The sequence below is a fragment of the Theropithecus gelada genome, chromosome 1, assembly GCF_003255815.1.
Source record: "Theropithecus gelada isolate Dixy chromosome 1, Tgel_1.0, whole genome shotgun sequence".
Taxonomy (NCBI): domain Eukaryota; kingdom Metazoa; phylum Chordata; class Mammalia; order Primates; family Cercopithecidae; genus Theropithecus; species Theropithecus gelada.
Genome location: NC_037668.1, coordinates 192,835,767 through 192,907,855, shown reverse-complemented (window position 1 = coordinate 192,907,855; position 72,089 = coordinate 192,835,767). Strand labels below are relative to the sequence as shown.

Sequence of the window (72,089 nt, the reverse complement as noted above, 5' to 3'; positions counted from 1 at the left end):
GGTAAATTACCTCCCTTAAAACAAAGCCCCTTTGTTAGTGAGTCAGTGGAAAAAACAAAGTCATGCTGAATGGAATCTTCAGAGGACAAAAACCAAGAGAAAGTGGGGACTCAGAGAGGACAGGCAACATTTGAGTGGATAATGGCACATTTTCTAGAATTAATAAAAGACATCGATTCTCAGATTCAGGAAGCCCCAAACAAACAAGGTAAATAAAAGGAAACCTACATCTAAACACATTGTGCTGAATATGGTCATAAGCACTTAACATCCGTTTCCAAACTTCTTCTGTGTTTTGGGTTTTGTTTTGTTGTTATTGTGGAATGCTACAGGCTCCATGTGCCAGGTGTTCTCAGCCCAGGTCCTGGATGTGGCTTTGGTTCTGCCTGTGCTCTCTTGTGAGACTTGGAAGCTAGAAGTGAGGTAAGGCCATCTTCCTGCTGCAGTTTTTTCCAGTCAGTAAGGTCCGGAGACATCAATGTTTCAAGGAAGTGGCACAGCCGGACTCTGATCCAGTACCTGACAGCCACTGGCATGCGGGACTACAGGCATGTGAGGCAGGTTTTGGCGGCTAGACTCAGCATTCTCCTATTCAGTCACCCACCCTGTGGAGCGTCCTGACTCTAAACCATAACTACAGTAGTGAGTCCTGCATGCAGTAGTGATGACAGCCCTTGACACACCTCCCGTGTTAAATCTCACCTGCTCTCAGTGTTGTCTCTTTCTCCTCACTCGTAACCTGAGGATGATAACGTAGGCCTCCCATGATCCAGACCTGCAAACCAACTAGAGAAGGAAGGGAAAAGATACACACAGAAACTCATCTCTCTCGAATGCACTGGGCTCACTCTGAGAGGCAGCTGCCCTCTCCTTCTCTGTCTCTGTCTCAGGCGGAGTTGCCTATTCTGGGTGCCTGGCTTAGAAAGGTTCTTGTTCAGCAAGAAATTCAGCAAGAAATTCAGCAAGAAAGCTCTGCAGTGCTGAGCCCAAGGTAATAAGACTTCTGCCACCAAACCCTCTGATAAATTCCCTGTGTCTTTGTTCAGGGAACCCTGGTAAACAATCAGTCTCTTCTACATTGTTTTTCTTCCTTTTCATTTTAGTTTCTTCTTTGAGGAAATTCACAGTCTTGTAAGTGTAATTATAGTGCTTGGAATTGCTAATTCCACTTCAACATTTTTTTTCCTTAACAATTTATCGTTTTTGGCTTTTGTGTTATTTAATTTCTGAAAATATTCTTAGGACTTTGAATAGATGTGTCTTCTCTTTCTAAATAAGTGAAATGCTTTATCTTATTATTTTTAATATTAATAGTAAAAGCAATGAAGACTGAATTGACTTCTGAGCATCTCTGTGACCTTATCCCAAAATTTTTCTTTATTATGAATTCTTATTTTTGTTATTCTCTCCAAATATGTTATTTGCTAATTGACTTACATGTTATTTCAGTGGTTATATTGGAGAGTTTTAAACATTTTCCATATGATTTAGTTGTGATTTATTTAAATTCTTGCATCAATAATAGTTAGAATAATAAATCATTACTTATTATAATCTTTCATTTAATTGCACTGTGACCAAGCAACATAATCTGAAGAATTTCTTATGTTGTTAGTTTATTCAGATTTTATGTCTCATTTTTATGTATGTTTTATAGCTATCAGAAAGAAAATAAATTCTATGTTTTGGGGGTATATACATCTATAAACTGCTATAATTTCTACTTTTTTAAAAGTACTGTGTATTGAGCACATACTCATGACAACTGTTGTACTTGGTGCCTTACATATGTGTCCCCAAATACTTGATAGTAACCCTATTAACCTCAACATATTTGATAGTAAATATTAACCCTGTCTTACAGATGATGAAAGCAAGGCTCAGATTTTTCTTTAATATTTTAAGTGTTGTAGACTGCTTGTGGCATCTAAAATATCTCACCCTGACTGTATTTCTGTTTTTTCTGAATTTTTGATAATTTTTTTCTGTATATTTTGTTTACATATTTATCTGTGCCTAGAGATTCCATATGTTTGTCTTTAAGGTTAATTATGCCTTTTACCAATATAAAATTACTTTCTTTATTCTATTTGTTGAGCTTCATTTTAAAACTTTGGCACCGAAATGATGACTAGGTGGAGGGGATTAAAAGGAGAGGAAGGAATTTGCAGGTATAATCCTCAGTAATTCCTGTTTATTCCATTTATTTTAAGTCATTCCATTTATTGTAAGGTCTCTTGCAGATGCTCTAGACTTGGGGCCAGTAAATTGTGAGCTTTACTGTTGACTTACTCAGAATTTTAAAAAAGTAGTCCTGGTCTCTACCTATCTTGCAGGCATGTTGTAAGGAGAAACTGAAATAGCAAATATTCCTTTTAATTAAAGACCTATGTAAATTGAGCACAGCATTATTTCTTCACAAGGTTTCCCTCTGGCCTCACCTCTGGCCTCTCCTTTGATGAAGCCTCTGACCTTACTAGGGTTAATATAACTGTTAAGTCTCCTGATTCCTGAACTCAGAATCCTGAGACACTGATCCAAGGAAAATAATTCTATCCATTAAGGAATTTCTAGTCCTTAGCTTTTGCGTTCCCTGAGAGAATGTTAAAGAAGCAAAAGTCTTGTCAATATTCACTGATGTTCTCAGTCAAAAACTTACATAGATACTTGAAGCCAAATAAAATATGTAGATGTCTGAAGCCATGAGTCTCCCAGATATCACTTAAGATGTATCCTCAAGACAAGATGCCACAATCTAAAACTGCTGTGCAGCAAACTGAAAGGAAACTCCCTCCTCAATGAGCCAAATTCCTAGCATAGTCTCTCTCAATTTCAGAATTTCCCATATTTTCCTGTCAATCTCATTCATCCAGGCATTTCCCATTTAGTTAATATGGTTTATTTTCCTTTAAAAATATTATTACTCATTCTTAAGAATCTTCTCTTCTGGCTAAATCATTCTAGCAGGTGATTTATGCGATTGTTTCTCCCTGACACATGCCATTCTGCAACTATTTGTTTGCAATTACAAATCTGCTATGCAGGGAGCAAACGCTATGTTTTCTTCATTTCTGTATCCCCAATTACTAGCTTACTACCCATGCATATGGGTTTGTTGAATTCAGTTTATTGGATTTTCAAAGCACTTTATTTTTAACGAAACATATACCTGTCTTTTATTGCTATATCAAGATATTAGAAAGGGATGCCTGCCACCTCATCTTACACACAGGAGGGCTTTTGGCTTCTGTGGATGGCTGAGAGAGCTTAATATATGACCATTATAGTTGAAAGACATAGGGCTTTGGTTTGAGGCCTGATGAGAATCTTAAGACAAAATGTGGGCTAATGGTCCCGGTGGCTGAAACAGGGCATGTGCTGTTATATTGAGATGGAACAATACTACTGCAGTTTGTCAGGGTAAGGGATGGTGATGGGAACCACGTGTAAGAAAGAGCCTTGGGGACTTATCCTATATGGCCACCTAAAGAGGCAGAAGAACCTCAGCAGCAAAAACTTGGAGATGAATATTGCATTACCAGGAGCTACAGGAGGCATAAGTGACCATCTACATTAGAGAAGCGTCTGCTAAGGACAAGGAAACTGAAGCCTGAGAGGCCTGATCATAGCTTCCAAAGACCCAGAAAATAGCTTCTTGGAAGATTCTGCTTTAAACATCTGTCATGTTTAAATTGACTTTGTTCACTCAATTCAATTGATGCTTTTTCTATCCGTTTTATACTCCCTAGTCAGCAAGTCCTGGGGTAAGAAAGAAGATCAGAGTAAGAAGCAACCAACCACATCCCTCCTTCCCACTAGAGGCTTCCAGGTTGAAACAGGCTGATACAGGGAGAGGAGGAGAAGATACACAACTAAGTCACATTTTGACATCTGCTTAATAATAATTCTAATTTCATGTTCTCACTTATTTGTGAGATCTAAAAATCAAAACAATTGAACTCATGGAGATAGAGAGTAGAAGCATGGTTACCAGAGGCTGGGAAGGGTAGTGGGGGTTTGAGGCAAAGCTGGAGATGGTTAATGGGTACAAAAAAATAGAAAGAATAAATAAGATCTAGTATTTGATAGCACAACAAGGCGACTATAGTCAGTAATAATTTAACTGTGCATTTAAAAATAACTAAAAGAGTCTAATTGGATTGCTTGTAACACAAAGGATAAATGCTTGAGAGAATGGATACCCCATTTTACATTATGTGATTATTATTCATTGCATGCCTGAATCAGAACATCTCATGTACCCCATAAATACATACATCTACTATATACCCACACAATTGAAATAAGTAATTTTTAAACATAATTCTAGTTACTAACTTCACACTGTACTTATTATTTTAAACATCCTGAATAGAAAAGACTTGGGATTCACTGGAGTTTCCATCTGGGAGTAAGGAAAAATGATCTCCTCTAAATCAACAATAACAGGGTGGAGGGAGATAATGAACTTGTGCTCTGCTTTACATCATGAGTTATACATGACTGATCCCTCTACTACATGATACACTCAATAACCAGTGAAGGATGAGGGGCAAGTGTAAAGTCAAGACCTACAAATATTATCTAGAGCCCACAGAATGTCAGATAGGTATCTGTTGCAAAAATAGAACCTACTCTGGCTAGTTTAAGCATAAAAAATATATTATGGGATATTAAGTAGCTCAGTGAGCTGGAGAAATAAGCTTATGACTGATTTTCCAAAAACTATTCCCAGAAGAAACTCACTCTGTGACAGTGCTTCCACCATGGACCCCTAAACCAAGCCACTGGCATCTTTACCCAGTCTGTTTTCTCACATGACTCACTCCAAAATTGCAGGTTCACTTGGTGGACTCTAGATAACATGCCAGCACTATTCTAACAAAGGGAACAATCATAAAAGGGGAACAATCATAGGGAAACAATAAAAATATAGAGTACGTTTACAAGATGTTGGACAGTCAAAAATGACAGAAGCCCTCAGCTCAAGGTGTATAGTATCTAGTGTGCCCTGCACACTCACTTTTCTTTCTTGTTTTTTATTTTTAACTTTTATTTTAGGTTTGGGGGCACATGTGAAGGTTTGTTACACAGGTAAACTCATGTCACAGGGGTTTGCTTAGATTATTTCATCACCCAGCTATTAAGCTCAGTACTCAATAGTTATCTTTTCTGCTCCTCTCCCTCCTCCTGCTCTCCACCCTCAAGTAGACCCCAGTGTCTGTTCTTTCCTTCTTTGTGTTCATAATTCTTTTTTTGGGGGGGGGTGTGGGGGGCATCTACAGTAATTTTATTGTAACAGAGAAACCAGGCCGCAATAAGCCTACATGATTAGAGCAGATGATGATTCTTTCCAGTAGGTGAAGCCTGAATCCTGCTGGCAGCACATAAAACCTAGAATATCTCTTTCCTGGCACCACCCTGCACTGCTGGACTCACAGCATGAGATGAGTGACAGCACAACCACATTCAACAAAGGGAGGAGGTCCAACTGGGCAGAGACAACATCCCAACCAGAGAAGATTACACAATCATTCAAGAGGATGCCAAGATAAAGTACAGTTATCTACTCTCCACTATTCTTTGCTGAGAAAGGTGAGGGTATGGTATCAGCAGAAAATTATGTTCTTGGGCTGAGCGCAGTGGCTCACGCCTGTAATCCCAGCACTTTGGGAGGCTGAGGCCGGCAGATCACAAGGTCAGGAGATCAAGACCATCCTGGATAACACAGTGGAACCTTGTCTCTACTAAAAATACAAAAAATTAGCCCGGCGTGGTGGCGGGCACCTGTAGTCCCAGCTACTAGGGAGGCTGAGACAGGAGAATGACGTGAACCCAGGAGGCGGAGCTTGCAGTGAGCAGAGATTGCACGACTGCACTCCAGCCTGGGCAACTGAGCAAGACTCCATCTCAAAAAAAAAAAAAAAAAGAAAGAAAGAAAAAAGAAAAAAAAGAAAATTACGTTCTTTATTCTTAAATAAATCTGGACAGGATGGGGTTGATTGTCAGTCAAGCAGTAGAATGCAATGAAAATCTGCATTAGTTAAAAATCTTTGTGCGTAAGGAAAAGAACAGCAATGACAAGGGAGAAAAGAGAGCCTTCTCTTTTTCTTAAATAAGACAGGAAACCACATTATTTTCCTTGCTGTAGTGGCAGCAGATTCATTGGTTTTTATAAAACATAATTTCTGCAATGCATTCTGTTGATAAGGTTGCTCCTTGATGGGAAGACAGACACGAGGCCGACTGTTCATGACAGAACTAGGTCTTCTCTCAAATCCTCTAATGTGTGCTATTTCTCATGAGGAACCTGAAACTTCAGTTAAAGCTTCTGAAATATTACAATGGCATAATTGGCAGGTTTTTTGGTTGATGACTTTCTTTCCCATGTAAACTCTTTGAGAAAAGTTGGAGATAAAAGGACAGGGGAGAGTTTGGTTTAGAGCCACAGTGTTCCAGATGCCAGCCACGAATGCCTCTGCCCTGTGTCACTACATGTTCTTTCCCGAGAAACATTCAATCACTGAGTGTTACACACTGTGGTTGAAAGAAATGATCCACTCACCACCATCCACCCTTTCTCATCCTCTGTGTGAAGCTCCCAATAGCAGAGGCTGAAGACAGAAAGGTTGTCCCTGTTTCCTCAACCAGGGGCATTACTTGGTGACCTGGTGAGTGGAATGGGCAAGGTAGCCCATGTTGCCAATGGTGACCCCTGCCACAGAGATGTGGCGGTCCTTTGTCATGTAGATGGAGAACTCCTTGGTCAACCACTCCACCTGTTCAGGCTTTAGCTCTATGAAACAAGACATGCCAATTTGGTCATTGGTGTGTTGCCAGTTGTGAGTGGAACCCTTCTTCTTGAGGTTGAAGACCAGCTGAGTCTGCATGCTAATGATGCAGTCGGCCATGACTTTCACTTCTTACAACCATTGTTTTCACAAACCTGGGGTGTTCAGAACAGTAGAAGCAATCTGGACCCCATTGAGGGGAGGGTTGGAATACATGGGACTAATCAAGATCTTCAGCTGTGACTCTATATAGTGACACTGGTCTGTGTATTTAAGTGCATTTTTGTGTTAGCTGGTAGCTGTCTTTTCTTTCTATATTTAGTGCTCCTTTCAAGATCTCTTGTAAGGCAGGTCTTGGCTTTCTGACAGCCAAGTTTCCGTCAGTTGATATGGAACTATTTGTTGCACAAAAATTTTTAAAAGATTTGGCTGACTTTGGCTGAATTTGCTACAACTCCAAAAAGGATCCAGATACACCATGAATTTTACTTACATTTCATTCTATTCTGACATTGGCCAGGCAGATAGGAGTAGGTGACTGTTGATAAGCAAATGTGAGGGAAATGTGAGTTCCCTCACATTTGCTTATCTGAAGAGGATCTTATTTCTCCTTCACGTAGGAAGCTTAGTTTGGCTGGATAAAAAATTCTTGATTGAAGATATTTTTTCTCTATGAATGTTGAATATAAGCCCCCAATCTCTTCTGGCTATAGGGTTTCAACTGAGAGGTCCAGGGTTAGCCTCATGGAGTTCCTTTTTTAAGTGATCTACCTGTTCCCTCTGCCTTTAACATTCTTTCAATTCAACCTTGGAAAATACTGTAATTATATGCCTTGGGGATAATCTTCTTGGGTAGAATCTTTCAGGAGTTATCTGTATTCCCTGAATTAAATCTTTAGCAAGGTTGGGGAAGTTTTCATGGATGATATCCTAAATTGTGTTTTCCAAGTTTTTTGCTTTATCCTGCTTCCTTTCAGGGATGCTAGTGATTCATAGATGTGACCTCTTTACATAATATCATAGTTCTCAGAGGTTTTGTTCATTCCTTCTTATTCTTTTTTCTTTATTGTCATCCGACGGTCATATTTCAGAGAATCAGTCTTCTAGTTCTGAGATTCTTTCCTCAGCTTGGTTTCTTTCTGTTGTTAATACCTGTGGTTGCATTGTGAAATTCTTGTATTGTGTTATTCAGCTCTGTCTGACCCATTAGTTTCTATTTTATACTGGCTATTTCATCTTTCAGCTCCTGTATGGCTTTATGGTGATTGTTATTATCCTTGGATTGGGCCTTGCTATCCCCCTGAATCTCAATAATCTTTGTTCCAATCCATATTCTGAAATCTATTTCTGTCATTCCAGCCAGTTCAGCCCGGTTAAGAACTCTTGTTGAAGAACCGGTGTGGTTGTTTGGAGGACATATAACATTCTGGCCATTTGAGTTACAGGGATTCTTGCTTTGGTTCTTTCTCATCTCTGCATGTTTATGTTCATTTAACTGCAGTTTACATTGAGTACAGTCAACAGACTTCTTTTCTGGATATCTTCACCAGACTGAGGCTTTGTGTAGGGTCTTTATTTGAAGCTGACTTCTTATCTCTGGTTTCAGAGAGGTTTATGTTAGTGAGGGATTTTTGGTGTTGGAGCTTTGGGGTGTGATTCAACATGTGACGCTTAGGCTTATTGGTCAGTTGGTAGATTCTTGCTCGGTCTTGTGGCTCTTCTATGGTTCCTCACAGTTGCAGCCATGTTCTCTCTTCATGCTCTGAAAGTGTGGGTTCCTATCTGCGTTGAGTGCTGGCTATAGATTGCAGCTTGGCACTCCTAGGCTGCCCACTGCAGCTCTGGGGCAATCTCAGTGTTTATGTTCCTTCCCCAGCTTGGAGGTAGCAGAGGAAGGGACCTTAGTAGTGGTTGTGGCAAAGGATCTTTTGCTTTTCTCCTGGAGGCTCCATCCCAGAGAGATGCAGGTCAGCAATCAGACAGTGCAATCGCTCCAGAATGGAAGGTCTGTGCTATGGGTCCAAGCCAGGAGTTCCCTGTCTGGTGATGAGCAGTAGGGGTGTGTGGGACCCATGGTAGATGGACTGGTCTTTTCTTGGGCTGACTGCAACTTGTTGGAGGTGTGGATAAGACACTTAGAGTCTTTGTTCCTTCATTAGTCCAAGCAGAGCAAGGACTGTGGCAGATGCAGTGACAGAGAAGCTTTCAGTTGCCCCTGGAAGCTCTATCCAGGGAGTTGCCGAATTACTACTGACTCAATAGCTCTGGTGATGGGTGGCTAGAGTTCCAGACCTAGAGTACCTTCCCAGTGAGGAGATATGAAAACGGACACTCATGTAACAGTCTGGCCACTTTTCTGTAGGGCTACTGGGGTATCCTTAGGGGTCCACTCCAGTCCCTAGTTACCTCAGGTTTTCCAGTACCCAAAGATATCACCAGTGAAGCCTGCAAAACAGCAAAGATGGCAGTCTGACTCTTCCTCTGGGATTTTCACCCCAGGAAGTTATGAACCATGATGCTAGCCTGAATGTACCTGGGGGAGGTGACTGAAGACCCTGGTTGGGAAGTCCAACCCAGTGAGGAGGAATGGAATCTGGGGCCTGCTTTAAAAAGCAATCTGGACACATTTTTGTAGAGTGACTGTGCTATGCTGTGCTGTAGGTCTGCTTCAGCCCCTGATCACCTCAGACACTCAAAGTCTGAAGGCAGGAATGGTTAAGTCACCAAACAGCAAAGATGGTGGCCTGCCCCTTCCTCTGGGAGCTCTGTCCCAGGGAGGTTGCAAATCTCTGTTGGCCAGAGGACCCCAGTGGGGGTGGCTGGAGATCCTGGTTGGGAGGTACTGCCCAATGAAGAGGAATGGGATCAGGGACCAACCTAAAAAAGCAGTCTGACCACATTTTGCAGAGCAGTTGGGGGAATGCCTCCATCTCTATTGGGGACTACAATGGGACACTGCCTCCACCTCTGGTCGGCTTGGACTCTCTAAAGCCTGAAGGCTGGAGTGGCTAAGTCAGTCTGGGAGTGCTGTTCCAGGGAGATTTCAAATTTCTGTCAGTTGGAGAACAACGGTGGGTGTGACTGGAGGCCCTGGTTGGGAGGTCCTGCCCAGTGAGGAAGAATGGGATCAGGGACCTGCTCTAAAAAGCAGTCTGGCCTGGCTTCTGTTTCTGATAATTACTCTTTAGAGTGTTTCTTGCCTTTCTCCAAAGTTTGATGAGGAAAGTCTGAATTTTGTATCTTTTCTTAACTATATGCCTGTTCAGAATTCACAAAGCCTGCAAGTTGCAAGTCTGACTGCCTAGCATTTTCTCTGATTCTGCTACTCAGCCAGACGTCTTAAAGGGCAATGATGGCTCACCACAATCATGAAATCTTTTCAGGGAGCTCCAACTCATAATGACTTCTTTTTTAAATACTGTAGCCGTTCAGGTATGTACCATTCATTTTTGCATTTGTAACATCTTGTACTATATTATTTGTGATATTATGTGTAAAGGCAGCTAAAATAGAGTGAAGAAAACTCCATCAGGGTTATTTCTCACTGGTTTTCAAGCTTTCACAATTCTCTGAAGGATTCTGCAACACCAAAGTGTGAGTAATGAGGACATGTCATAAGTAGTATGTACAACTTGTGATGAAGGTTGTAGATCAATGTCAGTGGCTCTGTGGAGTCTCTGGGGCTTAGGTAAATCCTCATAAACACCTGGATCAGGACTAGCATCAAATGGCCCCCTCTTCTGAAAATCAGTCCCCACTTCCACATATAAGTGTCTTCTAGCATAGTGTTTCCTAACCAGAGGAAATAGTTCTTCTGTGTGTTGGCTTTAGTACCTCTTTTTCGTGGTGTGGGTTTTATGTGTTTTCTTATCTTTTTATTGAGGCACCTAGCTTGGGGCCTGCCTATTTTGGTTTCCTCACCTGCCCCTGGTCATCATGTGAAAGGAGTGGGACATGTGGCTAGACCTCAACTTTGCCTCTCTGCTGGCCCCGACACCCATGGCCACTATTTCCCACTGCTTAGCACAGCAGCCTAGTTACTCCAAGCAGAGCAACTCACTTCATCCCTCGATGAAGGCTCCAGGGTGCCCTCCCACTTCTTGTACCTATGGATGTTAGGTTTGGAGGGCCCCCACCCACTCCTACCTCCACAATGATTTTCTCTTGTTTATGATTTTGTTCATAATTTGGAGGCTTGATTACTCTGTAGATTGGCTCTAGTAAGCTTTTTATCCTTCCAATATTTCTCAAAAGTTTGCTTCCACTAATATAGTAACTATCTCAGTTCATTAGGCTAGTGTTTGTTACAAATCAGTAGTCCTCCAATCCTCAGTTTTCATAACACTTTATAATTTACAAAACTCTTTTGATTCTATCATTTAATTCTTACAACAACTTTGTCACAAAACTTTATAAATGAGGATAGCATGATTCATAGAAGTATAGTGACTTTCACAAAGTCACACAGCCATAAATGAAGAGGATGGAGAGATCTGTATACTTTATACCATCACAGGTAGGTCACAGGATACTCAGCTTTCCTGCACCTCCCAAATGCCCTCTACCCATTGGAACAACTATCCTGCCTACAGAACTTACATTTCAAACTCAGTGAATCCTACAACCATGTTGATTGGAACTCCTAATTTAAGCCCATCTCCATGATTAGATTTTCATTCATTTTTAAGAACTCTCCCACCCTAGTACTTTCATTTTTAATACTTTAGTTACAAAGAAATCATCTTTTTCTTACTAATGTCAATCAGTTTCAGCATCTACCTAGAACACTAGGCTAACAAGATTTCTGAAGCTAAATTCGGCATAGTAGAAGAGGATGTCAAAGTCAATTAGTAATCTGCCACTATAGGAAAGGGGTTGGTGATGGCCTCTGAGACATTTAAATCTATTCTTTCACCACTCGCGCTGCCTCCATATCTCCTCACCATCACCTCTCTTTTCTGACTGCCAAGTTTCCATCAGTTGATATGGGACTATTTGTTGCAAAACAGTTGTTAAGATTTGACTGACTTTGGCCGAATTTGCTACAACTCCAAAAAAAATCCAGCTACACCATGAATTTTACTTACATTTCATTCTATTCTGACATTGGCCAGGCAGCTAGGAGTAGGTGACTGCTGATAAAAGTCCATCAATATGTATATCTTCAGTAATTTTTAAACAGGCACAAATAAAATTTTATATATAATTTCCAGAAATACAGTTTCTCTGGTCCTTAGTCCCAAGTCTCCTTTTCAGAATTATAGAAGTCCATCTGAGTGGCTTACAAGAAGAAAGGTTAGGAAGTACTCCGTCCTTTATTCAGGGATAGAACACAATGTCAGGAAAATTAAGAGTTAATTTGTCCAACCCTTGAAACTTAGCTACTTTATTTATCAGTCTTTGAGGATGGGTATTTTATTCCTTGGCCAAATCACAAAAATTAATGGAAGATAACTGGGTGAGGTGATGCCTATGTTAATTATCTTGATTGTGGCACTCATTTCACAAAACATCATGATGTATACCTTGAATACATACAATTATTATTTTTCAATTATAACTCCATAAAACTGGGGAGACATTCTAGTTAAAAGAGTGACAGCAAATTTATTTTCAATAAGCAAGCAAATGTTCACACAGGAAAACAAAATTGAATATATTTATGTGTATATATACTTATATATACACATATATAAAGAGAATATATATGTGTGTGTGTGTATCCATATACATATACAGAGCTCCTAAAATGAGGCACTTGAAACTAGATAGACATTAGAGAAAATGTTAAAGCTATTTTGAATTTTTGTGTTTTGTAGTTTGAATGTTATAATTGACAAAATATAAGATAGCATTCTTCTAAGCAGCACCACATTTTCTTATACCACCAATAAATAAACTATATTGCTAATTTTAACAAAAAAGAATTAATGGAAATCCCAGGTCCTCAGCTTTTAGTAACAATTTTTTATGTTACTTGCCTTAGACTCTCAAAATCAAGTAAATTGTGAATAGTGTAACTCACTCTTGGCCAAGAAATATTTCAAGCCAAGTTTCGGCCTCTCCCTGGGCACAGACACTAAGACAAGCTAACTTTTGGCAAATCATTTCTTCAGAAAAGGAACAAAGAACGTCAAAGTGTGAGTAACAATAAAAACCGGGGAGAGAAAAGTTAAGCTTGCGCAAAGAGTTGACGATATCATTATAGCATCTGACACATGGCAACACACTCCTCCAAGCTCATTACTCAACCTTAAAAGAACCCAATTGACTCCTTGGGATCTGCTTATTTAAATTAGAGATGGTGTTTTCTCTGAAGAAATACTCATCCTTAATTGAATTTTCCTCTAAGCCATGGTGTGTGGGAGGTGGTAAGGAGGAGGAGAAAGAGTGAGGAGTGCATATTGACAAAGGCTCCCAGACAAAAGTGGAAGGCTGCTGTCTTCATTTATTTCTCTGGAACTGGAGGCTGTGTCATGCAATATCAGGAGAACTAAAAGGACCACCTAGTTATTTCATAGGAGTTATGCCCTGCCCATTTTTCTAGGTAAAATAGCCCAATTAGAAGCAGATAATTAAGATAAATACGTCATTTTTACTTTGGTGTGAATTTATCCGTCCACCCATCCATCCATCCATGCATTCATTCTCCAGTCACCACACATGTACAGACTGGCTGAAGGTGCCAGAATTCCTGTTAAATATTAGGGATAAAAACTGTAGACAGAAGACAGCTCTTGCCCTCACTTAATCTAAGACCTAGTGAATGAAACATACAAGTGATTTAGCAATTAAAATTGATACCAGACAAAACACAAAGGTCAGGATGTTTTATGGGAATACATACAGTAGCTATCCAGTCTTGGAGTTAAAAGGAAACTGTCCTGGAATAAGTGATCATTGAATCTAGAAAAAAAGAGTAGACATTGTAAAAGGAAAGAAATAAAATATTTCAAGCAGAGAGAACCCAGTGCAGCAAGTTTAGAAAAGTGAATGTAATTTATTCTGCTTGAGATGCAGGGCTTTGAGGGGAGAGGGCAAAAATAGGTAGGCTTTGTAGAAGATGAGGCTCAAGAGACACGGAGCAACCAGATCATAAATCTATGAGCAAAACTTATAAATGTTGTGTCACTGTGTCACTGTGAGAAATGGAAATCATCAAAACAACTATTTAAATAAGATAGAAGATTATTTTTCTCTCATGTAAAATTTTGGGACTAAGGAAGAATTTCCCCTTTGCCCTCTTAAAAGTCGCTGAAAATCACTAACAAGGGGCAGCTTAATGAGGTAAAAGGCATACAAATTGATTAACACGTACGTGGGAGCCTTCAGCATGAAGGCACACTCCCCACTCATCAGATCATACTTTATTGGTCCAATTATATTTCTACACAGCCGTCTATCTGAATCCTTCTTGGCCTCTCTGAGCAGCATTTCTTCCTTCTGGGTATGTGGCAGAGCCCTCTCTGGAACAGGGGTCTCGTGACCTACGGTCAAACAAGGTAGGTCAGATAATCTCTTCACGGTCAGTTTTTACAAAGAAATGTGGAGTGAAACTGAGAGTAATAATTTTGGGTTTTGTGACTGGCTTTGGGAAAAGAGGGTTATAGTTTCTATGACCCCACCTTGGGGAAAAGGGGATTCTAGTGTCTCTGGTTATCCTCAGGGGAGAATGAGCCTGAGAAGAGGCAGGAAAAGGTCAGAAAAAAACTTTTGCTTCTGAGGCTGTTTCTGAGGCCTTCATTTTGTGGCATTTTCCAAGCTTTCGGAGTCCCAACAAAAACAAGACCAGGAGTAGGCAGTCGAAACTACCTCCGTGATGAAAGAACCATCAGAGATCCCAACTTATTCTAGCTTTCAGCTCTGCTATCTTTAGTGCAGGAGTTCTTGCCATAAGATCATTCAAGCTCTTAAAATGGCCACTTCAGCTTTAGGCACTATTTCTGCTAGGCAGGGAGATGGAATAAGAGAAAAAGAGGCTACGGTGCCCCTGAGTTAGACTCTTTTACAGAGCTTTTATAGATGCCACTCTCTACTTCATCTACTTATACTTTGACTTAGATCTCCTTGGCCAGAATGTAGAACATCTCCTTGGCCAGAATAACCATTCCAACTGTAAGGGATGCTAGCAAATATAGTTTCTTAGCTGAGCACAATTGCTCTCTCTAACAAAATAAGACTTCTGTTAGTAAGGATGAAAGAAAAAAGATATTAAGGGCAACTAATGGTCTTTGCTATGCCACACCATATTAACCTTGTTCAGAGATCAGTGGGTTATCATCTAAGAGTTTCAAGCTAAGAAGTGACATGGTCAAATGTGTATTTTCAAAAGCACCTGATGAATGTGGGACAGATATAGGATTGGAGAGGGCACGACTGGTGACAAGGGGACCTGTTAGGAGTACATCAAATAAGTCTAGGAAATAGGTGATAGTGGCCAAAAAGTGTGATTTGATAAAGATTGAAGGTGAGATCCAGAGGAAACCAGGAGTGTAAAGGAATAAACTGTAGAATCCTATTGGCACCAAAGATGAATATTACCCTCCTTACCATTTTATCTGATATGGCTCATTTCCATCTCAGTCCCATTCTTCTAGGCAAAACAAATCAACATTGAATTGAACTCAGCTTCCTGGATGTCACTCTGCAATTGGGTTTATCAGAGTGCTCATCCTATGATTTTTTAATGTTATAAATTTATTCTTATTAGACATGCACATCTAATTATAAAATATTATGTGTATTCAGAAGTAGAATTTCCCAAATTCCATTGTTTTTATGAAATATTTAATGCAGGCAAAATAATACATACTGTATATGTATATGTTATGGAACATAATAATGAAACTAACACTCATTATCCACTGCCCAACCTAAGAATCAGAGTATTAGCAACATTTCCTTATCTATCATCCCAAGAGAGTCAAAATACCCACACTTTTCTGTTACCTATCACCACGCTTTTTATAGACACACAGACAAAGAAAAGTGACAGGAATATGAGACCTCGATGGCCTCATATTTTTCCCAGTGCCATGACTTACCCTAAAACCTTAACAATAATAACTAGGAAACAACAAGTGCTTGAGAGGATGTGGAGAAACAGGAACACTTTTACACTGTTGGTGGGACTGTAAACTAGTTCAACCATTGTGGAAAACAATGTGGCGATTCCTCAAGGATCTAGAACTTAGAAATACCATTTGACCCAGCCATCCCATTACTGGGGATATACCCAAAGGATTATAAATCATGCTGCTATAAAGACACATGCACACATATGTTTACTGCAGCACTATTCACAATAGTAAAGACTTGGAATCAACCCAAACGTCCATCAGTGACAGACTGGATTAAAAAAATGTGGCACATATATACCATGGAATACCATGCAGCCATAAAAAAGGATGAGTTCGTGTCCTTTGTAGGGACATGGATACAGCTGGAAACCATCATTCTCAGCAAACTGTCGCAAGAGCAGAAAACCAAACACCACATGTTTTCACTCATAGGTGGGAATTGAACAATGAGATCACTTGGACACAGGAAGGAGAACATCACACATCGGGGCCTATTGTGGGGAGGGGTGGGAGGAGGGATAGCATTAGGAGATATACCTAATGTAAATAACGAGTTAATGGGTGTGGCACACCAACATGGCACATGTATACATATGTAACAAACCTGCACGTTGTGCACATGTACCCTAGAACTTAAAGTATAATAATAATAATAATAATAATAATAATAATAACTAATACATAGTGTTTACCAGGTAGATGTCAGGAACCTTCTAAATGCTTTATGTATGATCATGCATCAATTAAAGATGGGTGTACATTCTGAGAAATGTGTCTTCAGGCAATTTCCTGGGTAAGGCACTTATCATGAATAGAGCTCGCAGGACTGGAAGTTGTTCTTGATGAGTCAGTGAGTGGTGAGTGAATGTGAAGGCCTAGGACATTATTGTACACTCCTGTAGACTTTTTAAACACTGTATATTAGGTTACACTAAGTTTATTTAAAATATGTTTCTTTCTTATACAATAAATTAACTTTAGCTTACTATAACTTTTTTACTTGATAAGCATTTTAATATCTTTACCTTTTATATTTTTAATAACACCTTAAAACACAAACACATTGCACAGCTATATAAAATGTTTTCTTTCCTTATATTCTTATTCTATATGCTTTTTTCTATTTTTACAATTTCTGATTTTTTTTTACTTGTTAAACTTTTTAAAAATTAAAAACTAAGATACGCACGTTAGCCTAGGCCTTCATAGGGTCAGGATCATCAATATCACTTGTCTTCTATCTCCACATTTTGCCCCACTGGAAGGTCTTCAGAGGCAATAGCACACATGGAGCTGTCATCTCCTGACAGTGCCTTCTAAAATACCTCCTGAAGGCCCTGCCTGAGGCTGTTTTACAGTTAACTTTTTTAAATAAGTAGAAGGAGTATAGTTTAAAATAATGATAAAAATAAATACTGTAGTAAATACATAAACCAGTAACATAGTAGTTTATTATCATTATCAAATATCACATGCTGTTCATAATATACAGTATATACTGTACTTTTTATACCACTGGCAGCAACCTAGGTTGGTTTATACCAGCATCACCTCAGTCAGGTGAGAAATGTGTTATACTACAATATTACAATAGCTATGACTTCACTTGGCAACAGAAATTTTTCAGCTCCCTTATAATCTTAGGGACTACTGTTGTACATGCAGTCTGTCATTGACCAAACTGTTATGCAGTGCATAACTGTAGATGAAATAATTTAATCCACTGAGTGATTCTTTGAAGTGAATACTATTATCCTCATTCCTGTTTTACAGATGAACATACTGAGTCATAGAGTGGTTTAGTATCTTGCCCAAAGTATCTTGCACAGCTAGTGAATGGTATCTTGCACAGCTAGTGAATTTAAACACAGGTCATATGGCTCCAGGATCTATTCCTAGTCACTATTATATATTATTGCCCTTAGAACTGTGCCGACAATGGTGATGTTAGTGGTAACTCTCCCCCTGAATATGGCTATTTCTCTAGTAGAATATTAGATTCAGGAGAAATATTAGAGATTTACTGACAGATTTACCTATTCCATAGATTAAGAACTTTTTGAAAACAAGAATTGGGATGACAAACTATAAATCTAAGGCCAAGGGTTGTGAGATGTGTGGCAGACTTTATGCTGGAACCCAAGGGTCTTGCCTGAAGTATATAGCTAATTTCTAGTACACCAGACTTAAGGCAAACCTTAACTGCTGACTTGCAAATAAAACATATGCACTAAATTATACCAGACAAGTCAGTGGCAAAGTTTTCATTTCTCTTTTTGATCATTGCTGCATGGAGATCTAGAGAACCATATGTTTGTAAAAACTTCAACGAGTCATTTTGAATGTTTTGAGTAGAGAAGTAGAGTCCCAGATCCCTTTTGGATTGTGTTGAATCAGGTTATAGGTACAGCATAGGCTCCATGAGAATTGGTTGCTATCATCAAAACCATTATGCTATGATTTTAGAGAAGGGATAGGCCATAGGAAAATAATTGACTTAAAGATTACACTTCTATTTGGATGTAAAGCTTTGTTTCAATGATTTCATTAAACATTAGGCTTCTGAAGAGCAGAGTATATAATGCTGCCATATTTCCTGACTTAACCTGTACAATGGTATTAGAAAGTATAAAAAAGAAGACACTCAGTTACAGAAAAACATAATATTGTAATAATATTGAACATAATAACAGGTCTTACCATTGATGCAATGCTTACATTTGACTAGTTGTGTCTTTATTACAAATACAAAAATAATTATCCTTCATTGGAAATAATTATCCTTCATTGGTAGGCATCAGTCTCAACAAAGATAGGAGTCAGACTAACAGTTTTATGAGTTTTAAGTCATGTCTACAAATGCAGCATGTGAAGAAAAGAAAAAGATAGATTTATGGTCTGATTTATTGATGCTCTGGAATTATAAACTTGGCTCTGTGAGTGGTTCTACATATATCTGATTTCATATTTTTACCAACTATACTAGTTAACCAATCCTAGCTACTATAAAAGAAAAATTCCAAGATCTCAGTGACTTAAAGTATTGGAAATTTATTGCTTATGTAGACAAACAGGTGTTTCTGATTAGCAAGAAAAGAGGAGAAAGAGTGTCTATTCCATGCAGTTGGTTAAAGCATTTGCCTCTAGGCAAATGAAGGTTTCCATTGTCCTAGAGGTCAACATACAGCCAGTAGAGAGCACACAGAGGGCAACAGGTGGGTGGGCCTTGACTAACACTGTATTAGTTAGAAGTCTGTCAAATAGCCTTTCCTAACTACCAGGAAGGCTGGGAGTTCCAGAAAAAAGAAGAAACAATTCTGGTTATTAGCTAATAGTCTCTGTTGTTGTAAACCTTAGTTTTCTCATCTGCAAAAGTAGTGAGTCCATCTTTTAAATTAATCATTCTTAAGTCTGCAGAATGCTCTTTTTCCTTCTATTTTTCTAACTTTACTAAGGTATAATTGACAGATATAAATTTCATACATTCAAGGCGTACAACATGATGTTTTGCTATACATATACATTATGAAATTGTGACAGGCCATGTCTTACTAATACAGGTCCCCATGACAACTGTTTCAGTACTGACTGTGTGGTTAAGTTAAATATTAAAAGCTAAAAAAGCCCGTGCCCTTATGCAAAGGCTGGAATGTAACAAAAGCCCGCCAAGAGGTTTGCCTAGGCCTTTCCTGGGCTTTAACACATAACAAAATAATGAAGGAATTCTTAACAGGACCCATTTAGAATTAAACAAGTTTTATTATGGGTGTGAAGAAACTCCCCAGGCCTCCACAAACAAGTTAATTGGAGGTCTGAAGGAACGCCCCAAATCTCCGCGATTTAGCAGGAGACAAGGGCAATCCCCCCAGAACCTGGACCCATTTAGATTAAAATATACTGAGGCTCCAGAGGAAGGTTTTCAGGACTCAGACCTTAGTTATAGATTAAAAGAAGCTCATCACTTACGTCTTTAGGTGAATGCACACTTACACGTAGATGTGTAGCTTAGAAGGTATATAAGCTCTGGAAAACTTTGTAATTTTGAGTTGGTCTGGTGATCATTTCCAGGCCTTCTCCCTGTAACCTGTTACAGAAATAAAAACTCTCTTCCTCCCCAGTTCATCTGCATCTCATTATTGGGCCATGAGAAATAGCAGCCCAACCCTCAGTTTGGTCCAGGAACAAAATGATTTCCACAATCAAGCTAATTAACTTATGCATTGCCTCACCTTTTTGTGGTGAGAATTCTTAATATATACTCTCCTAGCGAATTTCAAGTACATAATACATTATTATTAACTCCAGTCACCATGCTGTGCATTAGGTCTCTGAAAATCATTCATCTTTTAACAGCAAGTATGTACCCTTTAACCAATATCTCAATCTCCCCTTTTATCCCAACCCACCCCATCTGATCCCTGGTACCCCTCCTGTTCTCTGTTTCTGTGAGTTTGATATTTTTAAATTCCACATATAAGTGAGATCATGTAGTATTTGGTTTTTTATGTCTGGCTTATTCTGCTTAATATAACGTCCTCTGGTTTCAACTACGCTGTCACAGATGGCGGGATTTTCTTCTTTTTTAAGGCTGAATAATATTCAATTTTGTATATCTACCACAATTTCTTTGTGCATTCATCTATCAACAGACATTGAGGTCGTTTCCATGTTTCAGCTATTGTGAATAATACTTCAATGACCATGGGAGGGGAGATATCTCTTCAAGAGAGTGATTTTATTTCCTTTGGGTATATACTCAGTAATGAAATTGCTGAATCATATGGTAGTTTTGTTTTTAATTACCTGAGGAAACTTCATACTGTTTTCCATAATGGCTGTGCCAATTTAAATTCCCACCAACAATGTATAAGCCATCTCCTTTCTTCACATCCTTGCCAACACTCGTATCTTTTGAACTGTATAACAGCCACCCTAACAGATGTGAGGTGACATCTCATTGTAGTTTTGATTTACATTTCCTTAATGATTAATGATGTCAAGCACTTTTTTATAGACCAGTTCGCTAGTCTATAAAACATTCCTTAGGAAAATGTTGGTTCAGGTCCTTTCCCCATTTTTTAATTGGGTTATTTGATTTTTTTGCTATTGAGCTGTATGAGATAGTTATATATTTTGGATATTACCTCCTTATCAGATATATGATTTACAAATATTTTCCATTCCTAGGGTTGTTTTATAATTTTATTGATTTTTTTCTTTTCTGTGCAGAAACTTTTCAATTTAATATAGTACCACTTGTTTATTTTCACTTTTCTTCCCTGTGCTATTGGTGTCTTATACAAAAAAATATCATTATGAAAAACAATGTCATAGAAGTTTTTCCCTGCATTTTCTTCTTATAGTTTTACAATTTCAGATCTTATGTTTAAATCCTTAATCCATTTTGAATCTATTGTTGTAAGAACTCAGTTTCCTCTTTTTGCATATGGATATCCAGTTTTCCCAACACCACGTATTGAAGAGATTATCCTTTCCTCATTATATATTCCAGGCATACTTTGACAACTAGCCTCTGTCAAAGATTAGTTGACCACATACATGTGGATTTATTTCTGGGCTTTCTATTTGGTTCCATTGGTTTATGTGTTCATTTTTAATCCAGTACTATATTGTTTTGAGTACTAGAGGTGTGTGATATAATTTTAAATTAAAAGAGTGTGATGCCTCCAGCTTTGTTCTTGTTGCTCCAGATTGCTTTAGCTATTTGGGGTCTTTTGTGGTTCCACATAAATTTTAGGATTATTTTTTATGTTTCTGTGAAAATTCCACTGGAATTTTGGTAGGGATTGCATTGAATCTGTAGAGCACTTGGGGTAGCACAGATATTCTGACAATATTGATTCCGCAGATCCATAAACATGGGATATCTTTCCATTTATTTATGTTTTCTTCAGTGCTTTTTTTTTTTTTTTTTTTTTTTTTGAGACAGAGTCTAATTCCATCTCCCAGGCTGGAGTGCAGTGGCACGATCTTGGCTCACTGCAACCTCTGCCTCCGGGTTCAAGCAATTCTCCTGCCTCAACCTCCTGAGTAGCTGGGATTACAGGCACCCACCGCCACCCCCAGCTAATTTTTGTATTTTTAGTAGAGATAAGGATTCCTAAGTATTTTTTTGATGGTATTATAAATGGGACCATTTTCTTAATTTCTTTTTCTGATAGTTTCTCCTTGGTGTAGAGAAACACACATTTTTGTATATTGGTTTTGTATCCTGCAACTTTACTAAATTCATTTATCTATTAGTTCTAATAGTTTTTTGGTGGAGTCTTTAGAGTTTTTATATATAAGATTATGTCTTCTCCAAGCAGAGACAATTACTTTCCAATTTGAATTCCTTTTCTTTTTTTTTTCTTTTGCCTAGTTGCTCTAGCTACAATTTCTAGTACTATGTTGAATACAAATGGTGAAAGTGAACATACTTGTCTAGCTCTTGTCCTTAGAGAAAAATCTCAACTTTTCGTTGTTCAGTATAATGTTAGCTGTAAGCTTGTCATATGTGATCTTGATTATGTTAAGGTACATTCTTTGTATACCTCATTTGTTGAGTGTTTTTATCATGAAAGGATGTTGAATTTTGTCAAGTGCTTTTTCTTCATCTGCTAAGATGATTATATGGTTTTTGGCCTTCATTCTGTTAATGTGGTATATCATATTTTTAAATTTGTGCATGTTGAACCATCCTTGAATCTCTGGGATAAATCCCACTTGATCATTGTGTATGATCTTTTTAATGTGCTGTTGAATTCAGTGTGCTGGTATTTTATTGAGGATTTTTGCATCTATGTTCATTAGGGTTATTGGCTTGTAATTTTCTTTTCTTGTACTCTTTTGATGTTGGCTTCATAAAATGAGTTTGAAAGTGTTCTCTCTTCTTCAATTTTCTTTATGAGCTTGAGAAACATTGGTATTAGTTCTTCTTTAAATGTTTTGTATAATTTAGCATTAATGCCATCTCATCTTGGACTTTTCTTTGACAGAGGACTTTTTTTTTATTACTGATTTAATCTCCTTACTCATTATTCTGTTCGGATTTTCTATTTCACTTTAATTCTGTCTTTGTAGATTGTATGTTTCTAGGAATTTATTCATTTCTTCCAGGCTATCCAATTTGTTGGGGTATAATTGTTCATAGAAATATCTTATAATCCTTTGTATTTCTGTGTTATAAGATGTGATGCCTCCCTTTTCCTTTCTGATTTCATTTATTTTAGACTTCTCTCATTCTTTCTTAGTCTAGCTAGCCAAATGTTTGTCAATTTTATCTTTTTGAAAAAACTCAGTTTTTAAATTTTATATTGTTTTTCTAGTCTCTAGTTCATTTATCTCTCCTCTGATGTTTGTTATTTTCTTTCTTATAGTAATGTGGGGCTTAGTTTGCTCTTTATCTAGTTCCTTGAGATATAACATTATATTATTCATTTGAGACCTTTCTTCTTTTTTAAGGTGGGCATTTATGGCTGTAAACTTTCCTCTTAGAACTATTTTTGTTGTATTTTTAAGTTTTAGATATTGTATTTCCATTTTTATTGGTCACTAGACTTTTTTTACTTTACTTTTGATTTTTTCTATGACCCATTGGTTTCACAAGTATATTGTTTAATTTTCACATATTGGTAAATTTTCCAGTTTTCCTCCTGTTATTGATTTCTAGTTTCATAACATTATGACCAAAAATGTGCTTGCTATGATTTCAGACTTCTTAAAGTTGTTAAGAATTGTTTATAGCACAGGCAACAAAAATAGAAAAATGAGACATATATTACACTAAAAAACCTATTGCACAGCAAAGGAAACCATCAAGAGTGAAGAAACAACCTGTTTAATGGGAGAAAATATTTTCAAACTATTCATCCAACAAGGAACTAATACTCAGAATATTAAAGGAACTCAAACAACTCAAAAATAAAGGAAACAAATAAATCCATTAAAAAGTGGGCAAAGGAAATGAATAGACATGTCTCAAAGGAAGACATACTTGGAGGCATCTGGCTGACATATATTTGAAAAAATGCTCAACACCACTAATCATCAGAGAAATGCAAATCAAAACCACAATAAGGTATTGCCTTAGCCAGTTAGAATGGCTGTCATCAAAAAGACAAAAAATTATAGATGCTGATGAGGGAGCAGAGAAAAGGGAACTCTAATATATTGTTGGTGGGAATATGAATTAGTACAACCACTATGGGAAAAGTATAAAGATTTCTCAAAAAATATGTAGAACTACCATGTGATCCAGCAACCCCATTACCATATATTTATTCAAAGGAAAGGAAATCAGTGTATCAAAGGGATACCTGCATCCCATGTTTACTGCAGCACTCTCCCCAGTAGCAAATATATAGAATCAAACTTAGTGTCCACCAACAGATGAATGGATAAAGAAAATGTAGTATATATACACAATGGAATACTATTTGGCCATAAAAAAATTAAATTATGTCAGTTGCAGCAACATTTATGGAACTGAAGATCATTATATTAAGTGAAATAAGGCAGGCACAGAAAGACAAATATCACATATTCTCAATCATGTGGAAGCTAAAAAAGTTTATCTCATGGAGCTAGAGATTAGAATGATAGATACCAGAGGCTGGCAAAAGTGTGAGAGTGGGTATGAAGAGAGGTTGGTTAGTGGGTACAAACATACATTTAGATAGAAGAAATAAGTTCTAATGTTTGAAAGCAGTGTAGAGTGACTATAGTTAACAATATATTATATATTTCAAAATAGCTTGAAGAGAAGACATAAAATGTTCCCAACACATTAAAATGAGAAATACTTGGGGTGATGACAACCCAAAATACCATGACTTGATCATTACACATTCTATGCATGTAACAAAATATCACATCTACTCTGTAATATACAACTATCGTGTATCAATTTTAGAAAGACTTGTTTTGTAGACCAGCATATGATCTATATTAGAAAATGTTCTGTGTGCGTCTGACAAGAAAATGTATTCTAGTTCTGTTTGATGGAGTTTTTTGCATGTCTGTTAGGTCTGTTTTGTTTAAAGTATAGTCCAAATCCAATGTATTTTGACTGATGGATTTAATCCATTTTCAGTCAAGGTAGTTATTGATACATGAGGACTTACTATTACTATTTTTTTCATTGTTTTCCAGCTATATTATAGATCCCTTTTTTTCTTTTTTTCCTCTCTTGTTGTCTTCTTTTATGATTTGATCATTTTCTGTAGTGGTATGTTTTGATTTCTTTCTCTTTATCTTTTTTGTATCTATAATAGGTTTTCACTTTATGGTTACCATGAGGCTTACATATAACATCCATCTTATAGTTATAACATTCTATTTTAAGCTTCTAACCTCAATTGCATTAAAAAAGACTCTACACTTTTTATTTCACCCCAACATATTTTATGTTTTATGTCACAATTTACATCTTTTTATTTTATATATCCATTAAAAAATTATTGTAGCTATAGATATTTTTAGTAGTTTCATCTTTTTTTATACTAGAGATACAGGTAATTTATACACCACCATTATAGTATTAGAGTATTCTGAATTTGACTATGCACTTTTACCAGTGAGTTTTATACTTTCATATGTTTGCTTGTTACTGATTGGCATCCTTGTGTTTCAGCTTGAAGAACTCTCTAACATATCTAGTGGTAATGAACTCCCTCAGATTTTGTCTGGGAAAACCTTTAACACCTTTTGATTTTTGAAGGACAGATTTCAGAGTTGAGTGTTCTTCATTAACAGTTTTATTCTTTCAGCACTTTGAAAATGTCATTCCACTCTTTTCTAGGCTGCAAAGTTTCTTCTGAGAAAGCCACTTATAGCTTTTGGGGTGTTTCTTTGTATGTGAGGAACTTCTATACGCTTGCTACTTTCAAGATTTTTTATCTTTAGGTTTTGAGAGTTTGATTATATTATGCCTCAGTGAAGTCTTCTTCGGATTGAACCTAATTGCAGATCTTTGAGTTTCATGTATCTGGATGCTCATTTTTTCCTCCAGATTTGGGAAGTTTTCCATTGTCATATGTTTAAATAAACTTTCTGCCCCTTTCTCTCTGTCTGCTCCTTCTATAAAATACTATCATGCAAATGTTAGCTTTCTTGATGATATTTCATAAATCCCCTAGGTTTTCTTCATTCCTTTCCACTCTTTTTTCCTTCTCAATGTATATTTTCAAATGCCCTGTCTTAGAGATTGCACATTCTTTCTTTTACTTGATCGAGTCTGTTGTTGATCCTATTATATTTTTCATTTCATTCCTTGTATTTTTCAGCTCCAGAGTTTCTGTTTGGTTTTTTTAAAATTATTTATAACTCTCTATTGGTCTTCTCATTTAGTTCATGCATTGTTTTGCTGAGCTTTGTTGTCTATCTGGGTTTACTTGTAGCTCCCTTAGCCTCATTAAAACAATTATTTGGAATTCTTTGTCAAGTACTTTATACATATCTATTTCTTTGGAAATGGTCACTGGAAAATTGCTCTGTACCTTTAATGTTTCTCGTTGCCTTGCATTAATGCATGTGCATTTGATAGAGCAGTCACCTCTTCCAGACTTCACACACTGTTTTCAATAGAGAAAGTCCTTCACCTGCAGGTGTGTGAAGATGCATTGGCAGGATGAAACGCAGGGATTGTGGCTGTGATGAGTACACAGTGATGTAGTCTCCATGCAGCACTGTCAGCTGAGGTTGACATTGGTGAAGATTACAGTGGTCCTCTGTGACCATGGCTGTGGGTGTCTACTCTGGTGACTAGGACTGCTAAAGTTCTCCTGATTTAGATTTCTTTCACTGAAAAAGTCAATGCTGAGGGGATCCCTCTTAGCACCAAGTCCAGTGGATGGGTAAATTTGTAGTGATGCATCACTGGTGTCTGATGCATGGCACCCATGGAGTGACCATGAAGCTAGGATCTGGAGCACAATATTGCATGGATAGACCATGACTTTGGGGTCAGAGGCAGCAGTGGCATCAGTGCCTGGGGTTCAGGAGCCCTTGCTCCTGTATTGGTAATGATGTGTGCAGTGCAGGAATTCATGAAGTAGCTATGGAGCCGGGGTCTGCTGTACAGACCTGTGTAGGGCTACCACTGCTCCAGGGATCAGGTTACTGACATGACTGCTGCAGTGGTAGCTCCAGTATTAGAGTGGCCACAGAACCTAGGTCTGAAACATAAGTATGCTTGGAACAGTGGTTCCACTGACCAGGGTGCCAGCTAGCTCATTGTGGTGGTGGTTCTGATGTCTGGGGTGCAAGCATGGTTAATGCAGCCATAAATCTGAGGTAGGGAGTTCACAGGAACTCAGAGCAAGGGTTGCCTCAGTCCCAGAGCTGCACAACTGTGGCTTCTTTTAGGGCTGACATATCTAAGGGGTTCACAGTGTTGATTACTATTAGTTACCTCAATAGCAAAAGTTTCCAGTGTCCTCTGCAGAGCATGCCACTGGGGACCACAGTGGAACCCACTGTGTAACTGTGACTCAAGATGATATCCCCAGCTCTGTGTCCCTGTTTCTAGTCATCTATACACATCTCAGGTATACTGATATCCCCAACAATCATTATGTGTTATTATTATCTGTTTTTTGCTCCACTGTGTTGCTGCAGGTTCTTAATTGGACCCTTGAGCCCTCTCAAGGCTATTTTCCTTTGTGGATTGCTGTATTAGTCCAGTCTCATGTTACTATAAAGAACTGCCCAAGATTGAGTAATTTATAAAGGAAAGAGATTTAACTGACTCACAGTTCTCCAGGGTTGGGAAGGCCTCAGGAAATTTACAATCATGGTGGCAGGGGAAGCAAACATGTCCTTCTTCACATGGCAGCAGCAAGAAGTACAGAGCGAAGGAGGAAAAATCCCCTTATAAAACCATCAGATCTCATGAGAACTCACTCACTATCATGAGAACAGCTTGGGGGATCTACCCCTGTGATCTAATCATCTCCCATGAGGTCCCTCCCCACCATGTAGGGATTATAATTTGTATTACAATTCAAGATGAGATTTGGGTGAAGACACAGAGCCAGACAATATCATTCCACCCCTGGTCCCTCCCAAATCTCCTGTTTCTCACATTTCAAAACACAATTATGCCTTCCCAACAGTTCCCCAAAGTCTTAACTCATTTCAGCATTCATCCAAAAGTCAAAATCCATAGTCTTATCTGAGACAAGGCAAGTCCCTTCTGCCTATGAGCCTGTAAAATCAAAAGAAAGTTAGTTACTTCCAAAATATAACGAGAGTACAGGCATTGGATAAATCCACCCATTCCAAATGGGAGAAATTGACCAAAACAAAGGGGCTACAGTCCCCATGGAATAGGACAAATTATTAATTATTAATAGGGCAAATTCAATCATTGCCTATTAAATCCAGTAGGGCAATTATTAAACCTTAAAGTTCCAAAATGATCTCTACATGTCTCACATCCAGGTCACACTAATGCAAGAGGTAGGTCCTGTGGCCTTGGGCATCTCCTCCCCTGTGGCTTTTCAGACGACCTCCCACCCCCCGGCTGCTTTCATAGGCTGACGTTGAGTGTCTGGCTCTTCCAGGTGCACACTGCCAACTGTCATTGGATCTACCATACTGATGTCTAGTGGATGATGTCTCTCTTCTCACAGCTCCACTAGGTAATGTCCCAGTGGGGATTCTGTGTGAGGGCTCCAACCCCACATTTCCCTTCCACACTGCCCCAAGAGGTTGTCTATGAGGGCTCCACCTCTGCAGCAAACTTCTGCCTGAACATCCAGGCATTTCCACACATCCTCTGAAATCTAGGCAGAGGTACCCAAACCTTAATTCTTGACTTCTGTGCACTCGCAGGCCCAACACCACATGTAAGTTGCCAAGGCTTGGGACCTGCACCCTCTGAAGCAAGGGCCTGAGCTGTACATTGGCCCCTTTTAGCCATGGCTGAAATTGAAGCAACTGGGACACAGGGCACCATGTCCCTAGGTTGCATAGAGCAGGAGGGCCCTGGGCTCTTCCCAGGAAACCATCCTGCCTTTCCAGGCCTCAGAGCCTGTGATGGAAGGGGTTACCATGAAGGTCTCTGACATGCACTGGAGACATTTTCTCCATTGTCTTGGTGATTAACCCTTGGCTCCTCATTACTTAAGCAAATTCCTGCAGCCAGCTTGAATTTCTCCCGAGAAAATGGCTTTTCTTTTCTGTCATATCATCAGGCTGCAAATTTTTCAAACTTTTATGCTCTGCTTCCTCTTAAATGCTTTGCAACTTAGAAATTTCCTCTGCCAGATACTCTAAATCACCTCTCTCAAGTTCAGAGTTCCACAGATCTCTAGGGCAAGGCCAAAATGCTGCCAGTCTCTTTGCATAGTAAGAGTGACCTTTACACCAGGTCCCAATGAGTTCCTCATCTCTATCTGAGACCACCTCAGTCTGGACTTTATTTTCCATATCACTATCAGCAGTTTGGTCAAAACCATTCAACAAGTCTCTAGGAAATTCCAAACTTTTCCACATTTTCCTGTCTTCTTCTGAGCCCTCCAAACTGTTCCAACCTCTGCCTGTTACCCAGTTCCAAAGTTGCTTCCACATTTTCATGTATCTGTACAGCAGCACCCCACTCTCTGTGGTACCAGTTTACTGTATTAGTCCATTCTTAGCTGCTATAAAGAACTGCCTGAGACTGGGTAATTTATAGAGGAAAGAGGTTTAACTGGCTCACAGCTCTGCAGGGCTGGGGAGGCATCAGGAAACTTACAGTGGTGGCAGGGGAAGCAAACATGTTCTTCTTCACATGGCAGCAGCAAGAATTGCAGAGTGAAGGGGGAAAAGCTCCTTATGAAACCATCAGATCTCATGAGAACTCACTCAGTATCAGAACAGCATGGGGGAACCACCCCCATGATCTAATCACTTCCCACAAGATCCCACCCCAACACGTGGAGATTACAAATCAGACTACGAGATGAAATTTGGGTGGGGACACAGAGCCAGAACATATCAATTGCTGTCTCATTGTTTTCTGTGAGAGAATGAAAGCTGGTATCTCATACACTGCCATATGATCAATGTCACTTCTATAGAGTTTTCAATAATGAAACAAAAAGCTACAGGGCTAACACCTCATACAGATTATACAGTCTTGGTAATAATGTAAGAAATACCACTTATCTTAATCATCTATCTTGTAAACTTACAAACTTTCATCTTTCTTTACTCCTTTTAGAGACTCCAAACGTCTTTGTTTTCTGTGAAGTAAGATCCTATCGGGCAGGGACTGTGGTTTCTACAAGTGGTAATTAAAAATTATTGAATAGCTTGAAAATGTCATAATCTACAACCTGTGGTTAGTGTTTTGTTTAATCCTCAAAACAATCCTATGAGATAATTTGTATGATGGCAGAGCAGGGAAGGCAGTGATCAGTAGACCTACAATTAGTAATTAACCAGAGGCTACAGCTGATAAGTGGTGGTAAAATCTCAACTTGAACACAAGCCTCCATTGATTCTAAATCTTGAGTGCTTTAGACCAACCATATTATTCTGGTGTCTTTCTATTTCTCTCAGATTCCCCAGAATACCTAACACAGTGGTAGGTACTTTGTAAAAGATTTTTAACAAATATTTGCTTAAATAAATTAATGTAATGTTATAGGCCCTCAAATATAATAAATCTCTAGTGTCAATCTATATTCTTGAAAGGCTCTTACATTATCCCTTCCTTGATTTTTTTCTCTATGCCTACTTTATTTTTGCTTTCTCCTCACTTGTACTCCCTCATTCCTTCCCTGATGCTGTGAGGGACCATCTCAGGCCCCCTGAGAAGGAAGCTTTTGTTTAGAAAGTTATAGCACAATTTGTGCTGCCACTTAGCCACTTGAGAATTTCTAGCAGAAGTCTTATGAAGAGCATGACTTACTATAATTTGAGAGAGGTTCTTGTTTTATTTAACTTTATGGGAAAAACAATCATCAGGTCAGACCAGCACTTCTTATGTAATGGGGAGTTAGGCTCAACTGTCTGCATGTCTAGACTAAGTTTGGGACCCTATTTTTCCCCCAGGCTTCTTAGCTAGGTTTATTCCTCTTCCAGAAAGACTTTTATTGGTGCATACATGAGTTCTGTTTTCAATTGACACTAAACAGAGCAGTCTACCAAGACAGGAGGAAGTCATGGTTTGTTTTTTTTTTCCTCTGATCTAAGATGAGCTGGCTGATGCTTCCTCTCACAAATGTCTTGTGTTTGTAAACACATGGCTGGGGCATAGACTCAAAATGAATGCTACAGCTTCCTTATGTCCTACACAAAGTATCTTGTTCTATGTATCAAAAAGTTGTGGCCAGGTAATTAGTAATGGTGTAATTGCTTTTTTTGTGGGTACATAATTATAATTTATGAGGCTTGCCTAACAAATCATATCCGTAAAAACTAACGACCTTCAGAAAACAGTAAAAATATGGGCCATTCGATAATCATTTACATACTACCAGTATGGACAAAAAAATTTAACCAAAGGAAGAACCTGAACTTACAGGAAGAATATTTCACTATTTAATGTGGAGATATTATTAATGAGGATACTCTATCCCTCAGATGTGTATCACTTTGGGAAAGAAAAAATATGGACTCTGAAATCAAAACCACAGTGAGAGTGCATCTCACACAAGTCAGAATGGCTAGTATTAAAAAGTAAAATAATAACAGATGTTGGCAAGGTTGTGGAGGAAAGGGAATGTTTATACCCTGCTGGAGGGAACGTAAATTGGTTCAGTCACTATGGAAATCATAAGTTTGGTGAGTTCGCAAAGTTCTAAAAACAGAATTACCATTCAACCCAGCAAACCTATTATTGGGTATATACCCAAAGAAATATAAATCATTGTACCATAAAGACACATACACACGTATGTTCATCACAGCACTATTCACAGTAGCAAAGACATAGAATCAGCCTAAATGCCCATCAACAGTAAACTAGATTAAAAAATGTGGTCATATATACCATGGACTACTACACATACATAAAAAGAACTAGATAATGTCCTTCGCAGCAACACGGATGGAACTGGAGACCATTATCCTAAGCAAACCAATCCAGCAAAAGAAAGCTAAATATTGCATGTTCTCACTTATAAATGGGAGCTAAACAATAAGAACATGTGGACACAGAGAGGGGAACAATAGACACTGGAGCCTACTTGGGGGTGGTGGGTGGGGATTAGGAGAGGATAAAAAACCTACTTATCGAGTACTATGCTTATTACTTGGGTGATGAAATAACCTATGCATCAAACCCCCATGACACACAGTTTACCTATGTAACAAACTCATACATGTACCCGGATCCTAAAATAAAAGTTTTAAAAATGGTTGAAAAGGTAAGTTTCATGCTTACGTATTTTACCACTGAATTTTTAAACTAGAAAATATTATAATTTTACCTTAAAAAAATGTGGCGTATATACACAATGGAATACTATTTGGCTATAAAAAAGAACAAGATCATGTCCTTTGCAGCAACATGGATGGAGCTGGAAGCCATTATCCTAAGCAAACTAATGCAGGAACAGAAAGCAGAATACCTCATGTTCTCACTCATAAGTGGGAGCTAAACATTGAGTACAAATGGACGCAAATAAGGAAACAACAGACACCAGGGCCTACTTAAGGGTAGAGTGTGGGAGGAGGGTGAGGATGGAAAAGCTGCCTACCGGGTTCTGTGCTTATTACCTGGGTGACGAAAAAATCTGTACACCGAACTCCCATGACACACAATTTACCTATAGAACAAACCTGTGTGTGTACCCCTGAACCTAAAATAATTTCTTTAAAAAAATAAAAAATGCAGACCTTGTATGGGAATTTTGTTAGCAATTTCAATTTTCAGTCTCTGTCCCTGCCAAGTTTCTTCAAGGTAAATCAGTTAGTCATTCACAAACAAATATTTACTGGTCAACTTTATGGGCATAGCATTTTGTTAAGTAGAGAAACTTGTTATTATGGAACTTAAAAAAAAAAACTTGCATCAAATCACTATAATGCAAAATAGAAAATAATAAGTGCCATTAAAGAATTATATAATATATTACAGGAATTCAAAAAAAGTAAAAGATGTATTCTTCCCAGTGGAATTAAAGAAGTTCTCATGGAGGAGTGTGTTTGAGCTGAGCCTTGAATGATGGTTACACATTTACTTTTCATATTATAAATAACAGTTTCAAAATAGAAAAACTATCCGCCATTGATATCATTAGTAAGAATAGTTTAAAACACATTTTAATGCCCTCTCCTCATTCTCCTATTTTTTAGACTTATACCCACATTATCAGAGGATATGCCCATTATATATCATAATCTTTTCCTTTTAAGCCTTATGTTTGTAAAAACCACGTGTTTCATAGTCACCACAAGTCTCTAAGTCAATGTCTCTTTAGCTACTTTAGCTGTCTGAAGCTCTTTTTCTAATAGATCCTTCAGGAAGGGCTCATAGGAACAATATTCCCTGAATTCTTAAAAGTTGAATATTAAGTCAAGTGTGGCAGCTCACACCTGTAATCCCAGCACTTTGGGAGGCCGAGGCAGGCGCATCACGAGGTCAGGAGATGGAGACCATCCTGGCTAACACAGTGAAACCCTGTCTCTACTAAAATTACAAAAAAATAGCCAGGCGTGGTGGCGGGCGCCTGTAGTCCCAGCTACTCAGGTGGCTGAGGCAGGAGAATGGTGTGAACCCAGGAGGAGGAGCTTTCAGTGAGCTGAGATCGTGCCACTGCACTCCAGCCTGGGCGACAGAGTGAGACTCTGTCTCAAAAAAAAAAAAAAAAAAGTTGAATATCAGTTTTGCTAGGCATACAATTCTTGACTCCTATTTTCTTTACTCAAGTATTTAAACTATGTTATTCTGTTTCCTTCTGGCTTAAAATATTTCCGATAGGTTGAATAATGACCCCCCAAAATATGTATGTTCTAATGCCTGAAGCCTGTGAATGTTACCTCCTATCAAAACAGACTTTGCAGCCACCATTAAGTTAAAGATCTTGAGATGAGGAGATTATCCTGAATTTCCCAGGGGGTTCCTATATGTAATCATTTTTTATAAGAGAGAGACAGTGGCAGACTTGACTGTAGAAAGGAAAGAAAGCAATTTAACTATTGAAGCAATGGGAGAAAACGTGATATGATACAGGACTATTAACCAAAGAGTGAGAAATGACTCTAGAATCTGGAACTAACAAGGAGATGAGTTCTCCCAAGAGTCTCAAAAAGGAACCAGCTCTGCTAACAACATGCTTTTAGCCCCTCCAAGACTCATTTCAGACTTCTGACCTTCAGAACTGTCAGAGAATAAATTTTGTTGTTTTAAGCCACTTCTTTCATGGTAATTTTTTACAGCAGATGTAGAAAACTAATAGAGTGTTAGTCTCAAAGAGTCTGATGATATCATTTTTGCCTAGATGCAGATAGAACTGGAGAAGCTGAAGCTCCACAGCAACACGATGAGCCAGAAGATCAGCAGCAATGGGCATGAGTTGCACAGCACCTGGCACTGTACTCCAAACTTTAGAGTAGAAAAATGGCTGTCCCTTCACTTTCACCTTCTAAATCTCATGCAAACTTTGCTTTGTTGCTACACAGGAAGAGGAATTCTGGAAACTATACTTCTAGCTTGGCTAACTTGTGTTAGTACAAACCCACCACATGTCACCCCTTGTCGACTTGACATCTATACACACCTCTTTCATCATGCCTAACCTCCAAATAAAGACAATGGTAAAATATTGCTTCTACCTAATGATGCTGATATCTATTGTATAATCAAAAACATGTTAGCTTTCTCCCGCAAATAAGATACAAGTTTTTTATCTATCTTTGGATGATATTCCTTCTTCCTCTAGTTGAGTCATACTCCCTCTTTGATATTCTTTAACATAAATGATAAGATATAAAATGAATTACCATTAACACATGTTAAATTAGAATTAAGAGGAATGGGAGAGTGGAAGGAAAGCATTGGCTAATACATAGACAAATATATTCATACCGAAATAAGAAAGAAGCTAATAACCATTAGCCTTCGTTTCTAAAATTGGTCTTATAGTCATAGATGGTATTTTTAACTTCCTTTTACCACTCTTTATCCCCTGCCATTGACCCTTGCCAACAGTTCACAGAGCTGGTTTCTTCCAATTTTCAGATCTTGACTTAAACGTCATCTCCCCAAAGAGACCTTGCCTCTTTCCAATTTCAAGCAGACCATCCCATTTTTTTCTCATAGCATTCTGATTTTTTCTTTCAAATTATATGTGTTCACGGTTTCTTGTTTCTTCACGCCTCTCAAAATAACAATATTTTTGAATGAATGAACAAATTAGTTCCTCCCTTTCTTTACCACCCATATGTACCAATCCCAAAGTGCTATTAGTTTTTTATTCCTGATATATTTCAGATCCATTCATTTCTTTCCAGTCATCAGCACTCAGTTTCTTATCTGATATCCTGGCTTCTAGCTTCTCTTCAATCCAATTCATACTACTCACTATATTCAACGCTTGGTAAGAAGAAATGATTTCATATTTGTCTTTACATTTCTAGTACCTAGCACTGTAGACACACAATACACACAGTAGAAATTCAATCAGTGTCTATGGATGAATGGATAAAGTATCATTAATTATATAAGTAATGTATTATAAAATCTACTGACTCTGTCTCAGGTCTCCTTATGTTACAAATTGACACCCTAGAAATGAAAATTCATAGATGAAATTATTTTAGACTTTCAAATGTCTGCCTTTGCAAAAACTACTATTTATTTGAACTAATAAAATGAGAATTAACCATACATGCAATGAGAATTGTTTATTACTTACCTAGAAGTAGTGTGTTTGCATCAGTGTTCAAGAGTTTAAAATAGTATGAACATGATTAAAGGGATAGAAATAGCATTAATTTAAATAATTAAAATAATTTGGTATATTTTATCAATGCTACTTACTGATGCAACAGTATTTTGAAGTGCATCTAGGTAATGCAAGTGTGTTAGGGATAGGATGAACAATGGACATGATAGCAACAAGTATTTGGGAGAGCAAAAGAGATCAAGCTCAGCTAATTTTTACTTCTCTCAAGGAAACAGATGATCACTAAGTACCTAGCACAATGCCTGGCATATAGTAGAAGTAGAAAAAATTTATGTCAAACTGGCTGATTGTTGATGGTTTTATAATAGTAAATGAGATTTTCATAAATTGAAGAGGTATTTTTACGAATTGGGCCAAAATGAAAAATGGAAACATGTTTATGCCTTTACCCAACATCATGAACCAGGAAGAGGGACTTGCCAAGGAGGATAGAATGTTCTATTTTGAGCATACTAAGTAGAGGAGCCCATTATATCCATACAGAGCTGCCTAGAGGCAGGGTAGCAGTGGTTAAAAGTGTGGTCTTAGGTGTTAACTACCCTTGATCTTGAATCTAAGCCCCACCATTTAGTAGCTGCATGCATTTAGACAAGTTCATCTCTTAGAGTCTCAAGTTTTCACATGTAAAATAGGAATTATACCACTTACCTCACAGAATTGTTGAGACAATAGAAATAACAATTTATATAAATGGCTAATATGATGCCTGGTACAGGGAAAGAACTCAGTAAATGATATTTTATTACTAATAACACAAGTGATTACACAAATGAGGCACTGGAGTAGAAGACATCTGGGCTGAAAAATGGTCTTAGGTATTGCTGATGTGGGAGCAGTGATTGAAGGCACAAGAATCAATGAGATTGGAAAGGGTATAGAGTAGAGACCACAACTCAAATGCCTTAAGGCCTTCAGCAGTGAGTTGGTGTAAGTACATTTGCATATTGTGTGGGTGATGGAGAAACGGAGAGCATGGAGTCTCCTTAAAGAAGGAAGTTGCCACTCTGAGAAGGTTGCCACCATGCCAAAATTGGGCCCAGCATCACCAGATCTCCTGTTTCTGTTTTTGGTTTTGTTATCAAAAAAGACCAAAAATTTCCCGATATTTAAATGTCAGCTACTAAATTCAACTTAACAAACAGGTGAAACACATACATAGGCTAGACTGTGGCTTATTGGCTACCAGATTGCAGTTTCTAATGTAAAGAAAGAATAGGGCTGAGAGTAGAGTCCTGTAGTACAACAGCATTAAAGGGGTGGGCAGAGAAAGAGGAGGGGTGATGAAGACTAAGAAAGGCAGAGAACAGAGAGAGAAAGAGAAGACCAGAAAAGGGTGAGGTCAAAAGAGCCAGGGAATAGAAGTGTTTTAGGGAGGACAGCAACATCAGCACCATCAAAAGTAGCACAGAGATCACTGTGGCCAGACTATGCTACACAAACTCATTAATAGTTTTGACCTCTTATTGAGACAGCAGATGTAATTACTACTAAGGAGAGAGGACATAAAGAAATCATCCAGGGTTAGAAATGAGGTTCTGAGGAAAGGAAAAACAGTACTTGGTAGAACACTATTTAAATCAGTCTCTTAAACTATGAAAAGGGACTCTAAGGACTTCCAGTGAGCATCTTTTCAAAAACAAAGATGAGTTCTGCCACCTCAACCATCCCTCAGATGTGTCTCTGATGGCTAAAACTGGAGGCAAGTAGGAAACTGGAAAGCTTGCCCCGTCCTCCCCTCTTCAGAGGCTGAGCTAATCAGAACATGGAGAAAAGAAGGATAAATGAACACTCCAACACTCTAACCAGTAGTGAATTCTGAGATCTTTTATTTGTTTCCATGTAAATAGCAATATTACTATTAACTATATTATTAATGTCAATATTAATACTCTCTGAGAGCCAGGAAAGCACTAAATACAAAATTATGGCTTAAAATAGGGGACCTGCCCAGTATACTTAAGAACAAATTATGATTTGGATTGGGATTGGAATCCCTTAAGCATTTTCTAAATAGAAAATCTCTAAGTAACAATTGATAACTGCTCTTGAAGGACTCACAAAGATGTCTGAGGGAAGATCTAAGCTTGTCCGGAAAAAAATACATTCAACATAGTAAAGGAGAAGGTTACACTCCTTGACTCATAGCAACAAGAACATAGACATTTAATATGTGCATTCACAGCTAACACTGTAAGCATAAGATTCTAAACTGTTAGATATTTAACATTCCTCTCATTCAACAGAAAGAAAAGCAAGACCCAGAAATGGGAAATGACTTTCCCAAGGTTACTTGGCTAGTTAGTGGCTAAGTCAAATTTAAAATTCTGATCTTGTGACTTTTCAATTCTCTTTCCACAAAACTCTGCCGTGTATATAGAAGGCGTAATTCTCCCTGTGAAGGACATGACTTAAAAGGACTGAGACACACAACACATATTTTTGATGGAAGGAAGGTAGAGTGAGGCTGGTGCGTAGCAGAAATATCCCTGTGTGGTTGAAGAGGCCAGCATGAGAAGAGCCGGCCAGGTGCACCCAAAGGGAGTGAGCACCTATGAGAGGGGACCATGACGTCAAGCACAAACAACGCATACGACAATTATATTTAGGCCTGGCATGTGCACTGCACATCCATGAGAAATATAGACAAAAATTCCAAACTTAAAAAATGAACCAGGCATTTTCTTAAATATTACCTATAGTCATAAACATTTACTTTGTTGGATATAACTCACTGAGTAACTGCAATTTTGCAGAACATTGTCAATAACAAAAAGTGAACTACACACACACACACACACACACACACACACACACAATCTTCTGAGTAGTGAAGCCAGATATCACTGAATATCTGTCTCGGAATGATTCTTGTAAATGTAAGTATTTAGCCCAGTGCCTGGTCCACAGTAGGCCCTCCATAGATATTTAGCTATGATTATAATTCTGTGAGTGCCCTGGCAGTCACTCAGAACTTGATTCCTCTTACCTTACATACAATTTCTTCTATTTATCATTTTATTTACCTTCCTTCATAACAGATTAAAATAGAGGGATGGGAATATAGTTGAAGATATACTTAAGAGGAAATAGAAAACAGGGGGGAAAAAAAATCCAACTGAGACCGTTTAGTGTAAGGGCGAACAGCCCTCCACCTTTCTGGAGATTCTAGAGACAATTGTAGCACAGTACAAGTCCTTGATAACACAGAATCATCCAGAAAGATTCTGTGATATGTTGTATCCTCTATTTAAAATGTCAGGGAAACATTTGCTACAATTTAAATATATATATCTCAAAAATTTATGTTTGTAAAAGTTTTGGCACAGAGAAGTTACAAATCATCTGGAAAGTTGACATGAAAAATCAGATTATCCACAGCGTCATAAGCATAACACATTATATCAAGTCAAGGGGACATTTCAACTAAACATAAGGGGATCCTATTCCATTGAAGCCCTGGCATTGGCTGATTATAGACCCTTCTAGTTTCAGTTATCAATGTGAGACTATATGTGGTCTATGGTATTTCTAGACAGAGATCATTATTTTTCATAAGGCACAATAACTTCTTAGTGCTATTTGACATTTGATATCAAATTGAATTTGATAATAAGATCACCTCATTTCTTGAAACCAGCAATGTGTATGTGTGTAAAAGACATGGAGCTGAGTGTGTATCTCAGCATAGGCAGGAGGATGAGCATGTGTTGCTTTGCCTGTCTGTGGCAAAGAATGTGTTTTCCTCCCCAGACTATTAAAATCTGTACTGACTTTTACCCTGAGATGTCCAGTTCCCTGCTATCCTGTACAGTAAAGTTAACCCTTCACAATAAGTTAGCTCACTCTCCCTGTATAGAAGAAAATCTCTCTTAAGTCACTGATTAGATTCTTCACAGCATCACATCCCCGGACAGTTCTTTGAAGGGAAATTTCTATTAACTATGTTTGGAGGCTGGGAAAGCAAAATGGTAAAGAAAAAAAGCTCGTGGTATTTCTTAGACGGCTCTCTTCAAGTCCTGATTTTTCACAAGCTGATTCTTCTTTTGAACCCCCACCAAACGAAAAAGTTTAAATTTAGGCAATATGCAAACTGAAACCAATTTAACCTTGGAGAGGCCGCTTTGGCTTCCAGGGGTTGGTTCATACCACCTTTGGCAGATTCATAATCCCACTCCTTCACTCCTTGCTCCTCTTCATTTTGATAATGCCACACACATGTCAGATTTCCAGCAAATGGTAGTCAGGTACCGTTTTCAGTGACATAAGTTTATTATGACAATTGCCTGACCAATAGAAACAATGCGTCTTGAAGAAGAGGCATCTATTTTTTCTTTCTCACAAAGGTGCCTAGTAGGCTCAAGGCAATCTTGGGGTGTGAGGGCTAGGCAATTTAGAAAATATAAGGATAAATAAGATTAAGCGGTATATAAAATAAGTTTTAAATATCCCTGAGGGGTGGGGGCGGGAGGGCCGGGATCTGCTTCTTGTCACATCCCACGTGGCTGAGCTGGGAGGCTCCTTCACTTGCAATGAAGAATCCATGTCCTGTCCACCCCCAACTTGGTGTTCATGCTGGTGCCTGGTTTTAGACGTTGCCATCAGCCCCTCAGAGGACGCAGAATTCACCAGGATTTTGATGGATAAGAATCAGTTCTCCACCATTCACATGGAAGTCATCCAGGGAGGTATTGTCAGTGGTCACATTCAAGTAGACTTTGTCTTTGTAAGTCAGAGAAGCCACCATCAAGGAGTTGACAGACCTGACCTTCTTCAGTTGGAAGAGGGGCTCCTCATCCTTCTGGTAATGAAGGCTGATGTTGACTTCCTGGGAGAAGTAGCCCTTCAGGGAGATGAGATAAAACCCATCACAGTTGATGATAACTGAGTTGTTCTGCACCTTCATGATTTCATCCTCCTTTTGTGAAGTGAGGATGAAACCCTCCTCCTTCTTATATTCTAGGAAAGATAGGGGGAAAAATGTTAATTAATTCCTAAGCATAGAATTGGGTAACAACCTTCTAGTACATCTGCAATCAGATGAAGAGAAAGTGATAGGGAGAGATTTTCAAAAATTAAAAGCAGTGAGCTGAGATCGTGCCACTGCACTCCAGCCTGGGTAACAGAGTAAGTCTCTGTCTCAAAAAAAAAAAAAAAAAAGAAAGAAAGAAAGAAAGAAAAGAAAAGAGTAAAAGCAGGAGAGCACTGTGTTTTTACCTGCGGGGTGGAAACTGCTTTACCTGTGGAATGGAAGAAGGGGCAATGCTAACACTAGTGGCCAAGAGAATCTCAGATGGGGCTGAGATTCAGGAGCTGAGAGATTACAGAAATTGTCACAAAGCACCTATGGCAGGACAGGTGGCTTCAGGGTTTCCCTAATTTTTCAGAACAGGGATGGATTGGCCACTTCAGTGCCTCCTTTCTTGCTCAGTGGATGAACTATGGGCAAAGGGTGGCAGTAGTGCCCCATGCCTTAGCCCTGCACGCTACGCATACTCTGAAGCTTGATTCAAAGCAATTGTTTTCAACTGTTGTCTTTCTGTCATCTGACCATGAAATGCAAATTTTCCACATGCCCCAGACATTGGACCCATCCACAGCAGTTACTAGCGGCCTTTGTTAGCAGTCGCTTAAGCTTAATAATGCAGCTGTGCACAGCATATCTGTGGATTCAGGGTGGCCTCTCAAAGCTGCAGGTGGAAGAGCTCAAGGGCACATACTTATTTCTCTTCTCTACCTCTTATTGCTAGTTTTTCCTGGAAGGTACTTTGGGAAGAGTCACTGCCACAGGAGAAAGAAAAGGAGGAAGAGGAGTAGGAGGCAGTGATAGATTAAGTTGTTTTGTGCAGGGCCATCCCAAGTGCAAGCCAAAAAGCCTGAACTTCTTTTATTTCCATATTAGCACTAAAATCATCCTGAATAGCCAAGTAACCACATCTTGGACACACCCTGTTCTGGTCCATGTTCCTTCGTTAAGCAAAAGAATAGGTCCCCACTGCTAGTCACAATTCAGTAATTCTTGCTTTGTACCAGTGCAGAGGGACGTACTTTGAACTGAAAATGGGGACCACTTATGGAGGGCAAGAAATACTCCGCTTCCCTCAGGCTCAGGAGAACTTAACTAAAAAATGAATATTCATGTGGAAACCACTAGGGGTTATGCTAGTGTTAATCATGGACCCAAACAATCTTCTCTCTGGAGTCAAAGTTTTTATTCTATCAAGGGCTTCCCCCAACTTTCATTAAGGTAAACTCCCAGAATACAATTAGCAGGTAATAATGTGTCTTACAGTCAGACAGACTTGTAAGAAGTAAAGCCTTAGTTTCCCTAACTAAGAAATGGAAATAATTTCTACCCAGAAGTTTCCGTGGAGGATTAAATGAGGAACATAAAGTGATTAGTACAGAGACAAACACATATTTGATGAATAATTAATCCCCTTTTCTCTTTATACACCTGTATCCCTAATGAAAATAATATGCAGGCTACAACAATTCTGGGATTTAATTGGAATTTAATTCCTTCCCTAAGGAAAAGGAGAGATCTTGTGTTCTAGAGGAAATTAAGAGACTGAAGAGAAGATTCTTTCAAAAATATGAATCAATTAAACTTCTGACAACACTTACCAGTAAATTGTACTTTGATACTTTGAATTCGAGGATACTGATGTGATACCTGAGGGAGGAAGAAAGACATATTTTTAGGAAAAAAACATGAACAAATGAAATTCGCAAGTCATATTCAAAGGAACAGCGAAGCAGAAATGAAGTAGCCTGAAAAAAAAAAAAACACTTTCCTTTTTTTTTTTTTTTTTTTTTTTGAGTCAGGGTCTCATTCTGACACCCAGACTGGAGTGCAGTGACACAATCATGGCTCACTGCAGCCTTGACCTCCCTGGGCTCAGTGATCCTCCCACCTCAGTCTGCTGAGTAGCTGGGACTATAGACACGTACCACCACACCTGATTAATTTTTGTTTTTTGGAGTTTTGGGGGTAGGGATGGAAATGGGGTTTTGCGTATTGCCCAGGCCGGTCTCAAACTCCTGACCTCAAGCAATCCTCTCACCCAACCTCCCAAAGTGCTGGAATTACAGGCGTGAGCTGCCATGCCTGGCCCTGACTTTTTCTATGAAGATTGGACCTAGACTTCCACCTGCCCCCTTGCTTTTCCATAACATCTCTTAAGATAAATTAGGACTATTGTGCTCTTTCATGCAAGCGTCTGAGATCTGTCCACATCTCTGCCAAACTCTTCTTTGGTATACTGTTTTGTCTCACTGTGCCCCAATTTCCCATTTTGGATAACACAGCACTATAGTCATAGTGTTAAGAAACCCATTCAGTTGTAGAGATTCCCTCATGGAGAATGCTGTGTTCAATCAATACATCATGGCCACAGACTCCCAGAATGCACTGGGAGTGAGTTCTGGAAGCTTCCAGCATGTTTGGTCTTTCACTTTAATGCAGGAATAAAAGCATCCTATTTTCAGCAGACAAAGGCAATAAAAACTGTCCCAATCCATCAGATCTTAATATATTTGGTGTAGCTTTTTTAAACATTGGATCTTTCTCTTCAACAGCTTACAAAACCTAACTTGAATTAAGTCAGTACTCATTGCAAAAAGAGAAGTAAAACAGTGAAGAGAGGAATCCTGATAGATAAAACGTTTATAGTACTTTTGTGGTTAAAAGAACAAAGAAGCTCAATATGGAGCCAACTCCAAGATCTCTTAAGTAAAAAAAAAGTGGGGGGATGGACAGAATTATACATAAAGTCTATTGCCATTTGTGTTAAATAATAATAATAACACCTGTATGGGCACTGTAAGAATATACAGTATATTAATGTATCTGAAAGAATACACAAGACACTAGTTGCAAATGTTGTCCCTGGAGAAAAAAATTGGAAGCCTGAGGTCAGGAGTAGGATTGACCTTTACTTTTCATGGTCTAATTTTTTTAAAAATGTTGTGCCATATGTTTGTATTACCTACTAAAAAAGAAAATAGAAAAAAATGTCTGCTGGGCACGGTGGCTCATGCCTGTAATCCCAGCACTTTGGGAGGCCAAGGTGGGCAGATCAGCTGAGATCAGGAGTTCAAGACCAGCCTGGCCAACATGGTGAAACCCTATCTCTACTAAAAAAAAAAAAAAAAATTATCTAGGCATGGTGGCACGTGCCTATAATCCCAGCTACTTGGGAAGCTGAGGCAGGAGAATCACTGAAACCTGGGAGGCACAGGTTACAGTGAGCCAAGATCGCACCACTGCACTTCAGCCTGAGCGACAGAGTGAGACTCCATCTCAAAAAAAACATCTATTATGCCTGCCAAGAACAACGGCTCTTCCCACAAGGTTATTTTGGCATGACGTCCTAATCAAAAATGAGGAGACAGATTTGTTTTCATGCCCTGGGTAGTGGAATTCCTGTTTCCCACTCTCCTGGCACACTAGCAGCTTTAGTCAAGCATATTCCACTGGCACCTGCCCACACAGACGAGGAATTCCCTACTTCTGTTATAAGCATAATCACAAGCCTTACCAAGCTAAAACCAACAGGCAGCATAAGAAGAATGCAGAGCCATTCTGAGCCCTGCCAGGAACTGGGCTGCAGGAACAATATGAGTTCAATGTGCTGAGCACATGGAGAGAGGCACTGACTTGGGTAGAAGCAGAAGTCTTTAGCTCTCCCGCTTCTGTGTACTGTTCATGGCATGATGGCTAATTAGTGTCCTTCGTGCTTAAGGGCAATGCTCTGGAAGAAAACCTGTCAGACAGCAAAGTACCCTACCACCATAGTTCCCTGGGTAAATAAATGTTTCCACTGCTCTCTGGGCTAGTTAGTGCCAGCATGAATTGCCACGTGCTAAATGTCAGAAAGAAGCCATCTGTGGAGTAGCACAACAGCACAGGCCTCAGCGTGCAGTGACAGAGTGCTAATGCCAGGCAGGCAGGCACTGTGCCAACTTAAGCAAGTTTTATAATCTCCTTAGATGGCAGTTTCTCATCTTTAAAAGTCACTAGAAGATCAGGGGCATTCCTTTCAGCACTAGCTTTCCATGATTTAGATTTTAAAAGTTGCGACTTTAATTTAATAAAAAAGAAAAAAACCTAAAGCTTCCTCATTCTCAAATTTACTTTCACTCCCTGATCTAAAAGCTCTTGTGATTTGATTATTTTGACTGACTTTGCAAAGATCTCCAAAAATATCCTGCAACTTAAGGAATGTTCCAACTTTTGAAGTGCCCTGATGAAGTAAGGGTGGTGGTGACCAAACATTCTCTGAGACCATGATGCTGACAGGCAGTGAGTGAGTAAAGCACATGTGACATCCTCCGTGTTGGAGTCTAGACTTCCAGTAGATCAACCTGGAGGAAGCTGATCTACTGAAACTCCAGACTCAGGCATCCTGTTCCTTCTCCTGAAGGTCATGTAGGGGTAGAAGTTTGCATATCCTCAGAAGTCTCTTACTAACATCGATACCATCAAGTTTAGGCAATGTTGTGAAGTAGAAGAAGATGATCCTTCCTCTTGTTCATTGGTCTTCCAACCATCTTCCCCCTCATCCTCCATACCTGATGACCTCATGCTGACTACCCCAGTACCCAGAGACACCCCCACAGTGCCCAAGTCAAAGTGCTGAAGAGCCTGGCTCCAACCTCATTGTCAAGCCTTAGTGCCACATATATCCTTTCTGTGTCTAATGTCTATCTAGCTATTTGTTCTGATCTCCTTGCACTTGGGTAGGCAGCCTGGTAGGATGGCACAAAGAGCATAGATTTTGGAGTCAGATTTAGTTCAAACTGTGACTTTTCTGGTTCTTTGAATTTGGAAAAGTTGTAGCATTTCTTAGCTTTAGCCTTTATACATGTGAAAATAAGACATAATACTGTTGGTGGAACTTTCCAGAAGATGAACCCCAAGTTTAGATAGGATAACTTAAAGCATCCAGCAGTTTGCCAGCACAGGGTACATGGTAAGCATTTTAAAAAAGTAGGCCAGGTGCAGTGGCTCACACTTGTAATCCCAGCACTTTGGGAGGCCGAGGCAGGCAGATCACATGAGATCAGGAGTTTGAGACCAGACTGGCCAACATGGCAAAAGCCCATCTCTATAAAAAATACAAAAATTAGCAAGTCGTGGTGGCATGCACCTGTAGTCTTAGCTACTGGGGAAGAATCGCTTGGACCCAGGAGACAGAGGTTGCAGTGAGCCGAGATCCCACCACTCCTCCAGTATGTCCCTCCATCTGTCTCTGCCCATTAAAATCTTACCATCTTCAAGGCCTAAATCAAATCCTTGAGTTTCAGTTTCTGTATTCCCATACAAGTATTTAAAGTCACTCATTCACACAGCAGTTTATAGAAGCTTTGTTCATAATTGTCAAAACTTGGAAGCAGCCAAAATGTCCTTCAGTAGGTGAATGGATAAATAAACTGATACAACCATACAATGGAACATTATTCAGCACTAAAAATAAATGAACTATCAAGCTGTGAAAAGACATGGAGGAATCTTAAATGCGTATTATTATACAAGAGAAGCCAATCTGAAAACAGTATGTACTGAATGACCTAACTATATGACATTCTGGAAAAAGCAAAACTATGGAGATTAAAAAGATCAGTGGGTGCCAGGGGTTAGGAGTGGGGGAGTAATAAACAGGTAGAGCACAGGGTATTTTTTAGGGTAGTGAAAGTATCCTGTATGATTCTGTAATGGTGAATACATGTCATTATATACATTTGTCAAAACCCACAGAATGTACAACACTGACAGTTAACCCCAATATTAAAAAAACACTCTATTGACTTATTATACTGCTAGTGAATACAAGTCTTATCTCCTCTACTCAAGACTACTTAGCTGTGTGACCTTGGGAAAACTGCATTCATCTTTCTGATATTGTTTCTTAATCTGTAAAATTGAGATAGTAAAAATCTGTATATCAGAGAAATGTAAAGTTTGAATGAAATAATATATGTCAGTGATCAGGATCTGGCATGGAACATTGCAAGAAGTTAATAAACATCAGCAATTATTCTTGGATGCACGTGGAAAATAATATCCATGTCATGTTCATAATTTATTCTACATAATACTACATAAACTTAATATATGACAACAGAACAAAGGAATGGATTAAAGAAAAAAACAAAGACTAACAAAGTTATCATATCAGTGCTCTGACTCTCTGTACCTCAGAGAAACAATACAAAAGAATTTGGGTTTCATGCGAAAGGCTGACAGAAAACAATCAGAAGACATTTGGTCTACCCACACACGCAGACTTAGTATTTTGTATATCAAGAAAAGCAAAATCCCCCAATCTTCTCCACATGCTCAAAGAAAACAGAAAATATCAAAGGACCAGGGGGCTTCCATCTAAGCACAGTCTATAGAATAAAGTTTCTTCCATCTGGAAGATCTGAAGAGTCCGGCCGGGCGCGGTGTCTCAAGCCTGTAATCCCAGCACTTTGGGAGGCCGAGACGGGTGGATCACGAGGTCAGGAGATCGAGACCATCCTGGCGAACACGGTGAAACCCTGTCTCTACTAAGAAATACAAAAAAAAAAAAAACTAGCCGGGCGAGGTGGCGGGCGCCTGTAGTCCCAGCTACTCGGGAGGCTGAGGCCGGAGAATGGCGTGAACCCGGGAGGCGGAGCTTGCAGTGAGCTGAGATCCGGCCACTGCACTCTAGCCTGGGCTACAGAGCGAGACTCCGTCTCAAAAAAAAAAAAAAAAAAAAAAAGATCTGAAGAGTCCACACCATACTCAAGGATGAAATGTAAATGCTCATAAGTATCCATGCCAGATTTGAAGTATATCCCTGAATTTTGAATGGTCTTCGAAGCATGGGAAAAATGCAAAAGAGGTCATATTCTAGTTGAACATTGTATTTTGCATATGAAGAAATTAAGGCTCACAGAAGTGAAGAGATTTGATGCATGCCCTTCAATTTCAGTATAATTTTTATTATACCACACAAGTACTATTTTTCTCCCATGCAAATTTGAAGCAAGAAAAACATTCTATGAAGATTTTAATATTCCATTCCTTGTGTCCACTTTAATAGCAATCTTAGAGAAAAGAAGAAGTTGCCATACAGATGATTGGCAATGACCTCATCACGAGAAAGAAAAGGGAGACCCCACACTCCAGGCTTCCTTCTTGGGTTTCAGAGCTCCCATAAGTGAAGCAAAAAAAAAAAAAAAAAAGGAACAATCAAGTACCCACTTGGCAAATATGGGCTATTTGACCAAATGACTGAATAATGTAATGTACAAGCGTCATGTCTGGTAGCAGCTGATAACGCAACAGGAAGGTTACCAGCCCACTGGTTCTTAAACTCTAAATTTGTGCATTAGAATCACTACCAAAATATGTTGTTGCTGTTGTTTTTGTTGTTGTTGTTGTTGTTTTAAGTGCAGATGGTCAGATTATTCACAAAGACTCTAATTCAAAAGGTCTGGGTAGATCCAGGAATCTTCATTTTTACAAATAACCAAGGTTCAGATTTAAAAATCACTGCCGTTAACTATGAACTTCCAAAAGTCTAAATCCAGAGAATTTATCTTCAACCACACCCTGTGCAAAAAGTATGCCTATCTGAAAGCTGGTGCTCAAGAAATTTTTTCTCTGCTGTAGGTGTTATTCAGTACTTGAATGAATAAAGTGATTGTCATATTATTTGGTAGTTTGGTTAAAAATAGTATCAGCAATTATTGAGTACTTGCTGTGCAGCAATTATTACACTCAACTCTTGAAACATGAGGGGATAGAACATATAATCCTTACTTTTGATGAACTTCTATGCCAGTTGGGAAAATTGTCCCTGTACACATAAAACCTTTAGTAAATACCTACAGGCAATGTAAGTCATAAGGTTTCAAAGAACACAAAAATCATTGTAGGCTTTGACAGCACAAGGAGGAAAGACCTGGACTTAGGCCTTGAAAGACAGAGAAGACCCAGATAAGCAAAAGATATTCTACAATTATTAATAGTAAGAAGAAAGGTCTAGAAATGAGACCATCCTTTGTGCATTCAAGAAAAAGGGCCTGGTGTGGTGGCTCACACCTGTAATCCCAGCACTTTGGGAGGTCAAACCAGGCTGATCGCTTGCACTCAGGAGTACAAGACCAGCCTGGACAACATGGTGAAACCCCATCTCTACAAAAATATCAAAAATAATTTTTAAAAAATAGCTGGACATGGTGGTACACCCCTGTGGTCCCAGCTACTTGGGAAGCTAAGGTGGGAGGATCGCTTGAGCCCAGGAGATTGAGGTGGCAGGGAGACACCATCATGTCACTGCATGACAGAGATAACTTGTCTCAAAAAACAAAAAGGAAAAGAATAAATAAAACTTTACTGAGCACTTACAACGTGCTATGCACTGTTTCAAATGTATTATCCCATTTGCTGCTCAAAATAACATTACAATGTAGAAAAAATAATGACCCATGTTTTACAGATAGGAAAATAAAAATTAGTGCTGTTAAGAACTTGCTCAGGAATAAACATGTATTCATTTGAGATCAGTTGAATCCCAAGTTCATGATAACATCCCTTCTCTTTATCCTACACTATCATAAGAGTAAAGAACACCAAAAAAAGCATTTATCTGAGGGTCCTAAATTAATCTGAATTACTTTCATCATCAATACTGAATAAGATTAAATATTAATTTTTGAATAGTTGTCAAAATACACAGATATATATCAAAATATCTAGAAATCCTCCTCTAGAAAGAGCTCCTCAACCAATGTTGCAGGGTTGTCTATGTAGTTCAGGTTGCCAAAATTATTAGCTCAGCTCTGATTAGGTAAAACTGTCATGGCAAGGAACTGCAGGCCCATGGGCAAATACAAAGTAGGCTCCTCATGCAGGTGTAACAAAGAAGAGTTAGAATTAGGTTCTTTCTTGGCCTCCTTCAGCGCTTTTAGCACTGGCTTGTCCAAGAACAAAGGTGGAAAGTGTCTGATATCTGGCATTTATTCAGTAGCCTGTGCTGTGTTCCCAAGAAAGTGACACTTGTTTCAAGAGCTCATCTTTGAAGAGTGTGTACCTCTAACTCTGACTCACTAGGATGTGGCATGGGACTGTTGACCTTAAACTCATTTGACATTTGTCCTGGTGAAGGGTATCTGTGGCAGGAGCAAATGATACTCACCACGCATGAAATCAGGAAGTGGGCCCTGCACTCACTATGTGGACCTTGCCATTCCTCGCTTGGTACAAGGCCACAATGTCAAGGTCTTGGTGGAGGGCGGCAGTGGGATGTGGGCTAGTAGAGGGTGGTGGGGAAACAGATCCGGGGTGGGGACTCCCCAGTTCACCAAACCACCACCACTGGACATGAACCTCTCCTCCCTGCACCTTGGGCTTCATGTCAACCAGAGGAGATCTGAGAGATCATGAAAGTATGACCTCACAAGCTTTCAGGATATGTCTCAAGGGGCCTCAGAAGAGGAAGGGAGAATTTTTCACACTTAGCCACCATAGTAGACTGAGAAGATAGATCCTCATCTGACAGACGTGGTCTATTCTCAGTGGAAGTAGCCCCCTTACAAAAAGATGAGCCCTGACTTCTGATCAGGGAAGTTCAGAATTCCACCTAGAGAGAGGAGTAGGAAAAATGGGAAAAACTGATTCTTTGGTGAAGGAGTTTCCCATATTCAGAAAGATTTATCCCAAAAGTTATGTTTCTTAGAGACAAAGATGTGTGGCTTTGAAAACCTTGTTGAATAAAGCGTTCATTGGGATTTAATGAACACAAAGAAAAGCTATTTTAACTACCATTCAAAGCCTTCTTTTTCTCCATGCCCAACCCTTACCATCTCTGCCAGCATATTTTCCCGGTCATCTCTCTCTTAACCTCCACCTTCCTCCCCACTATACATCCTGTGTATAGCCTCCTCTCTCTCTAACCACTTCCACTCTTCTCATCAAGTCTGCTAAGTAAAGGCTGTGAGTTTCCCCGCAGAGAAGCCTCCCTCCTCTCTGTTTCAGAGAGAGCATGAACTGTGCTTTTATTGTCCCTAATACAATTAGCAACTGACAGATTCCTGAGAGAAAAGTCCTATATTTAGGTAAACAATCAAATCAACCAAAAGCATCCATGTGACATTAAATTATGTGATTGACCTAATGCACCAACTCTTCATATCGTCAGAGGGAAGATTTTCTTATATCTTGGTTTCCCTTCCCACATACAACTGAGGAAGCACTCAAAGTACACTGACAGAGGGATTTACTAAAACATTTCTGAGAACTCCTGTCCCCACCTTAGTGATTTGTAAGTCTCTACTGTAATATCCTCAGATCAGCTTAGTCTCTAAGCAACTAGAGTAGTAGGTTTGCAAGGTACCCACTGTATTGCCATACCTCCTACCACATCTCAAACATAATGGCACTTAGTAAATAAATGTTGAACTAAGGTGGAACTTAGCCCCTCAGGACATACCTGGACCTTCATCAGCTACAAGATCACATAATATCTGACATTGGCTCTAGTCAACACTATACATTGCTCAAGATTTTAGAAATTGGCCTACTCTAGTCAGAAGGGCCATTATTAAAAAGTCAAGAAGCAACAGATGCTGGTGAGGTTGGAGAGAAAAAGGAACACTTTTACACTGCTGGTGGGAATGTAAATTAGTTCAACCATTGTGGAAGACAGTAGAAGACAGTGTGGCAATTCCCCAAAGATCTAAAAGCATAAACACCATTTGACCCAGAAATCCCATTACTGGGTATATACCCAAAGGAATATAAATCATTCTATTCTAAAGATACATGCACACATAACGTTTATTGCAGCATTATTCACAGTAACAAAGACATGGAATCAACCCAAATGCCCATCAATGACATATTGGAGAAAGAAAATGTGGTACATATACACCACGCAATGGAATACTGTGCAGCCATCAAAAGGAATAAGATCATGTCCTTGGCGGGGACATGGATGGATCTAGAAGCCATTAGCCTCAGCAAACTAACACAGGAACAGAAAAACACTGCGTGTTCTCACTTATAAGTGGGAGCTGAACAATGAGAACACATGTAGGAGAACAACACACACTGGTGCCCGTTGCAGGGGCGAGGGGAGGGAGAGCATCAGGAAAAATAGCTAATGGATGCTGGGCTTAATACCTAGGTGATGGGTTGATCTGTGCAGCAAGCCATCATGGCACACATTTACCTATGTAACAAACCTGCACATCCTGCACATGTACCCTGAAACTTAAAATAAAAGTTAAAGAAAAAAAAAAAGAAAAGAAAATCAATTGACCATAAATGTGCAGGTTTCGTTTCGGATTCTAAATTCCAAACGTTGATCTGTCTATTCTTATGCCAGTACCAAATCAAATTATATGAGAACTCTTTTCAGTCATGGTGCACATTACCAGTTGTATATTGTCATAATAAAAGTTCAACGTAGAGAAGAGAAAAAAAAGAAATTGGTCCATTCATCCTCGAATACAAAGATAGTAGCAGAATCATTGCAGTCAATCTCTTTATTCGAAATCACTCATTCCCTTTTCTAATTTGCTATATAACAAGGAGGGAATATTGTCTTGAGAAGGCAACCTGGTAGAGTGAACAAGACATCACACTGGGACTAGGCACACCTGGGTTCTTCGCTTGACTGTTCTTTCCCTTCCTCAGCTTCTAATATTCTCATTTCAATGTCTAAATTCAATTTAGATCATTGGAATAAACTGTCTAATGAAAAATTTCCATTTCAAAGATTAGGCGAATCACAATATTCAAAAGTGAGGCAGATTTCAAAGGATTGCGTGATAAGAAGACCTTCTGAACAGAAGATCACTTTCAACACAATAGACCCCTCTGCTGTAACAAAAGCAGCAGGCCTCTTTTTCCCCAAGTGGCTCCCTCTGATAGTAAATGAGCAACTAAGATTATTCCTGTACTAGAATGGCGTAAACCCGGGAGGCGGAGCTTGCGGTGAGCCGAGATCGTGCCGCTAAACTCCAGCCTGGGCGACAGAGCAAGACTCTATCTCAAAAAACAAACAAAAAGGTTATTCCTGTACTATGCTTATTACCCGAGTGATGAAATAATCTGTACCCCAAACCCCTATGACACACAGTTTACCTATATAACAAGCTTGCACATGTACCCCTGAACCTAAACTAAAAGTTAAAAAAAGATGATCCCTAGTGTTGTACATGCAGTGAAGCTCTTCACCTCATCTGTGGGAGGCTAAATAATCCTCAACCTATGCTCTGATACAAACTGAGACTGGTGAATGGTAACATCATCACAGAATAGCAGTGGGATGAGGATTATGGTGGTGACAACGATGACCATGTCATTTTAAATGAAACCCTTCCTGTTAATTAATGGAAGTGAAACCAAGTACCTAATGCAAAAAACAAGTATGCTCACTTTATAATCCCAATCGATATACTAGGTATTAAAGCTGGCAGGCAGCTTTCTGTGAAACTTCTTACTGAAGAACCGTACCCTCCTTGGTTATCCAGTGCTTATCATATGCTATTGCTTGTTTAGCTACCTTGTTTTCCTACCGGGTTGCAAAATCTGGGAGAGCAGGGAAGACCATGTCTATTTTGCTCACCTTTGTGTCCTCAGTGCCTGACAGGTAACTGATGCTCCATAAACATTGCTGAATAAGTAAATGAATAAGTGCTTTATAGTAGTTTGAATAGTGCCCCTCCAAAATTCATGTCCATGTGCAACCTCAGAATGTGACTTTATTTGGAAATAGGGTCTTTGTAGATGTAATTAGTTAAGTTAACATGAGGTCAACTGGATTAGGGTAGGCCCTAAATCCAATATGACTGGTGTCCTTGAAGAAAAGGAGAAGACACACAAGATACACATTTGAAAGAAGGCCATGTGAATATAGAGGCAGAGCTCGGAGCAATACAGCTACAAACCAAAGAACACTGAGGATTGCTGGGAGCCACCAGAAGCCAGAAAGAAGCAAGGAAGGATTCTTCTCTAGAGACTTCAGAGGAGCATGGCATTCCGACACCTGAATTTCACATTTCTGTTCTCCGGTACTGTGAGAGACTAAATTTCTGTTGTTATAATTTACCCAGTTTGCAGTAATTTGTTCCAATAGTCCTAAGAAACTACTTCATGGTTGAAGTTTTTATAGAGTGTGCAAAACTGTATTTTTATAGAGTGTGCAAAACTGTAAAATACATGTTTTACAACTTATTTTATAACTCATTAAGATGCTTTCCTTTGATGCATGTTTTGAGTTCTTTATAATTTTTGTAATATTGTCATTCCATCCTGATCTTTGACACTGTTTCACTGGCTTTCTAGGATGAAGGTCTGGCTGCCTGCTGGGGAGCCCAGCCCTGAGGGTACACCACTTAAACTCACCGAAGCCCTCACTTCCCTACCTGTTCAATATAGTACTTTGGGAATGAAAGCTCTCTAACCACAAGTTCTTATTAAATTAGTGTAAGAAGAATTAAAGTTCGGGTCTGCTTGTCCATCTTTCTGTCCAAATTATAACAACAGAAATTTAGTCTCTCACAGTACCGGAGTGTTCTTAAATAGCATTTGCATGTTATCAAGCTAGGCAAACTTATAAAAATTAAGGTGCATTTCAGAATGAAAAGTCTACTGAAAAAAAAAATTTAGTTATGCCTGTAATATTCCCCAATGCTTCTAATTTAGCGAACCAGATGATATGCCTCTTATAAATCTAATTCCCTGCCTTATTTGGTAGCCAAGTCATTGGAGAATTGGATGAAATATATCAAAATGAGAAGAAATGGAAATAGCCTAAGCCATGTGCTCTAAGTAGGTAATTTTAGATCTCTGAACCACATGCAAACAGATACTGAACCTAATCATACTTCATAACCTCATAAATTCTCCCCTTCATTCTTCTTTTGTTCTCTAATTCACCCATGAGCTCTTAATTAGAAATCTATGTTTAAAAATAATAGGACTCTTCCAAGGTGGATTTTTTTAATCCTAAAAATTACACTGGGGAAATCAAGGTTCATGAAGTTATGGTTAACCTTAACTATGATATGCTTTCTGAGATTTGAGTTACAGTGTGTGTATGTGTGCACACACATACTACAAAGTCAACATTTTAGTAGCAGTATGTTTATGGAAGCATGTTCGTGAATAATGATAATAATAATCTTAGCATTTACAAAGCTGTGTATCAATTAATCCTCACCACAACCAAATTCCAGTCTTGGAAATGATTAAACTGATGCCCAGGGAATTTCAAGAAATTTACTTGGGGTCAAGAGGTGAAAGCCTGGACTGAAAAAGTCTGGTTCCTGGCCCAGGGCACTCCCTTTATACTTCAACAACTCCTCCAAAATCTGAGGTGATGTCTTATCGTTTTGTATAAGCAAATGTTTTAATGCCTTTGTTTGAAAGATTGGTTATCAAAAGCATGGGTGACTACAAACGAAATATACAAAGCATAGGATGCTGGAAAATTCAGTTTCCATCCAACTCTACCATGTATTTCATTAGTGACTATGGAGACATAAACCTTGCCACTTATAACTCAGCTAGGTTATTTTTCCCTCGTTAAATAGTAACAACAACACTGTATGTAGCTCCTCTAACCCAAATGATGCAAAAGGATTAACTTTCGTTTTCCATGAATGGAGAATCCCTGAAGTGGGAGAAGCTGCCATTTGAGAGGGAAGTAATTGGTATATATATTTTAAAAAAAAAAAAAAGAAGAAGAAGAAGAAGAAGAAGAAGAAGTGGAAGGCCAAGGTGGCCAGCCCCTAAACAAGGCTGGGTCTACTCAGTACTAGTAACCAGCAACTGAGGTCAGAGAAGAGGAACAGAGAGATTGTATCCCTAGATCTATACCTAGAGCCTTCCTGCTTGTTTCCCAGCTCTCCTCTGTGTGTGTGTATTTGGATCTATATGTGTATAAATGTGCAATATTTTCCACATCATTCCCATCCAAATTATTCTGTCCTATTTTGAGTACCTGGACCAAAACATATATCTAAACACTTCATTTAGAAAATATCATCACTGTGCAAATAGTGAATAATATTAGCTGCCCCTGATATTGTTCATTCTCTTATATGTGGATGAGCCCTTGACTGCCTGAGAAGTTTTCTAATCAACTCTTCAGGAAAAGAGGATCAGCTGTCTTCAGACACAAGAGAATGGTTACTTTTACTGTGGTGCCCCCTAGTGCTGATCGGATTAGACTCACTTTCTGTATTTGCTAAAATACAGACCACACAAGAGAAGCAAAATTTGGAGAGTTAACAATGTTGGTAATTTTTCCTGTATTTCCTTTGGCGTAGGAGAGAATGAAGAGTGTTCCTTTAGCATGATTCACAAGATCCTCTGTGAACTGCTTCCCACCTCACCAGCTTTTCAGCTTCATCTCCACCACTTTCCCACAGGAATACTCAACTTGAGCTATTCAGGAAAACTTGCTGTTCCTGCCTAGTAAGACTCCCGCCCCTACCTACCGATTCCCATCCTCTTGTCTGCTTAAAGAATTTATCCTCCTCCTTCTAGTATTAGCTGAAGCATTATCTGCCACTGCAGGTTTCCCTGACTCCCCAGAAGGCTGAGGCAGCCCCTCGCTCTTCTCATCTTCCCATTGTCCCTTGAGCATGTCACTCTTTTGTCCCCACCCTGCATCTTGACTGTGAGTGCAAATAGTTCAAAACCTTCTCCAATAGATGTTTATATCTCCAATGCCTCAAACAGTACCTAGCACAAGTAAACATTCAGTAGAAAAAAATCTATGTAAGGATGGCTTCATTGATAATAGGAAGAACCATAGTGTAGGAATCAGGAGTTTCTGGTGAATTAACTAGCTAAGTGATCACGAATGGTTCACCTACCCTCTCTAGGTTTCTTTTTCTTATCTGTAAATAGACTATATCTAATACCTGCCCCCAAATTCAATGATTCTATATGTTTAATGCCTCCTTTAGAAGCCACAAAATGCCTTATGACAAGCCAAGTCAACTTTGGATGTTATGTTTTAATTCTCAAAGATTTACTTATGTAAAGCAAATTCATATTCCTTTGAAATTATCTTATTTGCAGGTCTATCATTAAAAAAGAATTTCTAAAAACTTGCTAAATTACATGGAGACATTTAAATTAAGCTAATCTGAAACAAGATTTTCTTCAGCAAACTCCTCTTTCTCTTATTAAATGATACAAAGAAAGGTCCAAGTTGTAGCCGAAAATGTCATTAAGAAACTGAATTCTAATTCCAGCTCTCACTGATACAGAACTGGTCAACCCACTTTTCTAAGTATCTCCACTTCTGTTTTTCCCAGCTGAAAAAAAGTGATAAAAATGTAAGCCTTTAACGGTAGGAATTGCTGAAAAAATAATGACTAAAAGCCTTCACATCTTTGAGGGTGATGATAAAGGTGATATGAATCTTGGAAGAGCCAAGTTTCAATGGTTTCAATGAGGTTTCTCACACCTTATAGGTCAGCCTTTTCTACTTTGTTCCATAGCTGAAGTTCCAAGTAAGACTGGAAACCTGACAATTTAAGTGGACATCCCAATGTAACATCCAAACAGTGTGTATTGGTTTTGGTGATAGAAGCATTGAATTATATACCTTGTGTCATGAATATTCTTACAGGGCATTCACTTCTTTCCCTTTTATAAAAAGTGTGTTTTGCTAATCCAGAATAGGTTATTTAGATATGTACAGAATATATAACCTAAATATAGAAAAGTATGAATGTGCGAATTTGATTCCTCTCAATCCCTTCTTAGGAGCCAGGAAATCCATAAGCTTAAACACAAAAATCTACTAACTCACATTTTGTATTTCTCAAATCCTTATATCCATTCTATGAACATATAAACTATATATTCATAAGATATTGAGCTGGAAGACATCTTATTGATCATCTGATCCTACTTTCGCATAATACAGATGATAAAATCAAGGCCCAAAGAGGAAAGTAAATTAGATGAGGAGTGGGTAGGGTCTAACATTTTTCTGGCATCTTGAAAACAAAATATTCTGCATTTCATGTTTGTAGATAGACCTAATCCAGTGATGAGAAAACAGAGGTTACTAAATAAACTTGATTGAAAGGAAAATTGACAGCCAAATGGAGCTTGGTAGCTATCTCTGTATTTATAGAGCCATTCATGTAGGCAATTTTTCATAGACTAAAAAAATAAATCTAAGAAATAAAGGGGAAAATCATAATTATTTCCCAAAAACTTTTCTCTCGCAATAAAAGAGGTCCAATTTAACTGGGTAAATGGTAAGCATTTCAGCTCTATTTCACCTCCAATACACATCACTGTAACATTATGTCTTATAAAATAGAGGTTTGACTTGCATCACCACTACCAACACCACCACTACCACCGCCCCCCAATCCCTCAATCAAAATTCCAAACAGTATTGTAGATGAGTTTTAAATGGCTACTAGTCTATGTCTCTTTTTCAACAGCTGCTCTACAATGCTCTCTCTCAATCTCTCTGTCTCTGTTTCTCTCTGTCTCTCAAATACAAACACATACACACACAAACACACACACACACACTGCTGCTACCACTGCCACCAACATTATTTGGTAAACTATCAGGTTCTAGGGAAAACACACACAACCCATCTATGCTATCCTTCTCATAATGAAGTGTAAATAATAAACACGAGATTAAATGTGAGGACCCATTGTGCTGTCCCAGATCCTATAACAATATAAGAAATTACATTAGCTAATTAGAAATAAAAAATTTATAATTAACATCAAGTGAAGAATTTCAAATATCTGAGCAAACAAAAAATCTATATTCAGAGTAGACAGAAGCATGTTTCTTAAGCAAACAACTCAAATAAACCACCTATGTCTTGCTTCCGTCTCTGTGCCAGGACTATAGAAGCTAATTCTCCCCTAGAGATCACTCACCATGAGGTTTACTCTCCTAGAAACCAGCACCCTGCTTTTCTTCCCACAGCTTTCCTTCTGTCCCAGAGTTGCTGGATGGCTTGTTGGAAAGGACCCCCTCTTTTTCTCAACATCTCCTGGATATTGATAGTCCAAGGTGACCCCAACCACCAGCAAGCTGTACAACTGTGTTTCACCTTTTGCTGTCTCCTGCTCAGAGCCCTCGTGCAATCAGTTAGCCTTGAATGGAGCCATGTGTCCTGTGTTTTATCATCCCATGGTGTAAGGAAATATGTAACACTGTGGTTGTTAGAAAAAGCACTCTTAGGGCTCCCAGATTGGTGAATGCACTCAGCTGTTCTATATTTGGTTACTCTCTTTGTTTTCTTCTCAAAAGAGCCTAATTCCGGTCGATGTCTTGGGCATCCGGTCGATGTCTTGGGCATCCTGCCACGGACACCTTACTCTTCCCCCACACCCTCTCCCCGAATCGCCTACTTTAATTTCACCCAAAGAGTTCTGCGAGAAGACGTAACCGTGTGGTGTGATGAGGAGAAGATGAGTGTGTTGTTGTGCTCACTGGTCTGCAGACCTGAGCGTGACACCAGCTACACTTCTGGAATTTGGAGACACAAGCACTGTCTGTGGTACAGTGATCATAACCACACACACTCTTACCAGCCTCCATGCACTGAAAACCCTATTTCCTGTAGGCAGAAACAAGCCCAGGCATTTGCCAAGACTGCTCATCTCATTCTGGTTTCATTGGAGGTGCTTAATCTCAGACAAGACAATCAGAAATCAAAGTTTGTATTACCTGACCTTTATCAGGGAGAAACATTTCTAAACCAAAGCAACCAGCTGGAAAACAAGATTATCAGACTAGCTCAACAAAGGAACACGAGGAGAGTATAGATTTATTTTTCTCCAGTGGCATCTTCTGCAGTGAAGAACATCTTTAAATACCTAATAATGTTTTTATATCTGAACTAGTGAATAAGAAAAAATAATGCAAAAGACAGAAGTGCGGAACAAGAATAAAGTGAAGGAAAAATGGAAATATTTTAATTACATGGGGAAAAATACTAGAAAGATAATCTCCTCCTACATGATGTATTTAATAAGGTGGGAAAAAGATGAAATGATGTCTTTAAGTTATGACTGGAAGAGATAGATTGTGAGAAACAATATCTGATTAAATCATTGGGGTGAATGAGTGAGCATGTAGGCACACACACATGCACACACACATTGCTCCCCTATTAATATTGATACCTTCAGCATTCTTTAAAAAGAAAATCACCTTGCAGGTCTATAGAGTTTATGAATATTATGGGAAAGTGGAACTGGTCTCTTTCTTATTTCCTTCTAATATTAATTGCCTGATCAAACACATTACTATCACAATGGGTAGACCAGGTATATCAGTGACTCAAAGCTTCAAAGTGACAGCTTATAAAGGGATACCAGGATTCTTGCACTGCAAAGAAAAAGAAAAAGATCTAAAAGCTGTGCCTCTGCCCTACCTCCACTCTGCCCTACCACTGCCACTGCTGAAAAGAAGGAAGGAAAGGAGAGACAGAAGGGCGTTTAACCACACTTTATGATTGCTGTGGGGAGGGGAAAAAAAAAAAACTCAACACTTTTGGCATAAGATTATTTCCAAGCGACTGTTTGCGGCTGTTGCAGCTGCCATCAGCACGAGCTGGTGGGAAAACAGCGCCCAGTGGTGCATCTTACCTGAAGAGCAGAGAAGTGCAGGCAGATGTAGATGAAGCACAGGAGCAGCCCCAGTCCCTGAATTACAGAGGCCACCAGCAATAGCTTGTTCCTCTCGAATCTTGGCCTGGCTGCATTTCCCACATTCTCTTCCAGGGGTTGGACCCTTTCCATCTTCACAATCTGGGTAGAGGGAAAATGAAGATATGGAAAAGGGGAACCTGGGATAAAACTGATGTTTTCCCCACAAAGGAGGAGGTAAAGGCAAAACAAAGCCTATCAATCAGAAAATAGGCAAAGGTCCCAGGGCCAGAGATAAAAGGCGATTGAAAGAGCAAAGCGGACTCTCTCAGTTTTAACGCTGCAACTTTTGCAGGCAGGCGGGGGAACTTCTTTGTGACTAATCTGAATTTCCCCTTTACTTTCTTTCTTTTTTTTTTCCTCTGGGCTAACAGGGAGTTGTTTTTGTGACATTCCAGTTCTGATTTGAGTGACTGTGAAATGACAGTCATAAAAGTATGCTATTTTCTTAACTCATTGCACCAGTAACAAATTGTGGGTCACTTGGTAAAGATAAAAATCATCATCCGTTAATGTAGGAGCTCATATATACCTTCCCCCAAGGTGTCTTAAATCATAGAATAGATTTAGGGGAAATGCTGGCCCAAGGTTCTTATCTGCACTTTACTATGTAACTAAACATTGAACCCCTCTTACAGATTCAGAAAGAAAGCACACACAGATCATTCTTGAATGAAAAAGATAAAACAAGAAAATAGGACAGTGGGTCATGCAGAAGTAAAGGAGTGAGATCCTTGGTTGTAGTCTACTGCATAGAAATAAACAAACTACCTTTTTGAAGCATTTACTATGTGTCAGACACTGTGTTAGATGGCCTTGCAATCTTTTTCTCATTTAACCCTTTGAGGCAAATTCAATAAAAAATTATATGATTAATTTTCTGCATACCAGAAAAGAAGCAGAAGGGTATCATTTTCCTCTTTCCTTCCACTTTACATTTTTCCCATACATAATTTTCCCATGAACGAACAAATGAATAGATGTAAATAAGCCTTGAAGATTATTTCTTTCTTTGAGGTCGTGACTGGCCTCAGAACTTGGAAAGTAAGAGTATTCTATCAATAGATACCAGATACCCTTTACCACTAAAATAAACAGTGAAATGAAATAAATGATAAAATTACTTATAATGTCAAGTTCAAATTGGCAAATATTTACTGAGTACATCATATGAGCCTGGCACTGTACTGGAAAGGGACGCTGGGGAAAAGCTGTTTAAGACAGAACTGTCTCTCTTTGTGGCCAAGTATGTCCCTCTGAGCTCCCCATAAGGCACCCAACAGATATGTAAAGAAAGGAGGGAGAAATATTTTGGATATTGACAGTATGAGCTGTTATATACCACTTCACAGAAAACATGGAAATGAGGCATATTTAAAAGAGAAAGTTTGTGGGAAATGTAAAGTACATTTATGACTACAGTATTAATAAATTAAAATATGAAATAATACCTTCCCTACAATAATTAAACCTTGCATTTTGAGAACATATTGGTCTTCAGAAATTTAAGTTTTATCTGAAAGATAAGGTAACTAAGGCTCAATATCATAGACTCCAAGCCAAAACTATAAATCAAGTCGTATCTAAACATATTTGTCATAGTTATTCCTTTGAACAAAGCTTGTGTTACATACAGGGTGTGGAGAAAAAAGTTGAAGGAAAAATCAGTGCATAAAGCCCAATTTTTGTGTGATAGTTAATCATAAAAGAGTATTAAAATCACTATTTACTCATCAATTTTAAAAAAATGACTAAGAGTCAAAGCAAAAAAAAAAAAAAAAGCCATAAATACTACTGGAAACAAGGAATAAACTGAAAAAGTAGTAAAAACTATGCCTGCTGAAAATCATAGATAACATTTTTAAATTACTGTCAAGAGACTGAAAAAAAATAAACATTTACCATGCACACACTTGTGCCTTAAGCAGCATTTCTTCTCACTGTTAATATCATGGCTCTGAGGAAGAAAAATCTTTGCACAGAGTCATCTCTACCCACATTTAGGCTAACACTTTGATGACACACCTCTCATTTTTATTGTCTTGTCATCCTACTACCATATTTTGCCTAGTTGTAATTTTTGTTGATGTTTAAGTGATATTTTACACTTAATTGTCTCTGTTTATTGAACACGTTTTCACAGTTCTTCACATTCTTTGTGGGAAGAGAGATACACACACACACACACACACACACACACACACATACAAATCAGGCTGGAAGTTTCAGGCACAACGTTTTGATAGACTATCTAGGCATTCCAAAGTTCATCATTGGGCTGGTCTAGCATTTTAACAAATGAAATCACTATTAGAGTTATCATTGCTGACCTTTCAGTCTCAGGCACATGGGCAGAGTCCTCCATCTTCAAAAAATTTTTCAAAAAACAAAGTTTAATTGTTTTTAAAGGGGTTGGAGACGTTACTAAATCTATGGGCAATTTTTTTTCATTTGTATTTATTTATTTATTTATTTTAGAGACAGGGTCTTGCTCTGTTGCCCAGGCTGGAGTACAGTAGCATAGTCACAGCTCACTGTAATCCAGAACTCCTGGGCTTGAGAGATCCTCCTGCCTCAGCCTCCCAAGTAGCTAGGACTATAGACAAGCAACACTAGGTCTGGCTAATTTTTTTTTTATTATTTCTTGTAGAGACTCGCTATGTTTCCCAGGCTGGTTACAAACTCCTAGCCTCAAGCAATCCTCCTGCCTTGGCCTCCCAAAGCACTGGGTTTATAGGCATGAGCCACCAAGCCTGGCGGCAATTTTTCTTAAAGTATCTCACAAATATTAAATACATTAGCACACCAGAACAAATCAGCCTTAAAATAAAGCCACAGGATACAAAATAAACCACAGTAATTATCTTCCCATAGATCATTAACCTCCTAAATGAATAGCCATTTCAAGACTACAGAAAATATGGAAAAGAAAAGGGCTTTGACCACTCGCAAGATACCTCATGTTCAGAAAGAAGCAAAAAACATTTGAATTTTTATTTATTTATTTATTTATTTACTTTTGGTTTGAGGGTTTTGTTGTTTGGAATTTTTGGTGTCTGGGTTTTGGTTTTGGGGTTTTTTGGTGATAAAAAATATATATTTTTCATTGATCTCTAAGTCAGGTTTTCATTTGTCCATTCAACAAGACTGAGCCAAATACTAGAGGAAAAGACAGGAACAAAACACATTTTTAGTCCTCAGGGAGGTCACAGACAGGAAAGCAGAACGTCCACAGCCTGGAAAGTTCTGTGTCCTACGTATCAGTGCAGGAGGGAAGGGTGCAGGGTGACAGGTGCTAATCTATACTGGAATTAGGACAGGAACACCTTCCCGGAGATGAATCAAGTTAATCTGGGAGAAACGAGAAGCAGTCTGGCCGTCTGGGGCACTGGGGAGGGGCAGTGGCCGTTGGGCCAGCAGTGAGGGCAGTGGAGCCTGTTTGTGCAGTGTCAGTTCAGGGAACTACAGCTGAAGAGGAAGACGGTGAAGGAGAGTGGCTGCTGGAGAAGAGGCTCAGAAGAAGTTGTTGTAAATGGACTTTTGTTACAAGTTAAGAACTTTGGACTTCATACTGCAGGCACTGGAGAAACATGGAGAGGTTTGAAGCAGAATGTGATATGATTACATTTCAGAATTTAAAAAAAAAAATCACTCTGACTGAGGGAAATAGAAATGGCAGGTACTTCAGGAAACAATTCTAGGGGGTAGAAAAGAGAGAGGGATGGCAAGGCAGAATCAAGTTGGCCAACTGGGAGACATTTCCAGGGTGCTCCGTGCCAGCTGAGGGAATGAATGAGATCTAAAATTCCACCTCTGCAGTCAGCTCTCTAAGCCCTCCATCCTGACACAATTTCCTCCAGCAGGAAGGGAGACACTTATCCCACAAAGGTCAACTTTGCTTCCCAAGCCCTGAACAAAGGGCTGTACTCATTTAAATGAAGGCTCTTTTTCTAATTTATAAACCCATAGGGAGTGCCTTGTTCTAAAACACATAAAGACAGTGGTATAAGCTAGGGACCTTGAGTTTGCAAGGACTCAAGTGAGAAATAAGGTCCTAAACTAAAGCAGGGAGGATACCAGAGTAGAAGACACTTACACTGGCTCTTCATTCACCAGACATTGTGAGAGTGTACTCAGTGCCAATCTCTGAGCACACACGGAGTCATAGATAAGCTCTGCCCTGGGACGAGTGATAGAGTGATGTGGGAGGTGATGGAAACAAATGCATTTTCTAATGTCAAAATATGATTTGTAATCTGCCTTCTCAACCTACTCCTGATCCTAATGTCACTGTCCTGAGTAATGGTTTTTGTACTCCAGGACCTCAAAATCCAAAAATCGACTTTGAATCATCCTTGTTCCCAGTCACCACGCTTTGTAGGCTAGCCCTGCAATGCAGCTTATTCTTTCCTCCTCTTCGTCATTCCTACTGCTTCTAATCCAAATTCTTATTACTCCTCACTTGAGCTCCTGCAGTCAGCTCTCCAAGTCCTTCCTCCTGGCACAGGTTTCCTGTTGCAGGAGCTCCAAGTTTTCCTTCCAAACTTATCTCCCTCTATTTTCTGATTATTTCTAATATTCACTCTGTCTCAAACAACCTTACCCTCCACCTCTGACTATCAAAACCCTACACATTACACACTTCCCCATGAAGGGCTGTCCTGTGACGTAGTGAGCTTACTGTGTTCTAAAAGTGCTAAACAAAAATCTTGAAGAAATTCTGTTCAGAGAATTCTAGCATTAAGTAGAGGGTTGATAGGATCAGTAGTTCCCAAAGCCTAGTTTATCATCTGAATCACTAGGAGAACTTTTTAATGATTCTGACTCCTAATTCCTTCACTCACAAAATTCTGATTCCGGCCGGGCGCAGTGGCTCAAGCCTATAATCCCAGCACTTTGGGAGGCCGAGACGGGGGATCGCGAGGTCAGGAGATCGAGACCATCCTGGCTAACACGGTGAAACCCCGTCTCTACTAGAAAATACAAAAAACTAGCCGGGCGAGGTGGCGGGCGCCTGTAGTCCCAGCTACTCGGGAGGCTGAGGCAGGAGAATGGCGGGAACCCGGGAGGCGGAGCTTGCAGTGAGCTGAGATCCGGCCACTGCACTCCAGCCTGGGCGACAGAGCAAGACTCCGTCTCAAAAAAAAAAAGGAAAAAAAAGAAAAAAAAAAAGAAATTCTGATTCCGTGGGTGTCTTAGTCTATTTTGTATTGCTATGAAGGAATACACAAGGCTGGATAACTTATAAGGAAAAAGGGTTTATTTGGCTCACAATTCTGACGGCTGCAACATTCAAGGTTGAACATTTGCATCTCGTGAGGGCCTCATGGTGCTTCTACTCATAGCAGAAGGTAAAAGTGAGCTGGAGTGTGGAGATATCACCAAAAGAGAAAGCAAGATACAAGAGGGAGATGCCAGGCTCTCTTTAACAACCAGTTCTTGCAGGAACTAATACAGTGAGAACTCACTCACTCCAAAAGGAGGGCATTAATCTATTCATGAGAGACCTGCTTTCATGACCCAAACACTTTCCATTAGGACCCACTTCCAGTACTGGAGCTCAAATTTCAACATAAGGCTTGGAGGGGACAAACATCAAAACTATAGCACTAGGTTTGGAATGATGTCTTTTGAAGCCATATTTCTAAAACAGTCCATAAGAGTCAGACTTGTGAATCTCCCTAAATGACCACTTAAGGTCTCTTTCACCATTACTTTCTATGATAGGAAACCTCATCCTATTTCCCAGAAGAATGCAGCTGTTTTCACCTCTGTGTTGAGAGCATTTATTATGCTCTGTTTCGTCTTGTAATTATTTAAATCTATTTCACGGGGAGGAGGGAGGAGGTGGAAATGGTTAATGGATACAAAAAAAAAAGAAAAAAGAAAGAATCAAAAGACCTACTATTTGGTAGCACAATAGGGTGACTATAGTCAATAATAAATTAATTGTATATTTTTAAATAATTTAAAGAATGTAATTGGATTGTTTGTAGTTCAAAGGATAAATGCTTGAGGGGATGGATATCCCATTCTCTGTGATGAACTTATTTCACATTGCATGCCTGTATCAAAATAGCTCACATACCCCATAAATACATATACCTACTATGTATCCGCAATTTTTTAAATTAATTTAAAACTTTTTAAAATAAAAAATAAAATAAAAATAAAATTTCAAAAATACACATAAATAAATAAATCTATTTTAGTCTCCCCCATGACGTTGCAAGTTCCTGAGGTTAGGAGTCCTATATTGTACTCTCACAGGGCCAAACTGAATTTGCTTGTAATAGAGCTGAAACACACTGTTCACAGGAGCAGAAATACTGAGAGTCTAAACAATACTGAAAACAGCACTATTAAATACAGAAGTCTCCTGGTGGCTGGACTTTGATCTTAGAGTTGAAAGATTAGCAAACCTGAAATGTGTACTTTTCATTGAAACCGGATGCACACCATTAGTTGAAATACATATGTGAACTCGTGTGATGATATTCCATCTGGGTTTCAGACTCATTAGTCTCTCACTTGTCAACCCCTTTTCTTCTGGTGCCAATTTTCCCTTTCATTCTTCATGTTGCTTAGTATTTTTTTTTAAATCTTGACCACTGGCAGTTATTTTGGGGCATGATGACAGATTCTAAAACTTAGCGGCACAAAACAGCTACCGAAATTTTTCTCTGTATGGAACTATACCCACGATGTACCACACCATTATAGAAAGCAAATATCTAGACAGACTTTTGACACACAAAAAAATTACATTTTAAATCGTGTATTTAAAATGTGTGCAATGCCAAGAACATGTAAAAATCTATAAGTACGTTTTTCAACTCACAATAGGATATCAGCAATTTTCTTTTTCAAAAAATCAACTTTATTAAAATATAATTTCAGACAATAAATCTCATTATTTAAAGTGTACAATTAGATGAGCTTTCGCAATTGTAGACACTCATGAAACCAACACAATCAAGATAAAGAAACTTAATTCATCTTCAAAAGATAATTTTCTTTAAATAGAAATCATTCCAAAAGCAAATCTATACTGAATACATGAGACACTAATCTCCTCTTCTTTTCAAAATAAATTCAATCGAGTATAAATTGGAATTAGCATAAACCTATGTTTCTCAACTGAGGGTAGATTTGCAATCTACCTAGGGGTCATTTGAAAATATTTAGAGATGTTTGTGTTTATCTGGATTGGGGGTAGGGTGCTACTAGTATCTAGTGGATAGAGGCTGGAGATGTTAATAAATATTCCACTCAGAATACCTCACCACCATCAACAACAAAAGACTATCAGCCCCAAATGTCAAGAGTTCTGAGGTTGAGAAACCCTGATTTGGATACATCCATGCCCATAACTGATTAGGAATGAGGCAATACGATATTCACTCTCTGAGTTTTTGCATATGCTTATTGTGCTGTCTGAAACACCTCTCCACTCCTCAGCAACCATCCTATGAGGAGGGTACTATTTTTCTCCCCATTTTACAGTTGAGACAAACTGAGGCTTAGAGAGATGAACTATCTTGGCCAAGGTCACACACTTAGCACATGGCAGGGCTGGTATCCAAATCCAGCTTTGTTTACTCTAGAGCCTGTTCTTAAACTGTGTGTGATACTATTGATCTTTTTACATGAAATACAAGTTCTGTGTGTGGCCTAGATGCCTAGTAACAATTTATCTAAGCAGATCTTAATATGCCAAATGCACACAGTTACTAATCCAGTAAGAAAAAAATAACTTCTTCCTGTCAATTCGATCAAGGATGTTCAATCTTTTGGCTTCTCTGGGCAACATTGGAAAAAGAAGAATTGTCTTGGGCTACACATAAAATACAATAACACTAGTGATAGCTAATGAGCTAAAAAAAATCTCATAATGTTTTAAGAAAATTTACAAATTTGTGTTGGGCTGCATCGAAAGCCATCCTGGGCCACATGTGGACCACAGGCCGCGGGTTGAACAAACTTAAATTAGATCTTTTCTTTTCAGATTATTGATGAATGGGAGTAGATCTTCCATTTATTGTGTGCTTTCTCTGTGTCAAGCACAAAAGCTTTCTTTCATTCAATCCTCCTGGGAACACTCTGCCTGATTACTAACCACATCTTTAACACAAGGAACCAGAATATCAGGGTAACCTAACCACAACAGCTTTGGGAGTTAAACCAAGATCATCTGGGTTTGTCTGCTTGTTTAACGGTACCAAACCACTCACTTGGTGTGATGGCCTGAATGTTTATGTTCCTGCAACTCCCACCCCAAATTCATGTGTTGAAGCCCTACTTCCAATGTGATTGTATTTGGAGATGGGGCTTTTGGAAAGTAATTGAGTCACGAGGGCAGGGCTCTGGTCTGATGGAATTTAGAGCCTTTATAAGAAAAGACACCAGAGAACTTGAGCCATCTCTCTCTACCACCACGTGAGGACACAGCAAGAAGGTGGTCATCTGCAAGCCAAGAAAAGAACCGTCACCAGAACCCAACCATGTCGGTACCCTGACCCAGAGTTCCAGCCTCCAGAACTGTGAGAAAATAAACTGTTGTTTAAGCACCCATACTATGGTTGTCTTATGGCAGCCCAAGCAGACTAAGATAGACGGAAATTATAAAATGGTACCAAAAGAGCATTGCTTCTTGAAGTTTCTCTACCTTTCTCTAAATTCTTCTGTGCTAACATGAATTTTATCCTCTGTGGTAACAAAAGTTTTACCTATCATTCTCTATGAAAACATGAATTTTATTCTGTTATCTTCAATGTCCTTATAAGAATCTCTATTCCTAAATGTCTTTCCTATTTTGGAACTAGAATAAAATAGTCTATGTAATACACCAAGCAGCATGTCTAGACAAAGTAGGCCTAAGTAAATATTATGGTGTTGCAAAACAAAACAAAACAAACAAACAAACAAAAAACCCTGTAAGCCTTTTTAGCGTTTTTTCTTTCACTAACATATGTTGCATTAAACACCTCTTAAAGCTTTCTTCAGGTGCAATCAGCAATCATCAATATCCTTATCCCAATCATAGCATGAGAAACTGAACCTCAGTGAGCTCGTTTTAAAATTGCCCCAAATCCTCAATGGGATTTACCTCTTGGGGTTGCTCTAGGGTTTGTATGGGACAATGTTGACACCATTAGCATTGTCTTACAAATAGAAAGTGCACAATAATTACGGTAAGTGTGGTCTGTGGTCTGTGTCCACAAATGGCTGCATCCGCGTCACTCAGGAGCTTGTTAGAAAAGCAGAATCCCAGGCCCCACCCCAGACCTATCAAATCAAAATCCCTGTTTTAAAAAGATTTGCATCCACATGAAATTTGAAAAGCACTTAGTTAAATCATTAACAGAAAGAGTGAGTGGATAAAGACTCAGAAGACTAAGGGCAGATCCCTGACAAGACGCTAGAAACTTTCTTCCATAACAACATCTTACATCTTAAAACGTATGTGAGCTTTGGCTAAGCCCCATCCTCACCCTAGGCATCAGCAGGGTAGGAATCCCCTTACATGGGCATCTACCCTCATCTATGCACCCAATTCATCCCCTTAATTCCCTTCTTTCTCCAGCCCAGGGGATCTTTACATCATCAGGGGACCAGAAAGCTTTCCGCTTACTCATCAAACATTTTCTGCTCCCCTTTAGGACTGAGCTTTTGAAACTCTAAAATCAAGAGAATCTTTTTTTCTGCTTTGCGCCACCACATTCCTTCCCCCAAAGGTAATGAACATAGGCAAGTTAACTAAATGGGGCCAGGAAATAAAAGGAAATAGCTAGGGAAAAAAATAAGTTATTAATTTCAAAATGGTGCCCTGCCACATAAAGAACCACATAAAATGGTTCCTTATGATCACAGACTGAGGGCAGATGGAGAGACATATAGCAATGAGCCGTGATTTTCTCTCTTTCTCTTTTTGAAGGTAGTATTCCCTATCTCCACACTCATTACCACTGTATACAGTTTGTTCACCCCTTTCTGCCCCCTTAAGCTGTGGTCAGAAGTCTTTGGGGTGTGTCCTTTCTGCAAATATCACACATACACAAACATACACACAAAAAAAGAGAAAACCTCTGCAGCTTTCTACAAATTGGCTCAAGGAATTCCTGTAGACCTTTCCTTCCTATAATGTGCCATGTTCCCTGGTGTTTTCTGCTGTTCTTACCCTTATTCTTCCTATACTGGCTCAAACTCGCCCTGGTTATATTTGGAAGAGATCTCAACTTTCTGCTTCATCACTGACCCAGAAATCCCAAAGGATGTCCTTATAGGAATTGCCCAAGCTCCAGATCCCAAAAATCCCTCTCCCCAGTGTTTAGGCCTGTTTCTTACCACACCATTTCCCATCTACTCCGGACTCACTTTGGGGAAGAATAATTACACTCTTCTCTTAGCACAGACCATAGTCTGCACTGTGTCAGGGTTATGCATGTATGTGCTTGTCTCCCCTTGGTGGAGAAACTCCAAGCCCCATTCATCTTCATATTCTCCTGTTTGTTCCAGCACTAATCCATAGCTGTGCTCAACACATGAACAGAATTAGACTGGATTGTGGGGTGAAGTTTTATTCAGAGTTCCCTCTTTCCTTCTGCCCCCTCAGCTCCCCACTGTTCTCTGATCCTACCTTGATTTTATTTTTGACACTCTGGGCAAAGGTCAGATCTGTATGCAAATAAAAGCATTACTATTTCTAATTAAGCAAGTTACTTAGCTTCCTATCCTTCATTTACTCATCTATAAATGATAGATAAATAAGTATAGGTAGAAGGCACACACAGAGAGAAACCATGTCTGATACATATTAGCATTCAATAATTGCTAGTTATCATTATTGCAGCTTAAAATTGAACATGATGAGAGCATTTATACCATGGAAATTGGTAAACATGGTAAACATTATAAATTTTTTCAGAGAGCTGCTTTACCAGCAAATGATTAGGCTAGTGCCACATATCTAAATGATAATATTTTGGATCTATTATGGTAAATAAACACTATTACAATTAATTTTATCTGTTCCTTTTTTTTTTTTTTTTTTTTTTTGATTGACTGCTACAAAACAAAATTTTCTGAGACAAGGTCTCACTCTGTTGCCCAGGCTGAAGTGGCATAATCACAGCTCACTGTAGCCTTGAACTCCTGGGCCTAAGCATCCTCCCACCTCAGCCTCCCGAGTAGCTGGGACACAGGAACGTGCCACCATGTACAGCTAATTTTTTTATTCTTGGTAGGGGTAGGGTCTCCCTATGTTGCCCAGACTGATCTCGAACTCAAGCAATCCTCCCGCCTCAGCCTGCCAAAGTGTTGGGATTATAGGCATGAACCACTATTCCCAGCTGAAATTTTTTAATTACCTTGTGATATTTGAATTGGACAGTGCTGGGCTAGATAGACCCTAACACACATGGTAGGATGATGATGTCACACCCCTCAGTGTGGTTCCCCAGGTATTTCTGGGAATACCAAGAAATGCTCACATGATCCACAAATTGGTCCAGGCTGATACTTGTCATCTCTGTCAGCTGTTCTCTCTCTGAACTGTTGTTCTTCTTGAATCTTCAGGTCCCTCCCATGATCTAATCGCTGTGATATTCCA

General features: G+C 38.9%; 1 protein-coding gene across 3 annotated transcripts; it reads right to left on the bottom strand.

Annotated features, from left to right (window-relative positions):
* Positions 1-37,581: 37,581 nt before the first annotated feature.
* On the bottom strand, positions 37,582-65,610 carry TNFSF4 (TNF superfamily member 4). 3 transcript variants are annotated; one of them, XM_025404787.1, is made up of 4 exons: positions 65,493-65,610; positions 60,419-60,580; positions 42,400-42,448; positions 40,026-40,731 (listed from the first exon to the last, which is right to left on the bottom strand). In XM_025404787.1, exons 2-4 carry the CDS (start codon positions 60,569-60,571, stop codon positions 40,382-40,384), a joined length of 552 nt encoding a protein of 183 aa, XP_025260572.1. In that variant the 5' UTR covers positions 60,572-60,580; positions 65,493-65,610; the 3' UTR covers positions 40,026-40,381. The 3 variants fall into 3 exon arrangements, with proteins under 3 accessions (XP_025260563.1, XP_025260581.1, XP_025260572.1); XM_025404778.1 differs by lacking the exon at positions 65,493-65,610 and having other exon boundaries at positions 37,582-40,731; positions 60,419-60,708; XM_025404796.1 differs by lacking the exons at positions 60,419-60,580; positions 65,493-65,610 and adding an exon at positions 58,700-58,947 and having other exon boundaries at positions 37,582-40,731.
* Positions 65,611-72,089: the final 6,479 nt, after the last annotated feature.

What these genes read in the sequence shown, in the direction of transcription:
- TNFSF4 (XM_025404787.1), bottom strand. Translation starts at nt 60,571, where the DNA reads ATGGAAAGGGTCCAACCCCTGGAAGAGAATGTGGGAAATGCAGCCAGG. An exon ending in TGCACTTCTCTGCTCTTCAG is followed by an intron (nt 42,449 to 60,418) that starts GTAAGATGCACC and finishes TTCCTCCCTCAG; the next exon opens with GTATCACATCAGTATCCTCG. An exon ending in TATCAAAGTACAATTTACTG is followed by an intron (nt 40,732 to 42,399) that starts GTAAGTGTTGTC and finishes TATCTTTCCTAG; the next exon opens with AATATAAGAAGGAGGAGGGT.